Below are 70638 nucleotides of genomic sequence, written 5' to 3' on the forward strand. Positions count from 1 at the left end.
CACTGATATATACCAGAACCCCGAAAATGAAATTTCCCATGTTAAACAATGCATTGGAGATTAGAGCAGCAGAAAGTGCAATATATACTTGCGAATCTTAGAGTTCATACTACCAGAATTGCTAGTAAGAAAAGCTGAATATGGTTCAGTATATAAACAAATTGCCAACAACATGGACAAATTTCAATGACAGATCTGCAGTAGGATATATAACAACATTGCCCCAGGCATAAATTGCATGGAAACATTTAGTTCTCTCCTTGTAAATAGCCAAGACTTACGCGCAGTCAGGTTTTCAAGTTGAAAAGGATAGAAGAAAGCACTGCTTTTTCAGCAGGAACAAAGAGAAGCATCCTACAATTACCAATCTGACCCCGGCCAAACCTTTATCAGTCTTTCACAAACAGCATTCTTAACACATCAGAAACTAGTGCATTCTTGACACATCAGAAACTAGTTTGCATAAAATGATCCAGATTCCAGAAGCAGCATGAAAACCACGACTCTTCTTCTTTTGTTCAAGAATGACTACTCCCAATGATATTTAGTAGTCATTCAAGAGAACTAAGTTGATCCTCGTCAAGAAATGATAAGTAAAGATACATTAATGTTTCGACACAGCAATATTAATACACATATGGTAACTACTGTGAATTGATGTCTTTTATATGTGTAAGAAAACTGCTTTAACCCACCGAAAAATTATATAAATGACAGTGATTCCTGGCATTGAATACTGCCCTTGATTAAACTTAGCGACATTGAGACTCGGCATTACCTAAACTATGTGGTGAATTCTTCAAATTGTATGAATTTATTGAGAACTAAAAGGACAAATCTTCAAACAAGATGATTAGACACATCTTCATACCTTGTGGTGCGCAAAGTCAATGTGTGAAGGATCAGAAACATTCTCCATGAGGGTATCATAACCGTAGAACAAATCACGCTGAATTGTCACCGTTGAGAACTCAGGTTTATTGAAGTCATCAGGTAACCTAAACAATCACCGTAAAAATAAGTACAATCATTATTAACTGCATGCCATTGTCAAATTAGGTAGCTCGATCATTACATAAAATCTAAATCAAACATAGAAACAAGAAAGGATCGATCACATGGGAGGCTTGGTGGCTTGAGCTCTTTCCCAACCATTCTCATCTGGCCAAACAAAGAGCAGACCTTGGGACACCATTGTAGGAAATCTGGTAGCACAAGCTCTTGGAGACTTGACTGCACGAGCTTCAGGGCCTTCAGGTAAAGCCTGAGGGATTCGTGTGCAAGACCCACAACCATCAAATGACCATCCATGGTATGAACATTGCAGGTGCCCATTTTCATCGATCCTTCCTTCCTACCAGATCAAAGTGAACATACTTTTCAGTTTTAGTTCCGAAGACAACATAGAAAAACAAAAAAAGCAAACACAACTTTCAAATATTTATCTCTAAGATTCTAACTCAAGTAGAACCCAATCAAACAATCTTAGCACTCAAATTTAGCATTTTGCGCAAACAAGAAGGCACGGTTAGCTTTGAAACATGAATCAATCTCAAGGAAATGGAACCTGATCCAAGTATCTCTCTCAAGTAAGATACTTTTCCGATTCCAATAAACCACGGAAGGGACCTAATCATAGTTTAGCTTCCAAATTCTCCATATCGCGAACTACGCAAACGGAGAACAACTCTAATTGTACTAAGTGGGAAAAAAAGAGCATAGATTTGCAAACTTACAGATAAAGGGGCAAGTCTGTGAGGACATTTATCATCAAAAGCAACCCATTCCTGATTAGCCTTATCAAACCAGAGAACCAAGTCACGACCCAGAAGCTGAAATGGGGTTGGCAAGAGAGGGTCCAAATCCTCAAGTAAAGAAACAGGGTACCAATGGTCTCTCCAAGTGAATTTAGAATCAATAACCTCCTCTCCACTCTCATCATCAACCCCATACTCTTCTTCTTCTTCTTCTTCTTTTCGCACAGATGGTGCTGACTGTGAGGGAGGTGCTGCTACATGTAAAGGAGAGATCTTTCGAACTCTTGTAATTGGTTGTTTTGTGTTAAAGGCTTTGGTGAGTGAAAAAGGGGAGGCTTTGGGATTAGTTTGTGTTAAAGATTTGGAGATGCAAGCGGTAGATAGAAGTAGAGCCATTTTTAATGATATTTATCTCTTTAGTTTATTACATACAGTTCAGAGCCTTCTTTATTCAGCTTGAGCCTCTCTTGTGTTTCTAGACAAGATAAATTATGAGAATACAAGAAGTGTTTGCGTACAAGTTTGTTAATGTGGACTCAAAGGGGTCTTCTCTACCGGTTTCTGGACTTCAAATCTGAAAGTGATCGGTAGCTTTGCAGAGTTTTTCTCTCTCTTTTTTTTTTTTTTTTCAAAGTAGCACATTACACGAATTTAATGTGTAAAATAGCACAATTCACTTCGGCTATTGCAACGTGAGATGTACAATTTGGTTGTTTTTTTTTAATATTTTTTATTTAAATATATATTAAAATAATATTTTTTATTTTAAAAAAAAATCATTAAAACAATATAAAAATATAAAAAAAATTAAATAAAAAAAAATCAAGTCTTAACAAAATACAAGTTAAACAATGAGCCAAGCTCCCCTTTATTTAACCTTTTTTTTAATTAAGTTTTTAATTATGATATTTTTATTTTTATTATGCTATTCTTGTATTTACATTTAACATGTTAAATTATATTATTTTTCTAATTAAATTTTTAATTTTGGTATTTTTTAAAAAAAAATTATTAACATAAATATTCGAGTCAGCTTGTATACATCTCAACTAATCTTATAAACTTTAAAATTAATAATTATATAAATTTTTAATAAGCATCGAAACGAAATTCAAGCAGGTATCTTATTTCTAGAAAAATCTCAAACTTCGAATGATGAGAAGAAAGAGGCAAAGACCAAACCATTAATTAATTGTTTTTTTTGTTCTGTATTTCAACTCCATGCTAATTTCAGGAATCACGAGTTCAATTCCTTTCACCATGTTTTTCAAAGACACCCATGTGTGGTCAATAGTCTTAAAACCAGAGGGGCCTGTATAAAAGGAATCATAAACTTTGGGGACTATTAAAATCCTATATAAGAGATCTCTAAATGTTTTTTAAATTTTTAGCTCCCCGTGTCAACCTCAGGCCTTCCCTACCATTTAATTATTGTTCCGAGACATATAAAAAGATGGGAGACAATTTGAGTAGAAAAGACATGCACGTGTCTTTCCTGTTTTAAAAAGACAAAATTAATTTTAAAATAATTATAGAAAAAGATTTACTTTTATATTTTTATTTATTCTAATTAAATATATTTTTATTTATTTTATTCAGGGATAATAATTTGACACAACCTAAAAAATCATTGCAATCATAGATCTTCATCGTCTCATGTTTATTACAAATTTACAATGCACTACACTTGACAAGATTAATTGATTATAGTAATGAAAGTTTTTTTTTTTTCAAGCTTATTTTCATAACCTATTCTTATTTAATTTCATAACTATTAAAATAAATATTTAAAATAATTTCAGTAATTTAATTCTAGAGTAAGCAAACACACGGATTATATTTATTAAAAATTATATCCTCTTATTTATGCATTTCCTTTTTTATTTGACATATCAACAACACGGTTTTTTAATAAAAACTTAAAGCAATTAAAATACAAATTTATAAGAACTAAAAAAAATAGTTCTTCATACAAAACCTTATCATAAACTATGGGGTAATTTTCGACCAAAATAAAATAATGTCTCAATTATTTTTATATGACTGCATGGAAAATAAAAGAATAAATAATTCAAGTTTTATATATAATTATTCGTAGAGTAATTGTTAATATTATCATAAAAAAAATCTATGACATAATTGGGTATTTTTAAAATTTCATTCCAATAATTTTATTGAAATAGAATCTTATTAAAATAAATAAATAAATAAAAAGAAAAGGTGAAAGGCCATTGCAAAAAAAAAGGAGAAAGATGGGTGTGCGGACTGCGAGCATTGCCTAAAAAAGAAAAAAAAATGTGCTCCTAGGATTGTTTTTAATGGCCGGGCGATAATTTTTTATTAAATTGAATGGATAACATGTCGTCCCTTTGGATAAATAATGTGTTATCTACTGCAATAAATTTTGTTTATCTAAAGTGATTGAAAAAGTGAGTTTCAGGTTTTTGAACCCTAAAACTCAATTCTTTTACTTATTTTCATGTTAAAAATACTATAAAAACATCATAAAAACTTTAATAATCTCATTTTCAACTTGAAAATACCCTTTAATAACTCTAAAATCAAAAATAAAATTGAGTAAAAATTACAATTCTTGATCTATGTTTTTTTTTCCGGAATGGTTAAAAGGTAAAATCACTTTTATTGAACTCTTTTTTCTAAGATGAGTTTTAACACCAAGATTTGATTTATTTTTTTTTGTAATTAGAATGTGCTCGAACAAAATCTCTTTCCTCTCTCTTTCTACAAACTCTCTTTTATCTCTCAAAATATGAAAATTGAAACATGATCAAAATAAAATTTGATGATATAAGCATAAAAATTAAAAATAGTAGGGATTTAAGATGGAAGAGACACAAAAAACCTATAGTCCATTTCAACAAATTCTAGTCACCTTCGATGACTAAAACAACAAGTTTCGAGTTTTTAGATCCTTAATACTCAATTTTTAACTTTTTTCTCTTAAAAACTACAATATTCTCATTTCAAATCCCAAAACTCTTTAATAACTCTAAAAACCAAAATTAAAAATAACATGGACTAAAAATAAAGGAAGAGACATGACTGACGCGATGTCCACTATAACAAATTATGATCAATTATAATGACTGGAAAGCGCGTTCCAAGTTTTTAGACTCTCAAAACCTAATTTTTAACTTATTCTCACTTAAAAACACTCAAAATACATTATAAGAACCTCAATAACTTCATTATCAACCTTAAAAACCCTCTAGTAACTCTAAAATCAAAATGAATAAAAACAATACAACCTCAATCTATTTTTTTTTCTTTTGTATAATTAAAAAGTAAAACCACCTTAATTGAAATTCTTTCTAAAACGAATTCATTAATATTAATATTGATTTTTTTATGGCTAGATGAAATTTCTCTCTCTCTTTCCGGCAACTTTTTCTTTTATTTTTCATAACACAAAGACTAAAATATAATAAAATTAAATCCTTAAAATTAAAACATAAAAATAAAAATTAACAAGGGCCAAAGATGGAGAAAGAGAAGATTTTAGGGACCAAACTGTACTTATTCACAGAAAAAATACGGTAACAATCCGTAGTAAAATGGAGGAGACTTATAGTGGAAAATGCAAAGCGAAGTTCATCTCTCGTCAAATTCCTCTATTAGCTCGGCTATTTTACTTGTGATATTTTTAATATATAATGAAATTAAATTAAAATACTTATTTTTATTTATCACGTCATGTTATGAGGTTCAGATCATGATAGTCGAGGAAGATGTATACCTTGTGACCAATCCCTCAAATAATCGTCGGTTGATTTTCCCTGGTAAAATATATTTCGAATTGGAAATATTCTGAAAGGACGGAGGGAGTAATGCTGCAAAATGTTTGGATTAAATTTTATAGCTATGTTTTGCCATGATGTTCCCACAGCAATGACGTCTTTAGATTTGTTTTTTTTGTTCCTTTCTTTTCCATGGAATAAGCCATGACTGGGATTCAAAAATAGATATACTTGTGTTGTTTGGAAACTAAAATAATAAGTTTTCAATTTCAATCTCTTGAAAGCCCATTTTGCAGTGGATGATCATCACAGCACACTGCATTTTGCCTCGTATGATCACCACAAGACAGGTTATATTTTGGTGAAGTAGTAAACTGAAACAAGAATGGACTCAAACGATTGTATTGAGGAGAGATGCATGGATAAATTTGCAGGCAATAATTCTTGTAAACTGAAACAAGGTTACTAATCCCGTGCTAAATACAACAAGAAGAAAGCTAAAGCTCCCCTCTTCCAGTTAAAAACTACCCTCTACTTCTAGTTAAGAACTAGCCTTGCTATCTATTGAGCTTTACCCAGGTGAGCTACTAGACAAAAGTTGTACATCCTTAATGTTCAATAGTATATATTGCTCATTTAGAAACCAAAAGTTGCAATCCTCAAATTGCAAATTACTATTGGTTGCATGTATATATTGTTCATACACTATAGTGTCATTTATCAATCATATAGCCACACTCAACAATGTTTCAATGTACGAAATAGATGTATATGCAAATATCTAATCGTTTGTATCAGAAATAATCTATTATATAAAGTTCTTACACTGTAAATAAATAAAGAAAGAAAGAGACCATGTTTTTAAGCAATTCCATTTTCCAGAAATTTTCATTCTCGTTGTAATTCTCAACATGTTGCTTATCCATTTGTGATGATCAGTAGATTTCTAGGTTCAGAATCCACAAAGATGTCCGTTGGCACAAAAGAAGATAATGCGAGCAAATGTCTCAATTTGCAGGAAATGAGCATGATTGTGCATGCAATTTACTTACCCTCCCCAACACTTTTCTCGCAAAGCACATTACTTCTTTGGGTAAGGCCCAGGATCAGGTCCAATGTCACGTGAACCTGTGTTTATGTAAGGCCCTCGGAAAGTCGCCTGTGGTGGCAATGGCTTTGATGGGTCAATCACTGGCTTGCCCCTGGATGATCTGTATATGACAACTCACGTCCTTAGCTACAAAGAATCGAAGAAAGATAAGTTCCCAGCACTATTAATGAGAATTCAATTACTTACGCCATGTAGAAGGGAAATGCCAAGCCCGCAGCAGCAAAAGCCAGTAATCCAGTGGCAACAATGACATTACGTGTCCGGGTCATTGGGCTCAGCAACTCAGGTTAAAGTGATCTAAATGAAGACACAAAGATGAAACAAAAAAATGTCAGTCCCTCTTCATCAGTTCGAAAATACAGTAACATGTCTATATATGCAATATGGTTGCACATTCAAACCACTAGCAGCATCCATGCCAGGAACGTATGTAACTTTTTCAAGCTTACATCATATCCTAAAAAACTTACAGCAAAAGTCCAAGCTAAATGATTTTCTTTTTTGGTAAATAACCTAAAATGAATTTGCAATCTCCACGTTTCATATTTTTAGCAATACAATGCACTATTTTTTCTTTTTCTTTTTTGTCAAGTCCAATGTACACACACAAGCAAACACAGCCTAGCAGTTGTGTATTCTGAAGCAGGTTTGAATCCAGTTTATTTGGTTATTATGCGTTGTGTAGTCCAAGACCCAACAGCCTCCCAATGAACTCTCTGTCTCTCTCTATATATATATATGAAAGAAAAGAAAAATAAAAGGATTGGCCCTTGTACTTAAAATGCTAACCAACTCACATAAGCTCAATACAGAGCAGAAATGGAAAACCAGAGCACCTTGAATAATCAATCATGAAATAACTAGTAATAATTCAATTAACACAACCAACATCAGAAGATTACAAGGATTAATAGCAGGGAGACTGACTAGCTGATAATAACACAGGTAACAGTCATCCACCAATCCAAAATTGTCATTCCATCGTTTTAATTCACAAAAAAAATCAACCCCACAACATAATTTTGCAAATTCTTTTCTACTTCTTAGGGCTCATTACTTATGGGGGGGGGAAAAGAAGGAAAGAAAGCCAAATAACCCTAACTAACATGAGTAAAATACGCATTACGGGTCAAGTGAGCTGAGGTACCTGGTTGGATATCAACTCTAGGTTTCGAGTCACCGTAAGGAAAAGGAAGCCTCAGTGATTTGGAGCGGTTTATGTCAGAGGACTGGGAGCCGGTTAGGTAGCTTGGCATCACACAGACAAGAAAGGAGATGGAGGAATACGAGGGCTGAGTTTTTTCTTTTCTAAATCTAAGAGGGTCCAAGTTGAGTTGGGCTGGATTAGCAAATAGAATACTCTGTCCCCAATGCCTTTGATAAAAAACAAAGGGTAATGGATTGTTTAACAGAACTTAGGCTCAGTTGCCTTAAGTTTCCTTCTGCGCTTTGCTTCACTAGCACAAGTATAATTTGTTAAAAAAAATTATAATTTATAACTTTTCTTAAATATATTTTTTCAAATCGCTAAACACAAACTTCATAAAAAAATTTGAAGGCTTCTGTTTTTCTCCAAATGTTTATGATGTATCATTAAAAATTTCTATTATCCTCTTAATTATCTTATTTTTTATTTATTTTTTTTCTATAAGATTATCTCGGGTTGCAAGTTCATGAGATTAATCCGTGACTGATATTTTTTTTATTTGTTTTATTTATTTATTTAGTTTTGATTTTTTTTCTAGGTCATTTGTTTTAAATAATTTTCTTTTCTCAGTCTCTTATTTTGAGTGGTGGGTTAGTAGAGTGAAATTAAGTTAACTCGATCCTTTTTTTTCATGTTTTTTTTTTAAAATTTTATTCAATGAAATTAACTTTTCATTTTCCTTTTTCTAAGGTTATCCCACATCACAATGCAGTCAAATTAACCCGAGTTTACTTATATTATTATCATTTGAATATTTTCTTTTATATTAGAAAAAAATTAACCCCTGCAGATGACATAGCAAGCAAAGAAAATCTAGTTAATACTCAATACAGTATTTCTGAAATTTGTTCATATGTAGCGAAAGTCCATTGGATTATTGGAAATGTGGTGAATTTAAAACAACTCAAAAGCAACAAGGCCTATAGCAATAACTAAAAACCTGAGTCATCATAAAACCAGCTGTTTCAGCTTCACATAAATGTTGGCCCATGCAAAATGTACAAGCAATTTCCAGTCCTGATTATTTGATGAAACCAACGCACAAAATTAGCATGACAAATCTATACTTAATCCCACAGCCTACAGGAACTTGGTCACCATTAATTTATGCTTACATGTAGTTTATGCTCCAGAATATGACTTGCTAAAAATCACAACAGAAACATAGATCGCTAAATGCTGCTGGCTACCAGCACCCAAAGAAAAAACCAATTTCTCCTGGATAAAATTCCCAAGGCCTCTGGAAACTGGCAAGCTTCACGCAGTTGTTGTAGCGGCTTCAGTGTCATTTTTACTAGCATTTGATTGAGAAGAACTAGGTGACTTCTCTGGACTCAAAAAACGTCCTGTCATTGGATCGACTGGACGTGTGTCACGAGGACCACCCTTCCGTCCCATTACCATCATTGGTGGTGGAGGTAGTACCCCTGCTCTGAAAAGAATGCGTTGGACAGGTTCTGAGGGCTGAGCACCGACGGACAACCAATACCTGCAGAAAACAGTAGGAAAAAATAACTAAGGAGAAAAAAAACAATGGGAAGTTTAACCAATTTAGATAGCGTTTTGGAGTGTGGTAATGGTTGAATTTTAAAATGTTTTTTACTCGGAAATGCATGAAAATAATATTTTTTTTATTTTTAAAAATCATTTTTGATATCAAAACGATACCAAAAAAAATTAACTTCATGCGAAAAACAAATTTCAAAAAATCACGAAACACGCTTTCAACCGCAAAAACAAACACCCCACTATTTCTTCTGGCTTCATTTTTCTGCTCAGGCAACATTCAGTCATATAATTCTCAATGAGCTCTTTCCTCTTTACTAATCCACTAATCCACTTTGTTGATGCAACGAGCTCGTATACCATAATTAAACTAAACTCTGAAATTCTCAATATCACAAACCTGAGTGGTAAATTAAGGAATTATATCCATAATAAACTATTTTTTATTATTGTTTTTCCACGTGGATATTTCACAAGATTTAAATGAAAGTGTTTGGCGTTAACAGAAGCAACAAGAAAATGTACTCCACCAACAACTATTAAAGGAAATGACAAACCAACTGCACAAAGCATATCAGGCTATGACACACAGACATTAGAGTGAGTTAAAAGCACTCCAAGACCAACATTATGAGCAGATGTCGAACAAAGTTCCAAGCACTTAAATAGGGTATGTAACAAGAGATTTGGACATAAGGGAAAAACAGGGAGAGTAAAATATAGCTTACTTTACTCTCTCAAAATTAAGACCCATTCGTTTGCCTCCATCTTGACCTGCAAAAAACAGTATGTTTTTTTTAAACAAATAAAGTTAGCTACTCGCAGATCAATATGCCTTGACTGGCAGTTGATATACCAAAGAAAAATGTCAAGAACAAAAAAAAAAGTTAATCATCAGTCGAGTGACTGTTCAAACTTCGAAAGACTATGACAAAACGTAAATGAATTCGCTTAAAACTAGTGTTCGACATTTGACTTTCAAGAAGCAATTTTCAGCTCTGCCCTTTCTTTTCCCTACACCATCTCAGGCTCTAATTAATCCCAACAAATCAGTTCCCATCTCTTGGATCCAACAAAATAATATTAGGGAATGTAATAATATTCCTTTTCATACAATATCTTAGTAATCAAACAAACAAATAATTTTATTTGCTTACCAGTAAAACCGAATAAACAAAAGCTTGAAAACTCATTTCAAGATACCTAAATTAGGTATATCAAGAGTTGTACTCCTCCCCCGCATAATACCATAGGAACACCATGAGAATAAGTCATTGGTTACAACTATTATATGCGAGGGAGGAGTACAACTCCAATCATACTGAATAATTACTCCCAATTTCAAATATTAGACTAAACACTGCTATCTTCGATAAACATAGACATGAAAGAAACAAAAGACAACCTTTTATAAGACATTTTTTCTACTCGTGCTTAAGCTAACAGTAAAGGACAACAAAATGTAAGAAATATAGCAGAAAAGAATGAAAAAACAACATGGAAATTTGAGTTTAAGGAAGAAGGGGCAGACCAGGAAGCGGGTTGTAGTAACCAAGGACTTCAAGATGTTTGCCATCTCTCGGGGATCTGCTATCAGCAGCCATAACCCGATAAAATGGCTTGTTACTGCACCCGAATCTCGACAACCGGATCCTCACCACCATTTTGGGTTTAATATTCTATGGATGAATTCCAAGTCAGACTCAGCGAGTTATTGATTGAGGGAAGAAGAGAGGAGAATCTCTGTGCTAGGGTTTTTGTGTCTAGTGATCTTAGAGCTGGATTTTTAGATTATTGATTGATAAATCGGGCTGGGCTAACCTGTATGGCTTAAATAGGCCCAGTTTAACAGCCCAGTCACAATAATCTTATAATACTTTAATTTTATTAAAAATTAACTTCAAGAAAATGGGAATTTTCTTATTGAACTCAATATGTCTACATCCAAAAAATAGACCCAATTATATATTCGTGGATCAATGCAATAGTATACCAACCAGAAATCTAAAATTATATTAAAGATTACCACTTACCAATGCATGCACAACCATCAAACCATATCCAGGACTTTTAGGACGACGAAGATCTTGATGGAGTCCTGTTGATGTTCAATGAAGGTTATAATTAAAGCTTTAAATTTTAGTTTTTAAGGTTTGATTTAATTTTCATTTTATTTATGTTCAGCTAGTTCGCTCAGTTGATGTCGTAGCAAGATCTCAACTCTTGTCTGCATTATCGTTCTCAAGTGCTAGAATGTGAATGTCGATTGTCATCGTTTAAGTAAAATTAGTTGATGGTGGTTTTGGAGGGTAGAAGTAGAAATTTTATAACCTGATAAATGAAAATCAACCAAATAGTTTTTTTCTAAGTTAATTATTTTTTTCAATTTTTTTCTTTAATTAAATTTAAAATTTATTTTGTATTTTAATTTTAATCCTCATTCTTTTAATTGTTATTTTTTAAAATTCTTTTATATAATTAAAAAAAATCAATTTTTTATTGGGTATTAAATTTCATAGTTTTTTCAAATTAGGCTCTTTGAGTCTAATAACTTAGATCACAAGTTTAAAAAATTAATACAATTTTTTTAAAAAAAAAATATTTTATAATCCTCTTTATTTTTTTATTTTTTTTATAGAATATTCTATGTTAGCTCTGTTTTCATTACCAAATTTACTAGTCTGTCATAACTATTTTTTTATTTTTTTTATGTCATTATTTTTTATCTCATTTAAGCACTTAACATTATTCTTTGCAAAAAAAAAAAAATCAGCCCTACAACGAAACGCTAGCAGAAAAGCTAGTGTATTCTAAAATATAAATCAAACGCTACTTTGAAGTATTAGAGTTAAGTTCTACTCGGAATTTTTTCCCCTTCTAGATGTGTGCCAAACAAAAAGAAAAGAGATTCCTCCTTTTCCTTCATGGTAAACATAACATAAAAAAAACACATTCACTGCACAAGCTTCAGAGCTCCATTTTGGGAAAGTTCAAAATTTTTATCACTATTTATGAGTTAAAAAACCTCACTGTCATGGTACCGACTGTTGACAGCCACAAACACTTGATAATTGTGACGTTACTTATACTGTTCATGTGGGCGAATGGTGATGGCCATTTTGCCATTGGGTTTGAATCTGGTGGGTTAATTTATGTGATTTAAATTTTTAATTCAAATCAGTACCTCACTAGTATTCAGTATTCACTAATCAATAATTCACCTGTCTGTCATGTATCCTCGGAAATAACTCGAGCTCCACTCGGAAAAAGATTACTCACATCACCACACGAAAAAATAAACATTTGATGAACCCTCTCGAGCAGATTTAAAGAGGCACAGCAAGAATGCAAACTTGCTCGCCCATTAATGTTCTGTGCTTCACTCTAGCTGGATACAGGAAACACCTAAGTGGGGGGATAATGAGAGGGAGCAAAGCATCCTTATTAAACACAACCATGTAATTATCCATCATGAAATAGCCCAACTAATTCCATGGAAAAGCAATAACTAACTAGGTTACCCAAATATCTGCAAAAAAAACAAAAAACTCGAACAAAGAGAAGGGTGTGTCAGTGCTGAATTCATTCCTTTGATCTACTCTGTTCCGGTTGAAACAGAGTTATATTCAAGGCAATTCAGACTGAGGTAAAGATCAAGCATTACACTTAAGCATTGTCAAGGCTCATCAGTAAACCTAGACTAATGAAGAAGCTTATAGAAAGCTAATAACAGTAAACACAACTATCACAGAGATACAAGGCAAAGCAAAATTAGCTCCACGATATTCACATTTTGAACAAAAACTTGGTGGCTACCAATAAATGCTAAAGATCGATCGAATCCGTCACCCATAATCAATAGTGAAGGAGTGTCAAGATGAGTCCTACTGTATATATTCCTAATCCACAGCAGCTAGGATTGACAAAAACACCAGGATCGATCTGCAATAACAAGCTAACAATTTCACCTCCAACAAGGCAATAAAATGAAGTTCACCACCATAACACTAGACATCTTAATCTCAGTAAGAAATATAACATGAAAACATACTCACAGAGCAAGCCACACCCTAAATTTACCACTACTCATGCCAATCTTCAAATAGACTCCGCCCCACGATTTATCATACTAAAATTTCCTCCGACGATAAACATCGTTGTAAAAAAACAACAGTTTAAACACACATCACATTTCATAAGAAATATCCACACACAAACAAAAACAAATATCTAAACTAAGTGCATGTTTGTTTGTGCGTTGCACCGCACAAACAAACAAAGCCTAAGAACCTTGGTGTAGCGACCACAAAAACAACGAAGAATATCGGCAACAACTGAGCATTAGTTTTTCATCAACGTCTAATTAACCAACGCTGATAATGTCATCAAACAACACATGAAAGAAACAAACAGCCCTAACACGAAATTCTCCACAGTAGAGAATTACAACACAATACTAAAAATCCATAACCGTTTATGCAGGGCATAAACCAAAGCATTTCCTTCCTTTTCAGCATTTCAGTCATTATAATAAGATAATAAAAAACTTATCACTTGACAAGAGCTTGATCCTGCTGCTGCTGATAATTCAAAGGCCTCCTGAACAGCATGATGTGTGGCTCCGGGCGATGAATCGCATAATGGACCCACCCTCGGCTCTGCTGAACTCCAATCGCTCGCCACTCATTCTACTCAAAAAATAAAATTTATCATAATCGCGTCCGTAATTCTTTCAATTAACTTACAGTAGCCATTATCAAGCAACAAATAATTAAATAACAACATTTATTTTTATTTTCTTAATAGTGATTTCAATTACAAAAAAAAAACCCTAAAAATCCGGGGGGAAGAACTTACTTCAGAGAGAAGGCGATTCTTAATGAGAAGTTTGGCGACTTCAGGAGGAAGCACCACATGCCTGTACGATTTTAAAAAAAATCTGTCAATCCAAACAGAACTTGATGATAATAATTATCAATCAATCAATAAAAAGAAGAAGAAGAAGAAGTACCTGTACTCAAAAGTATCATCTAAATACTTCTCGGAGTACTGGATCTGACCCATTTTTTGTTTGCCTCAAGAAATTACTTCACCGTTTTCACGATCTATATATATATATATATAAAAAAATCAAAATAGCTTCAGCAGAAAAAAAAAATGAAAAAAATGCTGTGTTATGTGGTGTGGTGGTACCAGGGAACTAGGGAAGGATGGGAAACGATAAGAAGAGAGACAAAAATGATGATTTATTTATTTTAATTTATGTTTATTTATTTATTTATTTTATCTAGGGGTGTTACCGGAAATTTAATATATATATTTACTCAGTCGTGGAGGTGTTTTTGAATTTTGAATTTTTATTTCTCCCGCTTTTTTCTTATCCTATTTTTTTTTCTTCCTATAATTCCTATTCTAGTTATTAAATTAAGTTAAAGTAAAATAATTTAAAAACAAAATCAAAAGGAATCACTCGTACGAACGGAACGGGCCAACGGTTTCCTCCATCCACATACAGCTAGAAGTAGAACTCTCTTTTTTTTTTCTTGCTTTATTAATTTCTTTTTACCTTAATTAATTTATGCCGAACTTCCACTTTTATGTCTTTATACTTTACGATTGGGAGACTGTATTCCCATTGTTACATACAGATGCAAATTCTACTCGAAACAGGTGGCCAAAGATACTCCTCATCTGTGTTACGTAAGAGCTGGAGACTGGAGTTATTATTATTAAAAAGATATTTGAGATCGTAGTAGTAAGGATTGTTTTTTAAATTTTATTTTTTAAATTAAGTTAAAGTAAAATATTTAAAAAAAAAAATCAAAAGGAATCACTCGTACGAACGGAACGGCCCAACGCTTTCCTCCGTCCACATACAGCTAGAACTCTCCTTTTTTTTTTTTTTTCTTGCTTTATTAATTTCTTTTTACCTTAATTAATTCATGCCGAACTTCCACTTTTATGTCTTTATACTTTACGATTGGGAGACTGTATTCTCATTGTTACATACAAATGCAAATTCTACTCGAAACAGGTGGCCAAAGATACACCTCATCTGTGTTACGTAAGAGCTGGAGACTGGAGTTATTATTATTAAAAAGATATTATTGATTTTTAAATTTTATTTTTAAAATATATTAAAATAATATTTTTTAAAAATTATTTTTGATATTAATATATAAAAATAATCTAAAAATATTAATTTAAAATAAAAAAAAATTCAGTTTGTGTTGTACCGTGGATCTGCGCCGGCTTGGCTAAATGGGATATAGAGGAGCTGCTCCCTCCGTAGGCTCCCCCACTCGTTACTTGTTCTTGCAAGAGCTTTGTTGACTTCACTCCCTGTGAGCTATAGCAACAGCGATAGCAACAGCGATAGCAAAAGCAGCTTCCACACGCGCATATTGAAACCTGTGAAAATTTAATTTAATTTAATGGTTAGTATGCTTTAGACGTAGTGGAAATTCTTAAAGTATTTTTTTTGTATCAAAATATATTAAAATATTTTTTTAATTTTTGATATTAATATATCAAAATCCTAAAAAATACTAAAAAATAATTTAAATTTTTTTAAAAAGTAAAAATTTTAAAAATATATGGTTGAACCGCAATACTAAAAGGTATCAATAAATTTTTATGCTTGAAATTTTTTTTGAGGATATTAATCGAAATTCCAAATGCAATTCAATTTATAGAAAAAATGCAAAAATAAATTAAAGAGAACATTCTCTAATTTACTATAGTAATCTCTATTAGAAATAATGTTGAAAACAATATTCTAAAAATACTAACATGTTAATACAACTTTTTTAGTATTTTATTCTTATTTTATTTTATTTTTTGCGTTTCATCCAAAACTTTGGCACTACTTCAATTATTTTTCTTTTTTTATACAGTTATTGTAATTAAAACAACTTGTGTTGTTTGTTATTGATTTTCATTTACCTTATAACACTACTACAATTTTCTTGGTTATATTTAAGCTACTATGTATTTTAACGGAGTAAGTCGAGTAAACTCCATCTAATAGAAGATCCAATTAACTTATTCCTCTATCAAACATTTCATTTGTATTTGTTTATATTTTTCAAATACTTTTAGCTATATTTTGTAGACTTATGAGTCTATTTATAGTAACACTCTAATTTGTAGGATCTACAATAATATTTTGTTATTCCTTTGGTGTACATATAAGCTTGTTAATCAATGAGAAAGATTTATCATTTTATTAATCTATTGTGGTATCATAGCAAACTAAGAGATAAAAGAAATCCTTATATTTTTTTTTATAATAAAACATGGACTATCTTGTCCAACATTTATACTAAATCTTCTCATGGACTCATTAAACAGGTTAAGAGCCAACTAAAGAAAATTACCAAAGAATTTGACAATACGATAAAGTTTTTGCAAGCTATAAAAGCAAGAGCTGGTAAACTTATTCTATTTGGAGCATTATTTGATGCAAAAGACCTCACCAAGAAGATACTTGATGGACTTGGAGATAAATATAAAAAATTAATATGTGTTGTCTAAACTAGAGACGTGACTATTACCTTTGAATAACTATATGAAAAATTGCTTAATTTTAAAGCCTTGTTGCTCACAACAAAGCCAAAACCATCTCACTTTCTTGCCACCAGTAATCATATAAACTAGAATACACCAACCTAGCACCCACCTGCAAACCCAAGCCCTAACAATTCTTTATGGCGTCCCTCCAACAACAATACAAACCGATATCCCACAACATCAAATAGCAAACCAACCACCACTCAAGAAAATCATCCATCTTACTCATACCTAGGTTATTGTCAAATCTACAAAATACAAGGTCATATTATAAAAAGGTGTCCATTATTCTAGCTAGTACTAGTTCAAACATCCAACAATAACCTTAATGCTTCAAATAATCATCCTACCTCTTATGGCATCCAAGGGCTCATTATGTTGCAAATACTCCCACCAAAGGAAGGTGGGAAAGAATCCTAGGAAAGAATTTATTGTGGCTCTTTGATAGTGGTGCTTCTCACCATGTTATATCTTATCCATACAATCTTTAATTTTTTTCCCCACACAATGGCTTAAATGACATTATGATCGAAGATGGCTCGGGTCTCTCCATTACACATACCGATTCCACCTTTCTTAAAACCTTTTGAAGCACTTTTCAATTGAATATTTCCCTCTATGTTCCTGATACAAAAAAGAATCTAATTTCAATCTCATATTTTTGTATCTCAAATAATGTTTCCATCAAATTCTTAGCAACTATTTTTCTGGTTAAGGAATTTCTTATGAGAGCAACACTTTTAAAGGGCCAAACTAAAGATGGAGTTTATGAGTAGCCGATATTTCCATCATTGCTTGCTTTTTTTAGTATAAAGATATCCTTATCTGAGTGGCATCGAAGATTACGACACCTAGTTTTTTTAATTTTAAAACAAATTATTTCCATAAATCAACTAGGTTTATCTTCCTTGTTATCATCTGATTTGTAATGATTGTCTCTGTAATAAAAGTCATAAATTACCCTTCTCTCAACCAATAATTATCTTTTCTCAACCTCTTGAGATTATCTTTTCTGATATTTGGACTTTCTTAGTCCTATTATATGATGGATTTAAATTTTTTTCAATTGATCACTTTATAAAATATATTTGGCTCTATCCTTTAAAATAAAAAACCAAAAGTCAAAGCTATTTTTATTAGATTTAAATCCATTGTTAAAAAATATTTTGACAAGACCATTAAAACTTTTTACTATGATAATAGCGGTGAGTAGATAGCTCTTGCCCATTTCTCTTTCAATTAATAATATTTTTTTTTTATCTCATTACACCACCTCACACACATGAACACAATGATTTCTCTGAAAGAAAACATCTTCATACTATAAACTGGATTAACACTACTATCATTTGCCTTTCTTCATTTGAGTTAATAGACTTATACTTTTGTCACACTAATTTTCTTAATAAATCGCGTGTCGGTACCCATATTAAACCTCTCTTATCCCTATAAAAGCATTTTTAGAACAACTCTTAATTATTCAAAAATCAAAGTCTTTGGATGTTTATATTATCTTTGGCTTAGATCGTATGCATCTAACAAACTAAATAATCATTTCAAACCTTATGTATTCCTTAGATACTCCTCAACTTAGAGTGCCTAATATTGTCTTATTCCATCAATATTTAAAATATATGCCTCCTCACATGTTAGATTTATAGAGTATGTGTTTCATCTCTCTCGTATGTATGTTCAATCACCTCGTCCCTAATCCAACAACATTTCCACTCGGATTCCTCCATCATTTCAAATCCTCTCATTATCTTTAATACCACCGCTAAATCTTCCATTTGCAATGGGAGTTATTTAGCAATCCTTTAGAGAAGCTTATTCAACACTAGTCCTAGCTAACACCTTATCTTTACGAAAGTCACATGAACCGATGCATAACCTCACTTCCCAATGACCAACACCATATCTCAACACCTCAAGACTCGTCAATGACCTACCCATACTATAACCGCTAAAGCAAAAAATAATATTCGTAAACCTCTTACCAAAATGAATCTTCACACCCAATTATCTAGAGGTAGTAACCTTGAACCAACAATATTGACCCAAGCTCTCGAAAATCATAAATGACATCGAGCTATGTTTGAAGAGTATGATGCTTTAGTAAAGAATGAAACATGCTTTAGTAAACAGTAGAAAATATAGGGCTAACCACGTATCCATGAAAAATCTTGTTTTAGTACAAAAGTTTATTTTATTTATTTTTTTAATCCCCATGTCATAAAGAGGAGAGAGAACCTTGCTGTAAAACGATGATGATAGAGAAAGTTATCAATTGAGCTACTTTTTTATGACTAAAGTCACTATTCTTGGGTTCAATGAGTTCCATTCACCAATAAGTGTTTGATTATAGTGGTTTTGGTCATTAAACATCCATGAAAAGGGAGATTGGTCTCGGTATATCAATTTTTTTTTTTTAATTTTCATTTATCAGGGTGGTTTTTGAAGGTTATTAGGTGGTGTGGTGAGGTTTTTAAGGCGTTTGAAAAATACTTTTAGGTGAAAATGAGTTGAGAAATAAATTTTTAACCTTAAATCCCCTCCTATTTTTTTAACCACCACATTGATGACAGAATTTGAGTTCTTAGAACCGGGATATGTGTTGTCTGCCACAACAAGCAAATGTCGTTTATGTTTTTTATTTTAAAAAAAAAAGGGTATACGATATGGTGTCTACCCCTTACCAAAAAAAAAAATGGCTCAAACTCACGACCCTGACTAAGGCCCATATGCATGGGCCACTAAGGGCCACACTCATGGACTTCTTTAGTTTTTTTGTTTCTTTACTTCTTTTTTTAGTGTAATGTTTTGTTTTTTTTTTCTCTTCAATTTTGTCATTTAATTTCTAGATTGATTTAAAATTTTTAATTTAACATGCTACCAAGATCAACCTATGTTTATGTTGTTTTCTGTTCCTTGCCAAGTCGATGAGGCCGTCACATAAAAAAGACTCACAATGTGACACTTCCTATATACACTTTTGTTATGCTCAATTCTTTTTCTTTTTTTTTTGATAGGGCATTGTTTAACTCACAATGTAGGGCGGGAAGTTAACCTAATAATAATAGTTTAAAATATTTTTCATTTAAAAATGTTTCAAAATTAAAAAAAAAATAAAAAAACTATTTTCAAAATAATCTAAAATTATATAAAAACAATTTTCTTTTCAAGTAAAAAATAATTTTAAAACTTTAAAAATCACGATTTGCATCTCATTTACGAACACTCTTAAACAACTCACAAAACTCATGAAGAACCTCACTAAATTAAACCGAGACCCTCAACTGTTTTTTTAAGTTGTTAGTATAATTCTAATATAATAACACTTAATTGATTAATGCGTGAGCACCCCCGCTGCTCCCTACTTTTGTATATCTAATCAACCGTCTAAAATCCTCCTTTCTTTCCCTTCAATTCTACAAAAAGAATTATAACAGCCCGTGGGCTCCAACTATTAACATGGAAAGGACGTTTTACTGTACACAAATGCCTACTAAAGATCCTCCTGTACACAAAGGAAAAGGCTGCTGTCCAAAAAATTGCTTTCCCACTTCTTCAATTAAAAAGTATCTGGCTTTCAGCCGCCCTCTGATTTACCTACAATTCGGCACTTGGGGACTGGCTTTTGCAGCATTAATGCCCCTTGAAACACCATTATCTGATACCTTCTCCTGTATTCCATCAGCTGCAACACAACATCATAAGCGTTTGTCAGCAATATATTAAGAGCAGCATGAGCGCGACAGAACTGTGTATGCTCCGCACAAACACACATACCTCATCTTGAGTTATCGCACCAAACCCGAATTTGTTTTTCCAAATAGATCCGACTTCTTCAGCTGCAGGAAGTACAAGATTCTTCACATTGAGAAATCCAAGTAGCTTCTCAATGCAAGTAAACAAGGTCTGAAAATAACCCTGCAGATAGAAAGAGGATATAAATATTCATCTGCTCTTCACTAAGAGAAGTCCTCTTCTTGTATAAAAACTACTTGGCCACAATTGCAGAGGTACAAACAAAATATAAACACATCCAGGATTAATCACATTTTTGGTCCCTCTACTATACATTTTCTTGATGTGGCTCCTCTATTCTTTTCAAACTTACACGGTCCTTCTATTTCAGAAAATTTCTTAATGTGACCCCTTCATCAAGTGAACTGGCATGTCAGCTAAACATGCTGCATTTCAAAAAAAAAATCGAAAAATCCTCAAAACCAAAAAAAAAAAAATTAATTGAAAACAAAATCTAAAAAGAAAGAAAATGCTTTATAAATTCCCATTTTATCATTTCTTATTTACTCTAATAGTAATAACTAGAGGATGTCGGGGCAGTCTTCGGTATGGATGCCTGTTGGCCGGTAGGAATGGAGATATCGGTAGTGATATCAGAAGTGATTGAGCTGCTGTGACATCTGTTGCTTTAGTGGTGATAGCTAGGGATGCTGTTGGCAGCTGTGAAGCAAGGGATAGTGTGGTGGAGGGAGATGAGAGAGAGACTGGTGTTTATCGTGACTGTCATGGAGGAGATGTAATAATGATGTCTATTAGCTTTTTACAGTGTTAACGCCACTTCAGTTACTAGAATGCTCTTGGATGGAAATCCACCTGATGGTTTTAAAGTGAAATGGTTCGTTTTCATTGCTGAAATAAAGCACAATACATGGCCAAGGAAATTTGCTTACACCTAAGAACAAAAAAGGCCCAGTTGAACAACTTATTCATAGCTGGCTCTCACAAACATTTCAACAAACACCTAAAATGCAATCAATATGGGATATAGCAAGCCAATTGAATGTCTTTATTTGAAACCACCTAGAAAGGAAGCATAACCAGCCCACAAAACCTAGCAAATTAACCTAACCCATTCCATGACCCAAACAAGTAAATCACTCGTAGCTCCATATACAACAGCTAGCACCACACCGAATACATGCACCTTGATTAATTAACACCAACTGCTGCTGCAAATCTTCAAATTAAAAGGGGAAGGGAAAGGGGAGTTCAGCAACAGCTGTGGTAAAGAGGACTAGAAATACTAGGAGTGCAAAGAATGTGGATGGTGGCAGAGCATATGAAAGAAGATAAAATGGTTATTTAGGGTGGCATTTTCTGTTTTGCTTTTGGATTTTTTTTTTTTTTAAGAAAAAAGTTCAATCAATTATTTGCTATAGATTTTTGAGGAATTTTTTAATATTATATTTTTTTCTTGTGTCATGTTTTACCTGACACATCAGGCCACCAGTCAAAACTAACAGTAAAATTGACAGAAACTAGACACAGGAACATATTACATAAATTTTCTTGAGTAGAAGGACCGTATAAATTCAACAAAGAATAGAGGGGCCACACGAAGAAAATGTCAAGAGTAAAGATAAATTCGTGATTAATCCACACATCTATGGTAAAATAAAGTGTCAATAGCGCAGCATATTACCTGTCCTTGCCATCTGCTACTAGTTGCAACTATAGGCAGCTCAGCCAATTCCTGGCCAAAAATTCTAACAACTGCCACTGACACTACCACATGGCTGCATGAAAAGTAAAAATTATCAGTGTAAAATAGATGTTCTACAGAATAATAGGAGATGTTCATCAAAGATTCTTACTTAACCAGCAATACAGCACAATACATGCCACCTAGATCCTGCCCTTTCATGTTCCCGCTGCCAAGACAATTAACTCTAGTCAGTCACATGCGAATGATTTGGCACAAACAGCAATAAGCACACAAAAATACTGGAGTTCCAGCATTTAAAATAATAACCAAACAGCATATAATATATGTACCCAAAAGTATGCAGAACTGCTTACCCTTTAACCATGGATGGGATGAAGTCATGGTCATCACGTCTACGTTTGGATTTATCCACAGTTATTGGATCAAAGCACTCCTAAAGTCCAGAAAAAAAAAATCAGTTGGTGCTTAATAGCGATGATGCGTTCATGACAGAATGAACAGGAGTATTTCAAACTGTACAGAATCAAAACAGCAACTGGAGTTGTAGACCTCCTTAAGCAGTATTCGACAGAAATTAAAAGAACGTGCAATGTGAAAGTTAACAAAGTGAAGAGCAAAATGTTTCTTGCAAAATTATGAACAGCCAGCAATATTCTTAACACAGAACTCACATGGAAAATGGCGACAGCGTCGGACAGTAGGGCTTCAGTAACATCAGAAGAATCTGTTTTCTTACTAAGAAGCCTCCATCTTACATCATCACTGCAACCACTCTCCGAGGCACTTTCTTCATGCTTCTTTATAAAATTCAGGGAAGAATCTGGAAGCTTCTCTTCCCCACGAATAACCAATTTCTGCAAAGCAGAATGAATTCTTTCACACCCTGTGCAACAGAACCACTTTCCCTTTGGCAACTCCTGTTGTACAAATCAAGTCAGCATTTTTTTATTTAACACTTGATTTTTGGTGTGATAAGAACATGGCATTACCTTCAGATCTTGCATCTTATGTTCCTTTAAACAGCCAACATGGAACTCCTTCTCACACTGCAGAAATCAAGCACATATCAGCACAAACCTGAAATAAAAACGCTTATGACAAATACAGAAGTAGCAGAAAATTGTTTTCAAGCACATATACAATTTGATTTGCAGAATATACCTGATCACAAATAATCACAGTGCGAGGACCAAACGTTCTTTCAAAATCATGACCTCTGCATAGGTAAAGAATATGTTAAGAAATTGCAATAGGAAAAGGTGAGTGAGAGAGAGAACTGTACACACCAGAGCTAAACATATTATTCAAACACAAAAAACTCTTACAGAACAAGACAAATAAAAAGAAAGCCTATTCATATTCTAGAAAGTAGGACCAGTCAACTCAACCTGCAGAAAACACATCCACCAACTTCAGCCTCAAAAGTTTTAACAATACGAATGCATCGTCTGGTTATCTGTTCTATGGGATCAACTCCTGCAACCCTTCCTGCTGCTATAGCATTGGCATTACGCTCCACAAATTTTTCTTTCTCAAAAGTATTCAGGCAATATTTGCAGTACCATTTACCCCTAGGAATTGAAGGTAGAGAAAGACATTCTGCAAGACATAATTAAATATTATAAGCAAACAAAGGATGGTAATCAACCAAATTATCTGTAGATTGCAGATGCTGACCAAATGAAGATAGATGCAATCCATATCTACAATCAAGTACCATGATAATAATTTAAATAATGCATTGCAACCATCTGGGAGTATATAAAACAAACAAAAATTGAAGCTAAATCCATCTAACTTCTTCTCAATAAAGAGCTAAAAAAGTTAAGCATACATCTGACTATCAATGCACTGCCATAAGATTTTATCCAACCGAGTGTGTAAGGGTGAGCTAGACACCCTGCTTACCTGTGAAAAATTTTGACACTCTCCTCGACAATTATTACCAATTTTATACTATTTCAAGATAATTACATCAGCCATGTATCTGCTCCATGTTGTCTATTTTCTCAGGATGTAACTTCTCTTTTCTAAGAATCTAATCTCATCTCACCTGTCTCAGGGACCATTTTTTTTTAGGTTGCACCGCAACAAACAGGCTCTTATTCTAGATATATCACTAAGGAATTCCAGATCAAACCAGAGCAGTCCATCTTAATTATTTACATCAAGGTAATAATAGCAATATCCAAAGTAAAGTCAAAAGTCACCTTGGTGAAAAGCTCTTGGGCATACATCACAACACAAAAGTTTCCCACCATCTCTACAGATCTGGCATAGGTCATCATTCTCCTTGATAGAGTGCCTCCGACCTTTTGATAGAGATATTGCTAATTCATGAAGAGACACCCCATTGGATGTGTAAATGTTCAGGTAACTGTTCAAACAAAAGTTAAAGTCAAAAGTAAATATTGAAATACAAAAAGACAAGAGTACAAGAAAAGTCATTTACTAGTCTAATTTCTCAAAACCTCCAACAAGAGATCATATATTAAAATCATACCATGCAAAATAAAATAATCAAAGTTTGGACTTCTATAATCAATCACCATTGCAAAAGCAATAAAATCATGTCACGCGAAATTAAAAACTTAAATCTTGGACTTCTATATCAATCATCATTGCAAGAAATAACAGAGTCAAGAGGCTTGAGACCACCTAAGTCTGAACATATAAATACTCACGGCTTTCGACGCGATGCCCAACCAGCATGAGCTTCAAATTGAGATGGGCTAACCTGCTCATTAAATGTCAAAAAGATTAAATCTCTGACCAAATAAATACCCAGGGTAACAATACATCAGCAGGAGAAAATTAACCTCAGAATTGCAGCATGAGCAGAAAATGCCAAATCCCTTCTTGTAGCCTGCCAGCAATTTCTGCCCAACACATTTATACTTATAAATAACAAATATAGATCAAATCTATAAAATTTTGGCATGACATCATAGTAGCACAACCTTTCCCTGGCAGTAATATCCAACTTCGGTTCCATCTGGCAAGACCTCTTCTTCAAAAACCAGCTTATGTGTTCGAATATCTCTATTAAAATAATACATGATAAAAAACAATTTAAACCAATTAAACTATTGAACTTAGAAACCCCCCCCCCAAAAAAAAAAAAAAAAAACATATGAAACACAAGTAGAGTGCTAACTTTTTTGTAACTCTCCCTTGACTCTTGCTTCCTGACAGGCTAGACTTCAACAAATTGCAAGAGGACTCTGGAACTGAATGTGGTTTTGCTGTTCTGAAATAACACCAAGTAAAAACATATCAAAACTTGAAGAATTAATGATAAAAGAATAGGCACAAAAAGGAGGAATCTGCAATCTATATATCATTCACCGAAAATAATATTTTTTGTAGCATCAATAGTAGAATGTCCAAGCAATACAGTTATCTAACATGCACACATGTATTTATCCTTGCATGAGTATATTTGGATGATGTCAAATCACAGATTACAGGTTATGTCAATTTACAGATTACACATACATCTAAACTTTGGGTTAAAATCCAGCTAAAGACCTGTTTCCTGAAATGGAAAGGCAAAACAAAATTGATAATTTATGATCTCTGCCAACAAGAAGAATCCACAAAAGCATTTGTTAATAATTAATTTAATAAAATGTGGGTTCATCTTTATCTTTGATAGCAGAACAAGTTCCACCGCAAATCAAGGACCAAAAAATACATGAATAAATGTATTGCAACAATTCTCGATGGGTTCATATCTGGTAAAATGCTACCACCAAACACAAAAGTTTAGAGCACATGCAAAGATTGTTGGTAACCAGACAGATAATTTATCCAATAGAAGCAGGGAGGTTTGTGAGGCACATCATATTTCATTGATTGCCTCCTCCACTATCCATGCTGGAAAATAAGCAAACAGCAGGCATCAGACCTAGATAAATAGATGGTGACAGCAGAACAACCAGATAATTTATTAAAACTAAAGGTGTTCTAAATATCATATTGATATCATTTATAGAAAAGCATACCGTTCTTTTTTAGCTGTTTTTGGTGCAGAGCTAGCTTGAAAATCTTTCAATCCGAAGCATTGACTACACAATACCTTTGATTTCCTAGAGCCAGCCCCTGTAATTGACCCTGTAGTCCATAAAAATGTCCAAACCAACACGGTCAAGAATATTTATACAAAAGAAATTCAAGGATATCCAATATGATGAGAAAGAAACCTCTGCAGTTCAAACAGAAATTAGATTTCTTTGAAGGTGAAAACCCGGTAGAAAGCCGAATAGCTTCATCCAAAGTATCCAACGAAGAATTCTTGCATGCGTTCATTACATCACAGAGTGTATTTCCATTCTCCAGGCAAATATACTCTGGTGGACGCTTGTTTGAACTGCCCGCATGCAGCACAAAAATAGCAGGAGTGACAACCTATATTGAGAATTAAAAACAAAATGCAATCAATAATTCAAACAAATAACCAATTTTGGACTCAAAATTGAATAAAAAATAGTTGACATTTCAAAAATATCACAATACTCACTTCTTTTCCCTTGCAATCATCACAGAAACACAAAATTCCCGATTCCCTGACCATCCCATGCAACCCTTTCTCTCCAGGTCCTCTTACCTACGATTAAAATTTATCCTAACTGAAGACTACAGCAATAGCAACGCCACTACTATTCATGAAAATTATTGTGGCAAGTGAATTCATACCTTGGCACCGCGCAAATACTTCACCTTCTGTCCCTCAAGTATACCTGAATCAAGAAGATCCTTCAACTTTGTTGGAAACTTCTTTGACCCATCAATGCTGAACATCTTCGTAGGTGTGGTGGTGGTGGTGGTAGCAGCAGCAGCAGATGAACTGCCTCTGTCATCAACTTTAACCCCATCAGAGGAAGATATATCCACAGTCTCTATCTTCGGCTTCAATGCTGACCTGGTAAACCTCCTAAAAGGTTTTTCCGCTTCAACCTTACATTTAATATCACCATCAACTACAACTGGATGCAATGAGTTGTTAACATCTCCTCCCTCACCATTTTTAACCAAAACCGAGGATAGCCCACTTGTCCCTTCCTCGCGTGCATCATCCTTCTTCAATTCACAATCATTCTTTCTCTCAAAAGCCCTATTCACTATCGCATTTGAATCTTCATCCATCAAAACTAGCCCACTAATCCCTTCCTCACATGGATGATCCTTGTAACCCTCCTTTACTTCAACACCACTCTTGCTTCCTAAAACCTCATTTTCTTCCATCTCTACATCCATCAAAACTGTCACTAACCCGTTATTCCTTTCCTCACACAAATCACCCTCCTCTTTCAAATCCTTGTCCAGAATCAGCAGCGACCCTTTATTCCTTTCTTCACATTCAACCACTTTTTCCTTCGCTTCTTCAATTTCCTTCACTTCCACAATCCCCGCATCGCCATTCTTGCTCAACAAAGGAGTCACAGACTCAACCTTTGCCTCCTCCAAATCAACAACATCAACCTTTTCAGCTTTCTCTAACTGACAAACCTTTTTAATTCCATACCCCTTCAACTTCTTTCCATTATAACTGTTACTTCCATTGTTACCTGGAGACGAGAAGACCCGAGATGACCGTGTCCGGCCCAGATACCCACGGATCTCAGAGCGGGCTCTGAAAGCAAACTCAAACTCTCGTTTGTGACCTGGCCTGACCTTTGCCATAGCCGCATCCTTGGCGTCCGTACTGTTTGCCATATTGATTGAGAGATCAAAAACCAAAGCCACTCTCTTTTTGGGTTTCTTAAGATTTCAGTAACATCAAGAAGAATGCATCTTTTATTTCTATTTTTATCTGATTTCCTGAAAAATGAAAAGAAAGTTAGGGTTTTTTCTTGAAAAGAAGAAGCAGAGGATTAGAGAAAGAGAAGAGATGCATAGAAAGGATAGAAAGACAACAAGTGAGAGAGAGAGGCAGCTAAGACCATCTTAAATATTTTTTTAATGACAGAACTAGCCTTGCTGTTGGCTGGTTGGATTCCTCACCATTACAAAATGGAGAATTTTGCCTTTTGTTTTGGTTTTTTTTTTGTCAAGTGTGTTCTTGGAGTTTTGAATTTTTCAGCTTTTGGTTAGTCTCCATAAAAAATTGTCATTTATATCCATGAAATAACTCGAAAGAAAATGAATGGTGTGAAAGAGAAACATATAATTATTTTGATTTATGATTGGTATTTTAATAGCTTTTGGCGGTATAATTTAAAAAAATAAATTTAAAGAAAAATCATAAATACTAGTTTTTTTAGTTATAATTTTAATTACGAGATTTTAATGGTATTAGTATAAAATTATAATATATTTTGATTAATCAAACATTTTTAAATATATAATTGAGATAAAACATAAATTATATCATTGAAACATATTGAGTAATGGTTAGTTATTAGTGGAGGTAATAACATAATAGATATCCATGAAAAACTATATGTGTTGAAATAATCTAAAATCCTTCGTGTTTTATCGAATAGGACTGGAGTGTTAATTAATATAAATTATTGTTGTATTTTTTAATAAACTATGATAATTATGAGTCTTTTTTATATAAAAAAAAGTTTTAGATATATTATGTTACATGTATGTCATATAAGTACTTCAATCTTAATATATTTACGTGTTATATAATTAGGTTTGGAGGATATTTAAGAGTATAGTAATAATAATTACTTTTTATTTAAAAATATATTAAAATAATATTTCTATTATTATTTTTAAATTTTATTTTTGATACCAGCACATCAAAACAATTAAAAACACTAAAAAAATTAATTTAAAGCAGGAAAAATCAAATTTTAATGAAAAATATATTAAAATTCACTCTCAAACAATCTCTTAACGCGTTTTGTATTCTAGATAATTGGTATAAGGTGTTGTTTAATATTAGAGTTTGGGTGTTTTTAAAAGTTTTTTTTCCTGAAAAAACACAAATAAATTTTTTTTGAATAAAAAATACTTTTATCCCTACACTTTTAATCTAAAAAGGGCAACATTTTAGCATTAATCATGTTATATGAAAACCACAGGCGACTATAAAAGGTGAATTGCATGCAACATTTATGTCGCGTAATTACATAAAAATTCCTACACGTGCAAATAAAATCAGCTCAATAAGGTAAGCAATGGCAATGTTAACTACGTGTCATATAATAATTCAAATTTTATTGTTGTTGTTTTTCAATCCTGCATCAAACTGTGAAAAGGATAAGATCCTAAAAAAAAAAAAAATATATATATATATATATATATATATATATATAAGGTCTGATATTTGATTAGTGAATCTAGATTAGAGATAAAGTTTATAGAAAATAAATACTTTACAAGTAAAATTATAAAGTTGTTATAGCTACAAGATTCTTATTACATTAAAATATTGTTTCTAAAATACTCATGATCTATACTCTATTAAAATTGGATATTAATTAGAGTTATTGAGACTATTACATGTTATGATCTTTTTTTTATTTAATAAAACAATTGTTCTTTTAAGCTGAGATATGAATGATATTAGTTAGCCTAGTTGTCAAATGTTACAAACAATGATAAATGAGTTGCCTTTGATGAAACTTTATTACCGGTAACTATGTTAAAATCCATAATTTTATTTGTTATAGCTACGTACCATGATTATGAGATTTGGCAAATGGATAACAAAATTGTATTCTTGAATATGAATCTTCAAAAAGATGTGTATGTGACACAACTTGAAAGTTTTAAATATAAAGAACTTGTCAATAAAGTATGCAAGCTATAAAAAAATCCATTTATGAACTTAAACAAGCTTTAAGGAGTTAAAATATCTATTTTAGCGAGATAATCAAATAGTTTGATTTTATAAAAAATATGGATGAGAATTGTGTTTATAAAAAGGTTAGTGGGAGTGAAGTTGTTTTTTTAATATGATATATATTATTAATAGAAAATGACATTTATTTACTCTAGTTATTAAAGATCTAGTTGTCCAAGAAATTCTCCATAAAGAATATGAGAGAAGTAACCTATATACTGGGAATAAAGATCTATAAAGATAGATCTAAAAGGTTGCCTAGATTGCATCAATCCATGTATATAGATAAGATGCTAAAACAATTTAGCATGAAAGAATTCAAAAGATGATACTTATATATTTCGTATAAAATATGTTTTTCTAAAGATACGTGCCTTAAAATACTAATTAACAGAGATTGAAAGGAAATTATTCTATATACTATGAATATAAGATCCATAATATATGTGATGTTATGTGCAACACCAGATGTATCTTATGCTTTGAGCATAACAAGTAGATATCAATCTAATCCAAGTAAGAGTTACTGAAAGATAGTTTAAAATATTTTTAAGTACTCAAGAAGAATTAAAAATGTTTTTCTAGTTTATGAAGAAGATGAACTAGCAGTTCATGATTATTTGTATGCTGGTTTTCAATAAGATATAGAAAATAGAAAAATTCAGTCTGATTATATTTTATTGTAAGAGTGTGTTTGGTATGCGGTAACTACTGTGATTGTGGTTGGAAAAAATAAGTCTAGAAAAATCACTTTTAATTATGGTTAGTTTGATTTAAATATATATCTAGTAAAAATTATGGTTGAAGTTGATGTGCAATGAAAAACATGTGTAAGATGTTTGGATGAAATTGTGATCTAAATTGATATTGCTAATGATATTACCAAGAAAAGGACATGCAAATATTTTTTTAATTTTTAATTATATTAATTTGCCTTTCATTAACATTAAATTTTACAAACAACCACACAAACATATGGTTGGAGTTTGATTTCTTTATCTGCAGGCTTAGTTTGTTGCAGTGATGGAAGGGTATTAATGACATATGCTTTATAGATCCTCGTGCTTTTGTTTCTCTCCATTAAGGATAAAGAAGAAGGAGGTCATTTTTGTCAGCTTTTACAAACGATAATAAGGGCACATAGAATAAATAAAGGACATTTTGGTAAGTTTAGCAAGTGGTTAAAAAAAAAAGATAAGATAAATGATGAACCCCAGCTAAAAAAACTGGTAAAGGATGTTGCCCAATAATTGTGTTTGGAACATAGTTTATTAGTGGGTCCCGTATATGAAACTGTGTTCTTTTAGTAACCAAACACTTCATTATTGTGGTTCATTGCTAATGTGAAAGCAAACTCAAAAACAAATATGCTCTAAATAATGGTACTCGGTTTAAAGAGTTTCAAATAAGAAACCAAAATAGACTCAACAACTAAATTTGAGTACACATCTATGTTTGAGGGGGATAAAAGATATTGTTTAGGTTAAGAAGTTCATCATAAAACTAGGTGTGATTCCTAGCATTGTTGATCTAGTAGCCCTGTATTATGATAACAATTGAGTCATTGCATAAGTAAATGAACCAAGGTCTTATCAATGATCCAAAAAAAAAAAAACCAGGACAATTCCAATTGATTAGAGAATCATAGAAATGAAAGATATAAAGATAGAACAAGTACCTACTAACCATTATCCTAGTAAAAGTATTATCATTAAGTAGAGCGATATAATATTTGATATATGAGTAATTGACTTTAGTACAAGTGAGAGATTGGTAATGTATATGCCTTGTAGCCAATCAGTAGTTATATGTGACATTGATTTTATTCATGTAAATATATTTAATTTATTAATAAAGGTATCTTTAATATTCATTAAATATTTGATTAATAATATGAAACGTGAAATCATTAAACCAGGTAGCGTATTTTGGCAATATGTTTAGAGAAATGTGAAATCAATATGTATGCTTTTTTATATTTAACCATGTATTTTAGTTTTTTTTTAATTTTTTAATTAATTCTATTAAATTCAATGTAATTACATCAAATTTCTTCATGAGTTTTTCCAAATTTTTTGAAATTTTATCCATTCGAGTGTATTGTGTTTGATTTTTACTTTTATATACAATTATTTACTATCAAAACAGGTAAATGATGGCAAAATTATTTATATGTCATGTTAATTAAAGGGAAAACTAAAACACATAAGAGGATCACTATTCACCCCCTCCCATCTGTATTGTTAACTCAACTATTCATTTAGACAACTAAGCTAGCCTCTCCCAAGGCTGTTTATCTTCTTTTTCAGCTTATAATCTCTTTACCTTTTATGATTGACATGCCTTAAAGCAATGATAGTTGTCATCTTCCGTGACACATTGGATGAGTTGGTGTTATAAGCCGTTGTTATTGTAGTGCGGTTCAAAATATTTTTCGTTTAAAAATACATTAAAATAATTTTTTTATTATTATTTTTGACATAACACATCAAAAAGATTTGAAAATATAAAAAAATTAATTTTAAAAAATTTTAATTTTTTTAAAAATATAATTTTAACCGCGTTCTCAAACACTACTTTACAATTAAATGTTTGATTCTAATCTAATCACAATCGAGTGCTTTTGATGGGATCTATACCTTTGTTTTCTCAATCATTTTACCCCTCAAGTGGGCTTGACTATGCCACGTGTATTTTGGTTGTTTTTTTTTTAATTTTCCTTGGATATTTGTTGTTTTTTATTTATTGTTATTGCATGCTTAGTTTATCCATTGTTTTTTAGTTTATCCATTGTTTATTGTAGCTCTCTATGTCACGCTTTTATGCTGTTGTTTGTTGTTTTTATGTTAAGCTTTTATTGTTTTGACCATGTTGTTTTTTTAATCTCTAGGATCCAACACTTGTGTCCTAAATTAATTTTTTTTACGACTCTTAAATATCCTTAAAAAAGCAAAAAAAATATATTAAAATAAAAAATGGTTTTTTTGGGTAAATCTCCAATCATCCAAAACCACTGAAGCATCAACTAGTCACTTTCTCCAGCAAAAGTCTTCAACAATTAATACGTTACTCGCAGCAACAAAATCAAAAGAAGAATACGTTTAGATAATCTAGCAGAATCTGTCTCCAATTCTTCGCAAGAATCCAACGATCCATTTGCAAATCGTGACGCAGATGCAGAAGTTCTGGGTCCCATTAAATCTCCAATACACAAAAAGAGAAATAATTCTCTGACCATTGACACAAAAAGATTAGATTTTTAAGAGCTGCAGTCCTCAAAAGTACTCCTACAGTGCCACCCAGAATTTTCTATTTAAGGAAGCCCTCTCTTCTAGATCTCTAGAACACTTTAGAAATAAAATATTCATCCCTTTATAAACTCTCCAAATTTATAAACACATTTTCTTGTACTAAGATCTCCGCAAGTTTTATTATGTATAAGTCTATTTTGTTTTAATCTAATCTTATTTCAATTATATTCATATCTAGTGATTGATTACCAATAAAGTGTTGGTCTAACGATTAAGACACTGCTATATCCCTGCAAGTATGAGAACACAAGTTTGATTTCCAGAAAACGTATTTATTGGGAGGGGCAGCCACGAACCCTGAACAAGACTAGTTTTATCCTTTAAAAAAATACGAGGATACCCGGATAAGAACAAAAAAAAATCCAATGATTGACTAGAGATCGGATTTTCCTCTTTCATGTATTACATTTGGTGGATGGTTTCCCACCCATTTCTAATTTATTTATTTGCATAAATTCTCATCAATTTTATTTATCAAATGAAAAATAGAATGTAAAGAAATTGATATAAAAATTGTTCTTGCGTTGAAAAAACAAGAGGAATGTCAAGGAATGTTGCAAGTGAGAGGTGTAAATATTAAATTCATAAAATTAAACATAGGATTATTCACAAGTTTTAAATTTAATGACTGTGATTTAATGTGTTTTAGAGAATAATATAATAGTTGTTTGCATTTCTTTTTTATAAATATTATAAAATAAACTAAAAAGGATATAAGAATGTGACTTTTTTATATATTAATATATATAGTATTCAGGAGAGAATTAGAACATCCATTTACACCTTTTCTTCTCTTTTTTCCTTGCTTTCACTGTTGAATTTAACTTTCACAAAGCAAAATCCCCCCCTCTCATTATATCTTAAACTAGTCAAGCCGAGCCGAAGAAGAGCTTATTTCCCACTTTTATTTGTCAACGTCAATAGACGCGAACCATGTATAGTCAAAATCTAGTTTATTTATCTGGTTTGCTTGTGAGCTGAATATTTTTTTTAAATATAAAAAAATATTAGAAGCATGATGATTTTTTTTTACAATGCTATTATATTCAGATAAGAAGATAAATTGTTAAGGGATCTTTATCTAGCCTAAACTTCCAATTAAATTATATAAAAACTAATTTTATGTAAATTGATTTATTTAATAGGTTTAAAGAAAATTTAAATGACTTTTTTTTATTTAAAAAAACTAATATTGAACAATAAAATCGAGAAAAAATAATAAGATAAAAATTAAAAGAGAACGACAAGTCAAATAAACTTTTCAAACCTGTAATTCGGGTTATTAGATCGGAAATATCATACATAAAAAAAAAAGAAACTCAATTCCTAGCAAATTCAAATGAATCATCATTGTTATTATTATAATTATTACTATTATTATTCTCATTGTTATTATTGTTGGAAAAAAACATAAATTTGATTAGAATAATAAAAATAAAAACTATAAAAACTTTGATAAAAAAACCAAGAAAAAAAATAAGAAATCAAAAGTAAAAAGACCAAGTCAAAAAACATTATATACACAAATTAGAATTAAAGAACTAGATTGAAATTAAATAAAACTCTAACAGAAGATAAAAGGACCACAATAAGAGATCAAGACTAAAACGATGGATTTTTAAACACACACAAAAAAAAAAATCAAGGACAAATTTAGTTTCTTGGGGGCAAGAAAGATAAATGCGGGGAGGGGGGGGAAGGGACCGCCGGCGATAAACGATCATTTTTAGATAACACGCATCACCTATAAAGGAAGAGGACATGATGAAGAATAAAATGACACAACGAAAGTATAGGTTTTACTGCTAGGATATGCCGCATCCACTGTCCAAAATGCACAATACCTCCTACTTGTTGACGTGTGTATAAGAAGTGCCAACAACTTTTCCAACTAAAAAATAATAATTAAATGGTAAGCTATGTTATCATCCTCTACAAACTCAGCAATTGCAAAAAAAAAAATTTTAAATCAAAATCAAAATGAAAATACAAATATACTCCTATAACAAATACCATTAAAAAGGCAACATTCTTTGAGTTTTTCCAAGAAAAAATTTTCATTTTACTATTACAATACATGATAAACAAAGGCATATCATGAAAACACTACACGTATTAAAACAAAAATTGCAACTAAGATTTGGGCCACAAAATTACAACTACTGAAACCTGGGCCTATATCCTGAATATATAACAGGTCTAGGCCTGTATTTAAATGGGCCATGGCCAGCAATGGAGACTGGAGAGAGGCCTTTTATCTACGATTGAGCACAAGTGTATTTTGTCTTGAATTTGTTTCTTAGAAAAATGCTGCGGGCTGGTAAGAAAGGTACCCAGAAATGCAACAAAGAAAAAGAGTTGCTTATAACTAATTAGTGTTTATGGTTATAAAATTATATATTTAAATCTCTATTTTACGTTTGTTTTCAATTTATTTTTATTTTTATTTTAAAAGGTAGATAGGATGTAAAGATTGAAACGTAATTAACTCCAAGGGAAAAAAGGAAGAAGCATGGTGTAAAAAGAAAGGAAAGGGGATACTGACATTGACTTGCCATGCAGATGACTTTCACGCCAAGTGAAACAATTACTTGGAATATGAATAACTGCAAGTCAGTTAATGCGCACCTAATAATTAATAGTGTAGTCCTTAAGTATAGATGACCCCACTAATTTATACATTTACTTATTTATTTATTTTTTCCTTACCCGGATATTCTTACATCTTTTTAAAGGGTGAGACTAGTTTCGTTCGGGATTCGTGGATGCCCCTTCCAATAAGTACGCTTCATGAGAATCGAACTTGTGTTCTTATCCTTACAGGGATATAGCAGTGTTTTAACCGCTAAACCAATATTTCATTAATATATAATATATTGGCTAACCAACAAAACTCGTAAGTTAATCTAACATATATATTACAGTTGATGTGTTGTTGCACCTAATTCTTGAACATATTATATGCTCGAGCTGGAAATGAGTGTAAAGAACGTATATGGTAGGGTATTTCTTTCGAGCAAATTGCAAAGGAAAGGAGCTTTGGTGGTGATAATGTTACTTGTGGTGGAAATTTAAGTTATATAGTTCACAAGATTAAAAAAGGGCTGACGCTTTGTGACTCATTGATTATTAATTATTACTTGACATTTTACGGTAGCGAAGACAATTGAAATGTCAAGGACATTTTTTACTTTGGATGTTGGGAGCTTTTTATTTTTGTTTTATATTTGGTTTATTTTTTTTAATTTTATTTTTTCAACATTGAATTCATTGAATATTAAATTTTATAATTTATTTTGATTTTTTTTTCATGGAGTTATTCCAGTTTCATGATCCAAGTCATGTGTTTTACGGGTTAGCCATATTAACTTGGGTCATTTTTTTTTCTTTTTTAATTAGTTTTCTTTTCTCAATTTTTTTCTTTAATATTGAGTTGATTGAGAATCAAAATTTATAATTATGTTTTTATTTACTTTATATGGAGTTATCACAATCTCATGACATGGATCGCGAGTTTTGCGAGTTAGTCAGGTTGAATCAGTTTTTTTTTGTTATATTTTAATTGAATATTTTTTTTCAATTTCATCATTAAATATTGAGTTAATTGAGAATTATAACTTATTTATTTTTATTTTCTTTCTATGGAGTTATCTTGGTCTTCTGACCTAGGTTTGACAGGTTAATCCGAGTTGACTCAAGTTATTTTTTTGTCTTTTTTTTTTCAATTTAATCCTTTAACATTGGATTGATTGAAAATTGGACTTCATAATTTCTTTTTATTTTCTTTTTATAGGATTATCATGGTCTCATGATCTGGGTTGCGAGTTAGGTTGGCCGACTTAGGTTTTTTTGTCCTTTTTTTAGTTGGATTTTTTCCAACTTTATCTTTTAATATTATATTGATTGTGAATTAGGCTTCATAATTTGATTTAATTTGCGTTATATGAGGTTATCCCAATATTATGACACGGGTCAAGAGTTTGGTCAATTGACTCATGTGGTTTTTTGTGTCTTTTTTAATTGATTTTTCTAATTTTATCCTTCAATATTGGGTTGACTGACAATTAAGTTTCATAGTTTATTTTGATTTGTTTTTATGAGGTTATCTCACTTTCATGATCTAGTTTTGAAAGGTTAACTCAGCTTATTTTTTTAGTTGAATTTTTTTTGCTTTCAATTTTTTTCTTTAACATTGAGTTGATTGAAAATTTGATTTAATAATTTTTTTTAATTTCCTTTCTATAAGGTTATCAAAGCCTCATGACTTGGGTAATGAATTTGACAGGTTAACTATAGTTGATCCGGGATGATATAATATTTTATCTTTTCAATATTTTAAAAAAGATACCGACTTGATTTTTATTAGTTAAGCTATTTTTTTAACTGTCTTTTAGATTGTCTTTGAGCTTGTCAAATCGATCAGGTCACATTATATTAATCCCTGTACAATTTAAGTTTTTATTTTTCTGTTAAGAAATACATTAACAACATCATGTCAATACAAATGTCATTATGTAAATCTGGATCAATTATTTTTATTAAAATAATATTTTTAATTTCTTTTAAAAAATTCCTTGAAATTGTTTTAGTCGAGTTTGGACTAAATTTGGTTTGGTTCGCCGGATTGATCTTATCAACTTAGCTGAGTTAATATCTTTACTAGTTCAACTTGAAACCTGAACAAAATTAAACTCTGTATTATATAGATTTTTCAGATCAATTTGTCACGATTGAAATTGAGTTGAGCAAATGTGTCTAAAACTAGGTAAAGAGTTGGGGGTGGCCATGAAACCCCAAGTTTTGAAATATTTTATGTTTTAGTCATAAATTTTTGAGAAACCTTTTAAATCATACCCTTCAAGTGACGATTACCGGTTAAAAAACACATATGTATGAACCACAAAGCACGTGATACATCCACGAATTTCCTTTATTATCTTATTTCATGTCCATTCTAATTTTTCTATATTGACATCTGTTTGTTTAGGATTCTAGTTTTGCTCAACGAGCTACAAAATTATAGATTCAAGTTTTAATTTTGAATACATAACTCAAAAGTTTCCGGATCTTAATGACTAATAAACGTGGGGCTTCTTCCCTGAAAATCATCATGGGTTCTGATCCCAAGCATTCATATATATTAATGGCGACTTGACTCAACATTGCTAGTTCTCGCTTCCAAGCGGCATGGAGATGAGAGACATAACTCGCAAAAAAAAAAAAAAAAAAAAGAAAGGATCACGAGGTTGGTAAATGCCATCATATTATTTCGAGACTTAAAGAATTGGTTCATGATACATGGCATTCAAGTACAAAAATTTTAGTAATAAAATATGCTTTATGAGGCCATAATGGAATTCATAGTTCAATTAGGATCATGTTTCATAGCGCAAGTGAAAAACACTTGGAGATAAGACATTAGTAAAAAAAATATAATCTAGATTATATAAAGAATTTTAAATTATATCTTGATTCAATAAATTTTGCTATAATTTATATAAGAAATTAAATAATATGGACGCTTTTAAAAATAAAACTTACATAACTATACAAACAAAATTATAACCATTCTGAACAACTCGTGTATTTGGTATTGTGGTGTAAAGTGTTTTTTAATAGTATTTTTCTACTTGAAAATTGTAAAAAAAAGAAGAAGAAACATGAGATAGATTTGTAACTTGTATCTCAAGGTTCCAATTAATTAGACAAGGAAGAGAAAAATATCAGGTGAACAGGAAAAGGATGTAAGCAGATAAGAGATGCTCCCCCTTTAGACAAAAACCATCCTACAAGGAACAAGATGTGCTTAATCATGTGTTTAGCTTGCCTAAAAAGAGACATGCAAGACATCACTTTGCCATGAAGTTTTAATATATATGACCTTAGCCAAACCCACCCATGTTTTGTGGCCCTGGATGGCATGGGGTCCTAATTAACCCTAAAACATGATGAGCTCTCGCATGCCCTTAAAAGCCACCATTTCTGATTGGCCTTTTCATTACTAGGAAGGACCCCTCCATCTTCATCATGCATGTATGCTCTGAGTGTTGCAGAGAGATGAGGAAACAATGGACAATATGCTGCGGAGGAGGGAAGTGCAAATTCATGGACAGGAGTGAGCTGAAAGACGGGCAACCTAACTCAATCAACATTTTCTTTCTATCACCACAATATATATATATATTGTGGTGATAGAAAGAAAATGTTGATTGAGTTAGGTTGCCCGTCTTTCAGCTCACTCCTGTCCATGAATTTGCACTTCCCTCCTCCGCAGCATATTGTCCATTGTTTCCTCATCTCTCTGCAACACTCAGAGCATACATGCATGATGAAGATGGAGGGGTCCTTCCTAGTAATGAAAAGGCCAATCAGAAATATATATATATATATATATATATATATATATATATTGGCATCTTGACCTTTTTATATGATGAAGACCCATCATGACCCAATTATGACAAAACAATTTACCGCAATGGATGCATCCAGCTCTTTCTTTTTATTTCTTTCGTTTGTCCTTTTCCCTAGCGTATATGATATTGCTTGCGGTTTTTTTTTGTTTTTTTATATGAAAATAAAAATATATATGTATTTGTAGAAGATAATTTTTTTCCATCAAAACTGTATTATCTTATTCATGTATTTTATTTGTTTTGAAGATAAAATATCTTTTTTATATTAGCAACATAATTCATTGTTTAATAAAAAACTTAATTTCCTATTCATGTATTTCCTTTTTCTTCTTCTTTTCTACAAAAACATGCTTTTTTTTTTATGAGAAGCATTGTTTTTTAAGTAAAAATTTATTTACTCACTTATATGAAAAATATAAGAATAAAAAATCTAAGAAAATCACATAAAAAATTTATAATAAAAAATTTAAAAATAGATATTTTATTTTTATTCAATATTATTGAGTAAATTTTCTTAAAATGTTTTGCATATTATGTCAACACATATATCTTCATCAAGAAATTGCTAATATTATCATAAAAAGCTCTAAACTTCTCAAAAACAATGGCATAACTTCTAAATATTATATTAACAAATTGATTTAAAGATAATTGCATTACAACATTAAAAAAAAACTAAGGGATATTAAAAAAAAAAATTGGCGCATACATGCCTAGAAGGCAAGGCCTGCACTTCCTGCACTTCTACTTCTTCTTCTTCTTAATAAGTAAACAACCTAGTTAATATAATAGACAACACATTGTCTTCTAGGTTAAATTTTAGCCACTTCTAGCGGCTGAAAAGCGAGGGTGAGTTTTTAAATCTCAATAACCCATTATTTAAAACTTATTTTCCTATGAAAACACTAAAAAAAAATTAGAAACCTCAATAAACCCATTTTCAAACTAAAAAACCTTTTAATAACCTTAAAACCCAAGATCTAACTAAATAAAAAATAACTTTATGGTCCTGATCTATTTTTTTTTTGTCATGCTTCAAGGAAAATCATTTTCATTACACTTTCCTCTCCAAAAAGAACTCATTGACACTAAGATCTGTGTTTTTTATGGTCATGATGTAGTTAACCAAACACATTCTCTCTCATCCCTCAATATTTTGGGACTAAAATGTTTAAAAATAAAGTTTATGACTAAAACTTACAATATTAAAAAATAAAGATGGGCATATCTCTAGTGTTAACTTTGGTCCATATTGTTTCAGTTTTTTAAACTATAATTTGAAACTCTATTTTATAATATCAATCTTTAATTTAATGTCAGGATATTCCACGATATCTTAAATATGCTAGAACATACAAATCAAAACAAATCATAAAACTTAAAACCATGCCAACATAATATGAAATAATGAAATTAAAAAAAATTAAATTTTAATAACTGTTACTGTATATTTTTTCAAGGAATAAAAAAAGAGGGACCAAAACAATTATACTGTAGCAATCCACAATTTAATTAAAACAAATACTAAAATAACGGTTTTGTTTAATTTCTTTATAATACTTTATTTCTTGGCAATTTCTCCTTTTTTTTTCTTTGAAAAAAAGGTTTTTTCTCTCTCATCCCTGTTATGGATGAACTTGCAAACATTATATGTTATTCATGGAAGATGAACCTAAATAAGATGGTCCATATTAACAATCAACTAAAAGACATCAATGTTTAAATGTACATTGTGCACATATAATTAATTCATAGTAAAACAATTTATTTGCTTTTCAAAGTTACCAAAAGATAGAGCATACATGGGATGAAATAGTATTTTTACATTTTGTTGCACAATGTAATTAAGCCAATGACCTTAGGAAAAAAAATAAAAAAAGCTTATATTTAAGGGGCATTTTTGAATTTTCATATTTGTTTTCACAATGTAATTACCAAATAGCCCTTGAGTCAATTTGTTTTCTAAGGGTATGGGGTTTTTTGGTTTTTCAAACCTTGATTTTTTTGAAATTATTACATGGGGTCAGGGGTCTTCTAGTCTTTGTAACATGTTTATATAGTGTAATTATCGGATAACCTTTGGAATCAACTTTCTCTTGCCTAAGGTTAAGGGATATTTTTAGTTTTTTAACCTCGGTTTTTTTGGAATCATCACTTGGGGTCAGAGGTGTTTTGGTCTTTCTTTATTTTTTTTTTAAAAAGTGTTTGGTTGGTGCAGGGCACGCGCCAGCAAGTGGGAGGTGCTCGCGCCTTTTGAGCGGCGGGTGAGGAGTCTCCCAGTGGCCGTTGGTGGTTTTCAACGACAACGTTCGAATCGTCAAGCCGCCCTCAACACGATGGGCTGGCGTGTGTTAGCATTCCCAGCACGGTGGAGCTTTGATGAAAAGTTTTCTCCTCCCTCCTATTTTCTCCCTCCTCCACCTCAAAAGATATGGTGGCCTTACAAAGTTGCAAAGAGATCCTCAATCTTTTAATTGTATCAAATTTGATTTATTTGTTTTTCAATTTCATCAATTGACATTTGCTTTAATCAAATTTGATACTCATTCTTTTAATTCCTATTTATTTTGCTTTTAATATTTTTCTAATTGGAATTTATTTTTCAATTTAATCCCCAATCATTTGGTTTTAATTTTTTTTTTAATTTGATCCTCATTCTCATGATTGCAATTCCTTTTATTTTCAGTTCTCTTCTTGATTAATTGTTTTTTTGACAATTTAATAAGTTATTGTTTAATTTCATTGGATTTTCATTTCATATTTGATGCTTATGTTTTTTATCATGCTTTTAAAACCTGGCCCGAAAGTCAACCCTGTAATGTCCCGAGTCACAAGTTGGGTTGAGTGATCGGGGTTACCAGGATCAATCAGGTTTTTTTCATTGTGCAGGAAGTAAAAATGATATTTTTTTACTTTCATTTTGGATCAATCAGGTTTTTTTATTGTGTAGGAAGTAAAAATGTTTTTTATCATGCTTTTTTTATTGTAACTTCTCTCACAGTTTATTTTGGATTAATTGGAGCAATAACTTTTTTTTAATTTCATCTTGGTTATCAAAGTTCTTTTCTCTTCAATTGCATCTTTTTGTGACCAAATTGACTCTCATTTTCTTATGATTTGTTATATAGGGAAATAATTCAAAAATATAGAAACATAGTGTAAAACATGGCAAAAAAACAAGGTCTTTTTAAAATTTTAGCAAAAACATTTGTTTTAGTCTTTATAATTTTTTTTGTTCACGATCTTGTTAGTCTTTCCCCACATCTGTTCTAGTTCAAAAGTTTATTTTTCTCCATGTTTAGTCCTTGGATTTAAGAGAACAGAAAAAAAAAATTGTCAAAAAACAACAAGGAGAGAGAAAGTCATCGAGCATGAAAAATGTTGTTATTCATGTCAACAATTTTTTTTACTTTATTATGTACATGTATTGACTTTTCGATTCATAATTATATATTTTTATTGATATAAAAAAACAAATTAACAATACTATTACATTTATTTTATCTGGTCCATTATGTTTCACAGATCAACTTACTAATCTATCCAAAAAAGTTGGATATATAATCGGCTACATGTTAAGTTTTATATAGCCAAGGAGCTGTTGTCTTTTTACAAGCATAACGTGGGGTTCAGACAAGAGTGATAGTCTAGGGCCGATGCCCTTTTCTTTTCCGTTTCCTTTTCAGTTTTATCTTTTTTCAGGGCCATGTCCTTGTATGATCGGCCGACTTGTTATTAAACCTCCTTTAATGAGTTTCCCGGCAACGTGGAACAGTAACAAATGTGTCTGTTGCTAGCGGCTGTTCAAGAGACTATTACGTACTAGCGTTCTCCTAAATATTCATATGTACTGAAATGTTTGATGCATGTTATTTTATTTTATTTTATTTTATTTGTATCATTTCTCTTCTTTTTTTTCGTGTAAAATAAAAAAAATTATTGGTCAATCACATTATAATTGTTTCTTTTAAAACTATAATAAAAATAAAACACATTTTCAATCTCTTCTCACCACATTACCCAACAAACCCTTAAAAATTATAACTGTTTCTTTTGAATAATGATAATTGCTACAAAAATTTATGTAAATATTATATTAAAAAATTCGTCAGTCAATTTTTTTTTAATTTATGGTTGCTCATATAGATAATATGATTAGATAAAAAAATAATAATTCTGCATTAAATCTCCAATTTATCCAAGAAAAAATATTTAAATTTATAACCTTCATTTTTTTTAAAAAAAAGGCAGTGTAAATCCTGAGGTAAAGTTTAAATGGTTAGATTTTGGGTTTGCTACTCAATGGTCATGAGTTTGAGTTCTCTCAGGATTACTAGAGGTTTATATGGTCGTTAATTTTAAGGTCTATAAAATTGGTTGAGCTACACACAATCTAACTCAAATATCTATATTAATAATAAAAAAAACAACGCTTTATGTACCGTTGTAGCATATTTTCTTAATATTGTGTGTGTATAATGTATATATTTGAATCGTGATTTGATAAAATTTGAGTTTAATAGAGCGTTAACAAGAAAGTACAAATTTGATGGACATAATGATGTGGTTAATTATCTTCTTGCTTTTCTTTTTTGACAAAAAAACACGTGCAATCAAATCTCCCACAGAAATTATCTAAAATTCTCCTAATGGAGACAGAATATATACACCACTCAGGTTCCATCCTCACTTTTCTTTGAAAAATAAAAAAAAGCCAATATGACGTCACTCTTTTGAATTGCCGTTCAAACGGTTATTTGGCGGCACGTGTAACTCGACAAGACCAGAAAAATCCCTCCCATTTCTTCAAATTCCACTCTTACCCTTCCACAACTACCAAACGGGAAAACATGGAACGGCGCCGTTAATGGGGTAGGTAAAAAGCGAACCCTGAATCCGGTGTCGTTTATTTCCCGTGTCCCTGTTTTCTCCTCACTTCCCGTTACATTTAAGATTTGGAATTTTCCGCCAACACCCTCGCGAGAAAGTTGTATTTGCAACGTGTCGCGTCGTGATTGCTCAGATATTTAAAGACGTTAATGTTACGGCAAGAATTATGGGCATTGGGCACAATATGTGAAACCCATGACGTGTCCACCTTCCCATTATTAGGGTAAACTATATTTTTGTGCTTGTAGTTTTATTATCGGCTCCATTTAGCCTCCCATAAATTAATATCCACCATGTACCCCTTATTGCTTTTATAAATTTCAATTTTTTTCTTCACTAATAAACAACTAACAAAAAATAATTTTAAAAAAACTAAAATTCCATCTTTTTTATTTATTTTTCTCATCTTCCTTTATTTTTTTTTTATCCCAGTCATAAAATACCTTAAAAATTCTCACAAAAGCACTTGAAACAAGAAACATAACTCTATAATCAAAGTTAAAAAAGAAAAATTATTTATCAAAAAAATGTTAATAATAAAATTTCATAAAACAATAATAGAAAAATAGTGGGAAAAATCATAAGCAACAAGGTATGTGTTGCATGCATAGTTTTTAGACCCGGTCAGGTTCAAGGTCAGAGTTCCGAGTTTTGACAGGGTCACCAGGTCGTCCAGGTCAATTCTTTTTTTTTAAAAAAAATTAAAACGACATCGTTTTATAAAAAAAACAAAAATCAACGGGTTGCAACCGAGTTTTTCACCGGGTCTTGCCAGGTCACCGGGTTACACAGAGTTTTTTCTTCCCCTGTTTTTTCTTTAACCCGGCTCTGTTCCAGACCCTGGTGACCCGTCAGGCTGGTTTTTAAAACTATGATTGTATGAATAGTAAATAACAATCTCCAATTTTTTTTATAAAATAAATATTATATATGTTGTATGGAAATCTTGTATTGATGGTCATTTATGGATTATTTACTTAAAAAGTAAGCTATTTAATTTTATTTTATTTTCACGAGAAAGGATATGTTTGAGTTAGATTATTCTAGATGCTAGCTTTAATATTTAAACTTAAAAAATCAACGAAAAGAGCATATTTTTATAATCACTAAACTAACATCTAGAGTTGAGCGGACCCCGAAATTAATAATAAAGCGTGCCACCTTTCAAGAAACTATAAAGAAAGGTGGTGATATTTAGAAACTTTGAATGTAGGAGTAGAAGTGAAACTGTGATGTATTTATAAGGATGAAAATGCAATTTACCCATTTATAATTACGACTTGTTGTCTAATGTCTACAATTAAAATGAACCTTCCTTCCTTCCTTCCTCCCCCCTGTCTAAGAAACAAAACAAATACTGTCGTTTCTCTCTCTCCACAACTCTCTCGCAGTCCGAGTCAGTCTTTCTCTAGAGTTTTGTTTCCTCTACCTCGAAATTAACAGAGCTTCCTTATGACGCTTGCTGGAATCGGCCTTGTCTATAAACGGTGCGTCGTTTCGGCCATCTCCGGCGTTTTTTTTCTAGATTTATCGGTTTCTGATTAGTTTGATTTTGAAATGGTAACGGTGTTTTATCAAAAGAATGAAAAAGAAGAGTATTTTTTTTTAATTTGTTGTGTTTTGTATTTTATTTTTCAAAGAATGAAAAATGTGAAGATGTGGATTTTCAATTCCTTGTATTTTCCTGCGTTTTCTCGGCGACTAAACGAATTAGAAAGCGAATAGATTTATAGGAATCTGTTCTTGTTGGATTCAGCTAACTGAGGATTACTATAATCATTTTCTTATGGATTTTGATTTTTTTTGAGGTATTAAATTTGATTTACGTATTTATGAGAATATTGTGACTGACATATTTTACTCTCTTTTTTTAATTCAATTTTGATGCAGAGGAAGGGTTGCGTGCGCCTGTGATGAGTTGAGGGGAGAAAATTGGGTGGTTTAATGTGGAGGTCACTTGATGTTTACATTAATTACATTGTTTTCATTTGGTTTCATAGTGAAGATTGATGATGGTGACGAGGGAGAGGATGAATTTGAGGGTTGTTGATAAAATTTTAATTTGTGTGGTGATCTGATTTTATTGTAAATAGATGGAATTTTGTTTCCCAGCATTTTAAGCGGATGGCTTGAGCGGTTTTGTTTTTTTAGTTTCGAGTTTGAATTAATGGCCATTGCTAGTCTACACAATGTTTCTGTGCTTGATTCTTCCTTCCTCAGGGAATCTCAATCAGAAGTAGTGAGAAGACGGGGTGATGATGGGAGAAGCACCCGGACATCGTCCCACCTGCAAATACAGCAGGAGCTTGAGGATGAGCATGTGGTGAGTCATGTCCAAGGGAGGGTTAGTGATAGATTGGTCCAACATCAGAGTGATGGATCGAGTACTGATCTATTGAGGGTGGATGCTTCTGACAGTCACAGTAATGGTCAAAGTGGTTCTTCGGAGGGTGGGAGTGCTGGGGAGAGTGAGTATGGACAATGGTCCCCTGGTCCAATTGGATCAGAGAATGGACAAGAGGATTCTTCTGATCTAGGAGAGGTTGGAAGGGAGAGGGTAAGGCAGATTTTTCGGGAATGGATGAACAGTGGTGCAAGGGAATGCGCATCCAGTATTTCCCGAAGGAACAATGGTTCTAGAGCTGAATGGCTTGGTGAAACTGAGCAGGAAAGAGTAAGGATTATAAGGGAGTGGGTGCAAATGAACACCCAGCAAAGAGGTGCTTGTGTTGATCGTAGAGAAGAACAAGGTTCCGAAGTTGCTGGTCAAATTGAACAAGTTCTTGATGGATTGGCTGTTAACCACAATGATGGCCAAGCTGAGAATACTCGGAGGGGTATTCGTCGATTGTGTGGCAGACAAGCTTTGCTTGATATGCTTAAAAAGCATGAGAGAGAAAGGCAAAGTGAGCTGCGAGGTCTGTCGGAGCATCAGGTTGTAACACAATTCGCTCATCGAAACCGCATTCAGGTTAGCTGCTATTAAATGTTGATATTTTCAATATGCATGAATCTTGTTTGTTCATTATTTGATTGCATACTATCCATTAATGTAAACAATAATTGATCTCTAATCCGTAATGGTGCTGAATGCACTGGGATGATAGAGATTTGAGGTTTAAGTATTTAATGGTTCCACATAAGGATTGATCGTAGGAGATTCTGGGTTTTGAAGAGTTTTTTAACAGAGGCTGATTGAATGCTTGCATTTATGATTTATTTTTTCTCCACTTTTGATAAGTTTTTCTTGGTAAAGTCAATTACTTATGGTAAATATATGGACATGTAATCATTGATATGTCTGCTTATGAGTTATTTGAGACATTTTCTTGTGTTTCTAATATGGTTGCTGTGAACTTTTTGTCTTGCAGTCATTGCTTCGAGGTAGGTTCTTGCGAAATGACAGGATCATTGAAGATGAGAGGCCCGCATCCCCAGCAGCAAGTGAATTGGGTTTATTGAGGCAAAGACATACCGTTTCTGATCTGAGGTATTGGATCTGTATGCCATAGCTTATCCCCCCCCCCCCCCAAGAATAAAAAGGAAAACAGGCATTTATATGTTTCTGGATTTTTCTTCAATAATGTGGCTGTGAACTCACTGTTGATGGCTACTGGGGCTCTTTCATGTTTTTCATTAAATTGGGTTTTCTCCAGATTATTTTGGGTTTGACCATTCTAAGTGCTGATTGTGAATGTCATCATGTTATTGCATTTGTTATCTCTACTGTATAATTCTGGACAGATTATAATCTAGTAAATTTGTACATTTGTTAACAATGCCGTGTAAACTCTTGTTTCCATGCAGGGAAGGATTTTTCTCAAGATTGGACCATTCTGTTTATGGACAAGCAAGCAGCAATGTCTCTGATACCTCATCTAACACTGACATGAATGGTAATAGAAGTGAACAAATTGAAGCAAATAACTCACAACAGGTCATAGATGAATTTTATGTACAAACCGAGTCAAATACTGAGGAAATTGGTAGCCTTGGGTTGTTGGATGGTAGAGCTGATATAGAAGATAACATAATTGATGAAACAAGTGGGCAAAACTTTACTGCTCATTCAGTAGAGGGGCCAAGGCAAGTTTCAGACTCTGATGTGGGAGGCAGGCAACAGTTAGCCAACGTTGCATTTGTTGAAAGGAGGGATGGTACCAGAGAAGAGGCTAGTGACCACAGGTGGGGAGGTACTAATAACGAATCATCCCAAGAAACTGTGGGAAGTGAAGCTGAGGAAGACATGCAGCTTCTATCAACGACGGAAGTATTTTCTCAACAATCTGAGGCAGATAGGGGGGATAGTGTCATCCCCTTGTTATCCAATCATTTGATTGATTTGGAAGCCACTGCAAATGAAAGTGTAAATTGGCAAGAATCTGCTGCACCACTGGAACAGTGGCAGAACCAACTCCTGGAAAATGAAGGGCAGCACTCATTTGAAGCTAGTCTAACATCTGGAGAATGGGGAGATGGGATTCAAGATAACATTGATGGTCATCAACATGAAACTGCTGCTAATGAATGGTCGGAAAATGAAGATAGAGAAGGGGCCTCTGAAGTGTGGCATGAGGATGATGGTTTTCAAGAGGCTGTGCATAGTTGGCTAACAGAGCCTTCTGATCTGGAAGCTGCACCAGTTGGTAGGATGGATCCATTTTATTTTCCTGATGATGATAATGTATACAGCATGGAGCTCAGGGAACTCTTGAGCAGGTATGAAGCTCGACACTGAATTGCCTATTGTTTTTGCCATTTTGAGTCATCAAATTATTTATAGAAGTTTTTTTTATTCATGTGGTAGGAGAAGCGTCTCTACACTTCTTCGCAGTGGTTTCCGTGAGAGTCTTGACCAATTGATACGTTCATATGTTGAAAGGCAAAGCCATGCTCCCCTTGAATGGGAACTGCAAACAGCACCTACTCCTGCATCAACAGAACAAGATCTGGAGCAGCAGACTGTGGATCAGAATGAGAGTGAGGGGAATATTGTTCAAAGTCCTTCGCTTGATCTACCTTCCCGGCCTATACGCCCTGCTGAGCAGCTCTGGGATCAAGAGTCACGCCATTATACTTGGCCACAGCATGACATGCATCCACGCTTTGGAATCGTGAGTTCACTTATACCAAGTGATTCTTGGAACTGGACTTCTGTTTACAAAATGCACTAAACACTACTTTTGAATATTTGTTTCTGGGTGAAATTTTTTATACAGCTTATTTGAGGAAGGCAAATGTCTAGTGCTAGCTTCTAGTAATTAATGCGGTTCAAATTGACATGTTTTATTGAAAAAAAAAATCTTAGAACGATATCCTTTTCAACTGAAACATTGATTTGATATCATACAGGAATGGGACATTGTTAGTGATCTAAGGATTGACATGGCTAGACTACAACAAAGAATGAATAACATGCAGAGGATGCTGGAAGCCTGCATGGACATGCAACTTGAGCTGCAACGGTCAATACAACAAGAAGTTTCAGCTGCTTTGAATCGCTCTGCCGGTTCACCAGGTGTGCTCCCTTTATTTGAATTCTTCTATTTCTGCCCCTTTTTTCTTTTTGTCAATCATTGTATTCGTTGGAGGCAAATTCTTTAGGAAATAGCTTCAGTTTGCGGTCCAGTCTGTATAGATATTTTTCCTTCTAGTGTGGTCCACACAAATCATTCCTGTTAAGTTAGCTTCAGGAAGAAAATAGTTTCTGCATTCCATTACTTTCTCAATGAAAATGTCCTATTTGGACTTGTTTAACTACCAATGCTGAGGGAAAAATATTATTTTTAGTATATGCATGTAATTTTTTATTGGATATGTTCCTTGGCAATTGTACGTATGGGACTATAACATTAAAATTGTACGCATCATTTTATTTGTTTTTTTCAGAGTTGACCATAAAAAAAACACCATTACTTTATTGTAGGGATTTGTGAGGACAGTGCTCCTGAGGATAGAACTAAATGGGATCATGTGAGGAAAGGGATTTGCTGTATATGTTGTGATGGAAGTATTGATTCCCTACTGTACAGGTAAATTACTGCAGAACCATACAAATCTCTGACATTGATTTGAGGTATGGATGGGCCAGATAAGAATGGAACTTATTGCATATTTTATCTAATGCTGCATCATTTTCCCTTTCTTTTGGCTATCTTCGTGTTACAGGTGTGGGCACATGTGCACATGCTCTAAATGTGCTAATGAGTTGGTCCAAAGTGGGGAGAAGTGTCCAATGTGTAGAGCACCTGTAATTGAGGTTATCCGTGCCTACGCTGTCTTATAATTTGATGGTTGAGAGAACTAGAGGACAAATTAGAAAGAAAGAAATGATATGTTTGGTTTAACAATGCACGATTCTTGTCAGGCTTGCCTCTTGATCCCACCAGGTATTTTATTATTTCCTGGTTTTTTCCCTATTGATTTTGATTATATTGATTGTATGATTGAGAGAACAATTTGGCTTCTTCTTTGATTCATTATTTAAACGTGAATAAAAAAAAAATATTGAGTGGAAGAATATCTTAGTGTCAATGTTACTACCTGGTGGAAGCTCAGTGGGTTTATTGCTCTTGGTCCAAAAACAAAAAACTCTAAAATTGATGTTACTGCCTGCATAACATTCCTTTTGCCCACTTTCCTGCAAGGCTATCTGGTAACCACCGTGCATGATTTCTTTTTCTTTTTCTTTTGGAGAATGCATGATTGATTTAGTATCTTGCATCTTTTATAAATTGTACTTTCCTCACCATATGGCTCAATGACCAGAAGAAAGTGAACCGGAAAGAGTTTTCCCTATTATTCTAACAAGAGTACGATGGAAATGCAATGTTTAATCTTTGATTGGGATTTCCAACTGGAATTGACTTTGGGCATTCCATGAAATTCGGAAATTATCTTTCAGCTGAATAAGCTAACATCCTCACCGAGACATAGATATAAAACCTGGCTCAATCCAAGATTCAGGGTTACAGGTTGGGTGAATCAATCGAAAACGAGTCATTTAAAGATTTTTTTAAAAAAACTTAAAAACAACATTGTTTTGATTTTTAAAAGTCAAATTGAGTCTCATCTTGGTTTTAACTGTGTCATAGTTTCATAGGTTGACCTAGCGATTAAGTTTGATTGAATTTGACTACTGGATTGATTTTCATCCTAGTTCAACATAAAACTTGACTTGGGTTTTGTCTTGGATCGGAAGGTCACCAAGAAGACCTATCACCACGTCAGTCACAGTATTATTAAAAATTGGAATTGAAGCTTGACGTTCACTTAAAAGAACTTCATATTCAAGCTTTGCATCACAATCACAATCATTATTGATTTTAGAAAAAGTTGGTTGGGAAGGTACTTGTAGTTTTAAAACTAATAAAATTACAATTGATGAGTTTTCGTTTACAAAGCATAATTTGTTTATCTTAACAAATAAGATATGATTATATATATATATATATATATATATATAATCTTTGTTTATTATGGATTATAATGCTGAGTGGATGGTTTTTCTCTTGAAGTGTTTTTTTAAGGCTGGAATTGTCTTTTCCTTTGATTTATTTGTCATTAGTAATTTGTTAAGGGTGTCTTGATCTTTTAATTAATCTTTTGCACATTTAAATGATTTTGTTGCTCTTAAAAGCAAATAATAGTTGATTATGGTTTAGAGTCTTTTATGGTATTTTATTTTTTAGCTATATTATAATTATTATATTATCCTTAGATTCAAAATTTTTAAAGCTTGACTTGAGGGGCTAATTCGTAATTGCAAAATGGTTTTTTTTTTTAATAATACTTAAATTCCGAGGGTAGGATGGTGTTTTTTTAAAAAATAAAGAACATAAAAAGTTGTTGACGCTTGTCAAATAATTGATTTTGCCGCATCATTATATTTGTTTCATCCTCCTCTTTCTTCCAATGCAGTATTTGTATTCGTCGGACCTCTGATGAGTCACCGACATCCTTTCCTTTTTTTTTCTTTTTTCTCTTTATCCTTCTAGAAAATCGTGTCTTACCCTCCACATTTTTATATTAACCCTTTAAGTTTCTTTTCTTTCGATTTTGTCCCTGATTTTTTTATATCTATTTGTTTTTTTTATTTTGTTGGTCTATTTGTTGTTGGTGTTTGAAAATCCATCATTTTAGTTTTGATTTTTGATTTTAGTCTTTTTTCTCTTTTGTTAAGGTTTTATTTTTTTACAATTTAATTATTCAATTCTAATTTGTATATATACTATTTTTTTTATTTGGTCCTTTCATTTTTTATTCTTATTTATTTTCTTTGCCCTAAAGTTTTTATGGTTTTTGTTATTTCAACAACAACAACAACAGTGATGATAATAATAATAATTATTATTATTATTATAGTTCATGTGATAATAATAGTAGTAATAGTAATAATTATACTAACAATATTACTAATAATACTACTACTAGTAATAATAATGTTAGTAATAGTGGTAATAATAATAGTTTATTTATGATAATAATAGTGGTGATGATGATGATAATTGCAATAATAATAATAATAATAATTAAAAATAATAATGGTATTAATAGTAATAGTAATAGTAATAATGAAACCAATGATAATATTAATAATATTGCTAATAGTGATTATAATTGTAGTAATAATATTAGTTTTTTATGATAATAATAGTGGTAATGATAGTAATAATTATAATAATAATAGTGATAATTGTAATAATTGTGATAGTAATATTAATAATACTACTAATAGTAATGGCAACGGTAGTGGTAATAATAGTAACAAATTATAATATTAGTAGTAGTAGTAGTAGTAGTAGTAATAATAATAATAATAGATTCCCCCCTCCCTCTCTACATTCATTTGCACCCTCTTAATGTTTTGATATACACCGACAGAATCACCGACAAAACATGTTGGTTATCCATCAAAAAGATGTGATATATTATCGATGATTCTGTTGGTAATATTTACCGACTGATAGGCTGACAAAAATCAATAATCGCATATTTTTTCAGATTGATAGACTGACAAAAATCAATCATCACATATTTTTTCACCGATAATAATATTTTGTCGGCCTATTCGTAGGTGTTTAAATCAACAATGAAATTACCGACATGTATAAAATCACTGACGCAACATTGGCTAATGACACAGTTCCTCTAGTAAATTCATCAATGATATTTTTACCAATAAAAACATAGCTTTTACATCGATAAAAATATCTCGTAAGTGTATTTCAATTTTCTGGTGGTGCAAGTAATTATTTCTAGAAATTGTTTGTTGTAGAACTTAATTCAAATGTATTGAGAGAACCTCTTTTTCCAGATAATCGTAATAGAAATTGATAACAATGTTGTATAATATGGTTATGTAAAGTTTTCAATTAAAATTTAAAATAAAGCTAACAAAGACATTAAACATACTTTTGTGTGGATACATTGCTCAAATTGTTTTCTGAACACATTATTTCTTGTTTTTTTTTTAAAAAAAAAAAAAAAAAAAAGTGGAGAGAGGTACACTGAGTGCAAAAGTTGGGCCTTTTCAGAGTCAGAGACATATGACTTCAAGAGTACCTTAACGAAATTGGGCCTCTTTTGTAAGCAGAAACTCAAAGCAAAAACCCTCCATCCATCATCTTCTACAGTCAAAAGTAGCACCTTCACCCAGATATTCTCCAATGGTGGAATTTTGACTTTTTTGGCCCAGATACTTTTTTTTGTTGACTTTTTTCAATATGATCTCATGTGCCGATCAGAAACAAATACAGGATTTCGAACGAGGCTTTTTCACGGATATAAAAGGGATTTTTTTTTAATATTTCTAAACACCTTTCGTGCACACTTAACATCTTTTTTTATATTTTTTTTCACATAAAATATTTTAAAAACCTTTCAAATCTAAAACAACCTTTGATTTTTTTAAAATAAAAATCAAACGAATAGAAGAGTTCTTAAAAAGTCAATCTATATTTTTTTATATGATTAAAAAATAATATTATCTCTGTTAAACTCTTATAAAAAAATAATCAAACCAATTAATATTAAAATTAATTTTTATTTGTTTTTAAGGATATATCATCCAAACATTTTCTCGCTATTTAATATTTTTAAATGAGTTCACTTTTTTCAAATCATGGAGCCCACTGGGCCCCACCACGGCCACCGTTTTTATGGGACCCGCCCGGCTAGGGCAAAATTATCCTACACGACTCACCATGGAGATCAAGCTGAGGTAGCCACCTTTTCAATCACACGCGGCAAGAGATCTCTGGCTTTAGTTCGGTGCTGATTGACACGTGAGTGTTTCTGAGAGAGCGTGGAGGATGCTGCTCCTGAATTTGCTGGTGTCTGTGAGAGACGTGGCCAGGTCCGGTTGAAGGACGAGTACACGTCACGCCAAGCGTCACATCTTCTGGTTGGCAAGCCTCCCAAAGTCGTAGAAAATAATAGTATTTTTTTTAAAATAATATTATAGTGTAAATTGACAATACTGTCCCTACTTTTCCATTCCACTCTGTCAGCTAATGATAAAAGAAAGGGACGTAATAATTAATGTTAATTAAAACACATGAATGTCGTGGGACATGACATCAAGATGAAACACATGGCAATGTCATCGTCGAAAATTGAGTGTCAAAAACATCTTTCAACCAAGGGCCTAGTACTCTTTGAAATTACAGTACAGCCATATTTGTTTTTAAAAAAAAATTAATTTTTTTTATATTTTTGAATCATTTTAATATATTAAAATTAAAATTTAAAAAATAAAATTATTTTAATACATTCTCAAGCATAATACACTTTAAAAAAAATATTTATCACACTTCTAAATAAATTTTTAATATATTAAGTAAAATTAAAAGATATTAGAATTACAATTATATACGTTTTTAAGCTTTAAACTTATATAAATTTATATTTTCTTGTATTATTAATAAATTTTAATTTGAATAAAAAATAATAAGATTTAAAATTATAATTATTTGATCATTAAAAATTTAATATTATGTCAAAAAATATTAACTATTTACCTAATCAACTAAAAAAAAAAAAATCAACGAATCGTAATTATATTTTTAACCGGATCTTATAAAGTCAACTCGATCTAATTTCAATTTCAAGTTAGTTGAATTTTGAATTAACCCGTCAAGCAAAATTTCAAAACTATTCCTAGAGCCTCTAGCTTTACAATAAGATTAGAAATTATTTCTGTAAACTTAAATGCTAACAGTCAAGGAGAGAGCCTGCCTGCTTAAAAATCAAGTAAATTCTCGAAAGATTATTCAGAACAATTTAGCCCTAGTAGTGTTCTTGAATAACGTGCCCATCGAGGACAAAATATTAGCTGGCGTTGTTTCACCTTCTTAATGAACAATGCCAAACCTACTCCCAGAAACCTAACACCTAGGAGTTGAAAAATGCAGGCAAGAGTGCATTCAACTCTCGACTTCATTCCTGTATTACATCCATCTACCTAACGAGACCTACTCGAAATAGTTTTCAGCTACATGAATGGATCATATTATGAGACTGTTCGATATTATGATATAAAATGATTTAATAATATTAAAAATAATAATTTAAAACTAAAAATTTAAGAACACAGTTAGATTCCAATACCAAATAAGACCTATGTAAAAAAAATACAAGATTTAAAATATTGATTTGACTAGGTTTATTAGGCTACATTAATATAATTAAAAAAACAAATAAAACAAACAATAAATATTAATAATTAACTATAAGAACTGAGATCTCAATATCATATATGGGAGGAGAAAAGGAAGGCTTGCTGGAGACTCACAATCACGCCATCATGGACACTGCCCTACCATAAAAAAGCTTACTAAGACGATTCAAACGTCACTATAAAACGTTGCACAACAATATTGAAAAAGGTCACACTTGTCGTTAGAACAATGACCCAAAAGGCAAACCAAACAAAATATCATGAAGTAAGCATCTCATGCTTATATTTAATCAATTAGTTTAATTTAATTCAAAAATAAAATTTCTTTTAAAAAAGATTAATTTAACAAAGGACGACAAATAAAAATATTCGAGATAACCCGAGTCATTTTCAAAATCATTGAGAAATCCTATAAAAAGAAAATTTAAAAAACAATAACGAAGCCCGAACTAGGCAAAAACTCACCTTTCATTTTCTTTTGGCCAAACAACCTTATTTTCAACTTATTTTTTACCTGAAAAACAACATACACAACTTAATAAACCCACATGTGCTCTTAAAGTTGCCAAAAATCAATCAAAGATGAAAAATCAACCTGAAACCCAAATCATTTTTAACCCCAATCTATTTTCATTTTCCAGCAATTTGAATGTCAATAACCATCATTATTCAACTCTCCTCATCGAAAGAAACATTTAAGCACCAAACTTGATTACTTTATGGTCTGAAATTGTGACAACCATCCACTTTCACTCTCCACCACTGTTTTTCAATGTTTTTCTCTCTCATCTAGGGGCCTAAAATGAATAAAAAGAACTTCAAGACTAAAATAATCATTGCCAAAATTTTTGGATTAGATTTATTTTTCTTTGTTGTTTACAATTTAGTCCCCTTTTTTTAATTTAGTATTTCTACTATAGTTACAATACTAATTCCATCTAATTAGGCTATTGAATGATGTAATTAAAAGAATTTTTTTTTTTAAAAAAAAAATACTTCACTATTCATACAACTGTTTTACTATTCATATGAATAGTGAAACACCTTCATCTTCCCAGGTATTTTAGATGTTTTAGGTAATGGTTAGTTTTGATTAGAGTGATGACATACTGCTGAATTGCAATGCTGCCACATCATTTTAGTAAAGTTTTTTTTTTCTTTTTATTTGTTTTAGATCAAAATAAAAAAGGCTCACTTAGAGAGATTGATAATCGGTTATGGTTGGCTTTTTCTTCCATGACTTAAAAGTTACTGACTTTTTTTTATGAAATATATAATTCCAAAAAGTTATGTGTGCCTTGTGTATTTTGATTTAAAACTTAAAAGAAAAAAAACATACAATAAAGCTTTTCCTCGAAGAAATATAATATGATGCACTCTACAATTTAGAGATTCTCTATATTGTTGGAATTTTTTATAAAAAGCCCGAACTTCAAGTTAGAATTTTTGGTCAACCCGGTTAGTTTGACTTTTGGTCAATTAAATTAGATCTTGTTTCTTTTCAAAATATGTTTTTTTCAAACAAGCCCAAACAAAATTCCAAAAATTATAAAAACATTCAAGGATCATTTTGAAATTATTTGTGGGTCCCTTGCACATTTTTCCAATCATTTCACCTAATATCAAAGCTATAGACTTATACTGTAAGATACTGACATGATATTAAAAATACATATTTTTCGCCAAAATTTCAAAAAATTCAAAAAAAAATAAAAACTTTTTTCATTTCAAATATTTTTTATTTTGTGTGCCTATAGCCAAATTCTAAAATTTTCATGCATATTCATAAAAAAACAAAATTGCATTTTCACCATACTTTAAAAAAATACAAAACAAATTAGTTAATGGGTATCACAACAAATTTACGACTATCCATTAGGATTTGACTAAAATTTCAAATAAAATAAAAACCTTTTTTTTCTTGGGTTTTATGTTGTTTAGTTTTTAACTTTGTGAGATAAAAATCTCTTTAAAGATGAGGATTTTCCTTAAATTTTAGACAGATTTTTCTAGGATATTTTTAGAATGGCTAGGTTTTAACCTGATAAGATAAAGAACTCCTTACCAAGAAGGATTTTTTTCGAACCTTAGATAGACTAACAAATAGAAATATGGCTTAGAATAAACAATAAAGCAACTTATCATAGGTAGGTGCACTAGAAGTGATACGTTTTCTCCTTACACAATCAATCCCTTTACCCAGATTCTTGCAGACCATTAGGGTTTCTAGTGACCAAAATACTAGGTGGCGACTCACGTTCCCCTCTTTTATCGATAAAAGATAAGAATTCCTTATCAATTTAAGTCTTTATTGCTTTCAATTTTATCCTTTAAATCAAGTTATGAATTTTTTTTTCAATGAGAATAATAAAGATTTCAATTTAATCTCTCTTCTTTTGATTTCTTATTATTTTCCTTGACCTTTTTGTCAAAATTTTTATAGTTTTCAATTATATTATTCAAATCAAGTTCAATGTTTTTATTTTTTCAATAATAATAATAATAATAGCAATAGTAGTGATAGCGATAAAAATAATAGTAATAATAATGATGATAATTTTAATAACGATACTGATAATAATTATAATAATAATAACATTGATGATATTACTTATTAATAATAGTAGTAATCGTGATATTGATCATCATTCCTTGAATTGCTATTTTTTAAATTCATTTGTATGATTGAATTTTTTTTTTCAATTTTACTCTTTAATATTTAATTTATTGGGAATCAGACTTCAGAGTTTTTCTAGATTGGACGCTTCAAGTCTAACTATTCGGGTCACGGGTTTAAAAAGTTAACACATTTTCTTTGAAAAAAGACTTTATGATTCTCTTTATTTTTTTATCGGGTTGTTCCAGTCATATAATCTTGGCTACGGGTTTGGTGGGATATCCCGTGTTGGCTTAGCCCTAATTAATGTTATTATATATTTGTCGTGAATAGTTTTTTATGTTCTTTTTTAACCCCATTTCAATACCCAAATATTATTTTTTTATACAAAAAATAGTTCAGAGTGCGAACACCAAGGCTAGTAATAACTAAATAAAGTGAAGTGTAGAGCTTTGTTTATTTATGTGGTGCGATGAGGTACGATTTACGTTTTGTCCTAACCCCAACTTTAAAAATGTTTGATTAATTAACACACATCATAGTTTTGTCTCAAACTCTCTCTTTAAATCTTGATTAAAAAAACAACAATTTATAATTTCTTTTAAAAATTTTATATTTTTAAACCGCAACTATAAAAACTACTATAATATATAATTTTATATTAAAAAAAACTATTGAATGCATAACTGTCAAGTTATGTTTGCTTCTCAAGCAACTCAATTTTCTTAACATGGTATAGAATTATAAGCCTATTTGTTTTTGTGTTTCAAAAATATTTTTGAAAAAAATTAATTTTTTTATTTTTTTTGTTTTAAATTAAATTTTTTTATATTTTCAGATCATTTTAATGAACTTATATTAAAAATATTATTTTATTATATTTCTAAATAAAAAAAACATTTTAAAAATCTGAACAACTAGGCTGCTATTTCATGTTTTTTTTTTTTTCCAGCAGCTATTGCAGGATCTTGGTCGGCACCACAAATTCCAACCACCAACGAGGCCACCAAGGAAAGAGTGGCTCACATGCTTCTGTTTGAGTTCTTCTACAATTTGTTCCTTCTATGCGTGCCTGTTACCATCAGCAACAAAGATTGATCGCGGCCATGTACATTCCACAGCCGGCAGGATTTTAATTTACTTTTTTTACTGTGTGGGCGGGTCTTATAAAACTCTGTAAAATGAAGAAAAATATACCATAAGCTAATATATCTGGAAGTAAATACATGGAGGTCATGCTTATGCTAATTCCTCCCAAATCAGAAGAACCTAAAAGAGCAAGCAAGAATCAAGTTGGTTACTTGTTAGCAAAGCCATTGGCAGGGAAGATAATTTTAGAAAGCACGGAAAGTATAGCTGAGAAAAAGGATATAAATTTGACTTCTTAATCAATTGGAAGTGCTAAGGAAGTGGGTTGATCCATCCATTTTCAACCATCTCATTAATCAATTAATCCACCACAAAAGCTTGTAGGGTGTTTAGTGAATCTGAAAATTAGTCGTGGTGTGCGTAAACTGACTCGAACACTCCATGTTATTAAAAAAAAATAAAAAAATTATAATCGACCACAAAAGCTTCTAGTCAAACTCAAAAAAATTAATAGTTTTTGAATATTAATTTTAAATTTCAAACTCAAAAATCAAGTTTTTTTTTTTTTACAATAAAATATATTTTTGAACTAGTTTGTATATTAACCCATACCAAATCCCTTCCTATATAATCTTAAACTCGCACCTGTTCATTAAAAAGAATTTAATTTTAAGATTTAAACTCAAAATGTTTTTTTTTTTGCTTTTTGAAAAGAAATAATATTGATTGATTTTGAGTGAAAGTATTATGATAGCGTCCCACAAAGCACAAATGGTCTTTATTGGCAACCTATGACTAATCATTAGCTTAATTACGTCTGAAATCAAAAGAATTATTGCCTTTTCTTATGGGTTTGAACGTCTTAAAAGCATTACTAATCGATAATCAAGTTGTTATTTAATGTATTCTTATCAATTAAGGATTCAATTACAACAATGGGATCATTATTAATGACATAATAGTGGGCAGATTATATGAATCCATGGCTGGACTCTCTCTGAGAGAGAGAGAGAGAGAGAGAGAGAGAGAATCAAATAAAGCACTTCCTAAACACGATATTAACTTTCAAAATCATTATCATGCGTTTAAATTAATGTTCGTAAACATGTCAATTAGGTAGCTGGCTCGGGTTAGATTAAGAGAGAGAGAAAAAAAAGAAGAAGGTGAAGAACAAGTCAAAATTTAATTTGACTTTTTTTATTTATTTAAAAAAGACTTTATTTTAATTTTTTTTTAAGAGAAGTCTTAAAATTTGATTGATTCATGTTAACTAACTAAAGCTATGACTTGAAGTCTAGATAGAGTTATAAACTGGAGTCAGGTTTAAAAACTTTTCTTAACAGAAAAGGAATCGAATCAAGTGAAATATGATTCATATTTTTACTAATTTAATTAACAGAATATATAAAATGTGTGGTTTTTTACTGTAGCTTTCTTTTATTTCATCCTTTCATAATTTACACAATTCACTATGAATTGTAATGGTAAAAAAAATTTAAAAAATTTTAAATTTTTTTTTATAATTAGACCCTTTTGAATCCATATTGGAGCCCAATTATATATTTTTTTTTGTGAGGGTTGAATTGATAAAAAGATGGCTTATGTATAAAAAAAGCTAACATAGATGGTGGCTCTACAATTTATTTTTAAAGTTCATTTTAGTCCCCCATCTTTTTCAGCTATTAGGTAACCAATCCCTATAATTTTTAAACATTACATTTTGGTACCATCATTTTTATTTTTTAGTCCTTTTTCGATGGAGAATAGAGAGGATGTCATTGAATTCTTGTTAAGAAAAAGAAAGTTATTGTTGAAGATGATTCCGAACACTAAAACGATTGATTTTTGATAAAATGGTTTCATATAAAGAGAGGAGTTAAAATTAAGTATTTTTTTTTATCTTGAAAACACCTAAAAAAACATATATAAACTCTAAAAGATTTTTAGTTTTGGGTTAATTATGAGTTTTGAGACTGTTTTATGAGATCATGATTGGTTAAATAAAGTTTCAAGGGTGTTTTCTTTTGGTTAAGAAGCCATTTAATTTTCTTATATATTTTTTATATAGATGAAACTTAGTTTTAAAATAAAAAACATTTATTCTTTTACAATATTTTTAAAATGTGTAGCATTGCATAAATGTTTTTTCCTTTCGTTTTATTCAAATAAATTTTATGTGTGTGTCGATTTTTATTATAATTTGATTTTCATAAATATATTTATCAAACACAACTGGATAAATGACCCATATTGAAATATTAAATATCATTGATGACTTTTTTTTAATTTACTTAAGAAATAGTTTGTAATTTATGTAATTATATGTGTTCATAAGTTTTTTGATTTACTTTTAAGATTTTTTGTATGTAAAAAAAACACATTAAAAAAAGTCTAGATGTTCAATTTTTTTTATCATGTATTGGTGTTTTCAATTTGATCTATATTTTTTTGATTTTTTTTGTTGACCCTTTTATAAAAGTTTTATTATTCTTAATTTCACCTTTCAAACCAAGTTGATTATGTATTGTTTTTTTTTTTGTTTTTATTCTTTTCAATATAACTTTGAATTTAAAAATTCATTCTGCCCTTTATTTTATTTTTTCTTACGACTTTAATCCTTATTATTTTAATTGCTATTTTTTGGATTTTTTATCTAATGTTTTTCGAGTCATCCTTCAACGTCGCATTTCCTAGATTTGGAGCTTTATAATTTTTTCATGTATAATGCTTTTGGTATGATGATCCAGGTCACGAGTTTAAAAAATTAATAAGGGTTGGAATTTTTTTATTTTCTTTTTCGATAGCATCATACGATGTTATATTCTTTTAAATGGCTCTGTAGTTATCTTTAATTTATTTTTCTATCAAATTATCTCGGTCTTATGACTTAAAAAACGAGCTTGTCAAGTTAATCTAGACTAGCTCACCCCTTAATGGTGTACTGTGCTGACTTGGATTGGCTCACACAAGCTTTTTATTATTTTTTATCCTGTTTTTTTCCTTGTTTTGTCCTTCCGTGTTTAAAGGGTGTTTGAGAGTGCAATATCGGTTGTTTTTCAAAGTATTTTTCACTCGGAAATTCATCAAAATAATATAATTTTTTAAAAAATTATTTTTAACATCAAGACATTAAAAAAAATCAAAAAATAAAAAAAATTAATTTTAAGCAAGAACAAAATTTTAATTTTTGGAAAACATAGTTTTAATCGTGTTTCCAAACACTATATTAACCTGTTAAAAATTAAACAATATCATTTTTTTTTGCTTTTGCATACAATTTTTTCTCCATGTTATTATGCTTACTTTATATATATATATATATATATATATATAGGAATATAACCCGGGTAATTAGATTTTTTTAAAAAAATACATGTTTGCAATGGCTATAACATGTATATTCAGTATCGAAGCGCGAGAACCAATCTAGTATTATTTTATTTGGTGTAGAAATGGGAGGCAGGTAAACTGCATTTCAGTATCTCAGAAGGCTACCCTATCACACCTTATATCTCAGAGCATAAACACAATACCTTTTGCAAATTAGATCATAAAAAATAAAGTTACTGCCAATCAAATGCCACAAAGTTATGATTTGAATCCATTTTGTCATTTTTGTAAAATGAAGGAAGTGGTTTATCCCTAACCACCTATGTGGTGTGAGTAATCTAATTTATATTAAAAAACAGAACATAACACCCTTTTTTTTAGACTAGATAATTATAATCATTAAAAAATTCTTTCAATTAATTCATAATTGTATTTCAGTTTCTCAAATAAAAATGAGAATCAATATTTTCTTTTTGTCATATTTATCTAATGGAGAGCATGAGTAATTCTTTTTTATTGTGTATTTATTATTATGCAAAGTGTTTTTTTTTTAATATATCAAAATATTTTTTTAATATTTAATATTAATACATCAAAATTATTAAAAAAATATTAAAATAATATCAATTTAATATATTTTCAAGTAAATAAATTTTTAAAACACACTCAAATATAGTCACCAACTCAAAACAAACATTGCATTAGCAAACTTGCCTGCTAAAATCATCAATTTATAGGTAAACTTGAATTAATATCAGAAATATTGTTTTAGTTTTTTAAAATAGAACGACATCGTGCTATATAAAAATTTAAAAAATCCTTGAAATTTATCCAGGTAGATATCATGTGGGTTTAGCTTAGTTAATTAAATTAATTAAATTTAACTGAGTTAATCTCTAAATTAATTTAAAATAAAATTAAAAAAAACAAGATTTCATATAGATTAATTACCCGGTCATATAGATTAATTACCCGGTCGGCCTACGGAACCGAATTGATTTTCATGACAACTAGTACAGCTATGTAAAAAAACAAAAGGCAAGGGTCAATACATGGAAAAAAGAAAAAAACGACAAAAGAGAGCCGTTGAGGTAGATGACGTGGCAGGAAATAGCCGAGGAGGTGATGAAGATAAGTAGAAGTAGAGGATGAGTAAAGAGAAACTCACGTAAACATAAACACACAGGCAGACACGCTTTCCATTTCATCTTTCTCTCCAAAAAAAAAAAAAAAAAAAAAAAAAAAAAATTCAAGCAAGAATCGACGCAGCTTTTCCCCTTTGATTTTACTTGTAAATATAAATAAATACATAAATAAAACCAGAAATCCATCAAGAAATAAAGAAAGAAAAAGAGTTAGAATTTTCATCACTTGCTGCTTCTGTTGCTGTTTCTTTGATTTTAAATTATGGATACCGGAGTAGAATCGTCGCCGGAGACGGGGGTGGTGGTTGGTGGAATTGCGCTTGATTTTCCTGTCAATGATACGGTATCGTTTTCGTCTCCGAGGAGAATACCGAGAAAGCTTCAAAAAAGACTCTTAGAAGCCAAGACTCCAACAACCGGTAGTGTTGAAGAAATCGAAGCTAAACTTCGACACGCTCATCTCCGTAGACAGGTTCCTTTTTATTTTTTATTTTTTTGTACTTATTTTTTTATTCAATTTTAGCCTTTTATTTTCATGATCAAAGAGAGCAACGTTTTAACTTTCGTCTAAATTCATACTCATAATTATTCTTTTTTTTTTCTTTCTCTTTTGATTGATTGTCATAATTATTACCTGTTCTTTTTTTTTATTTCCGATTTTTTTTTTCTTGAAGAAGCGATTTTCTGTTGATTTTATTATTTTTTCTCAATGAAGTTTTATTTTGTGAGTGTGATGATTTTATAAGTCATCTGTGTTACTTTAGTGTGAAAAAAGTTTTTCCTTTTCTTGTTTTGGTTACCCAATTCCATGTTAGAACCATTTTTAATTGATATACTACTATTATTTTGGCCATTTGTTTGAGAGCAGGAATTCTATGAGAGGTTGTCAAGCAAGGCTAGACCAAAGCCAAGAAGCCCCTCACAGTGTTCATCTCATGAAGAAGACCTTGCGCAACGCCTTGAAGCAAAGCTTCACGCCGCGGAGCAAAAAAGGTCGTGTCCTTGTTAGTTTTGAGTTATGCCATAGTTTTTAATGGATTATTTACTTGTTATCTTTGACATTAAAGCTTTGGGGTTATCTTTGACATTAAAGGTTGGTGGTGTGGATTGTTATCCATGTGATCATTAAGCATCTACATGAATTATCGTTGTTGTTCCAGGCTCACTCATATTGTGTTGATTCATCACTTACTTCAATGATGGGTCATGATGCTGCTTCCTGAGTAATGATTCATAATTTTTTTTTTATTTTTCCTACCTTTTATTGACATTATTGTGAATTTCTTCCTTGTCTCTCTTCTCTATCTACGTTGTCCCTTAAGCTTTTAACCTGAGTTCTCATTCCTAGGACTTCTATGTGTCTTTACGCTCATAATCCATGGATACTAGTTGACAACACTTGTTCATGCACCGCATATTTTTTTTACAGTTTTTTCACTTGTCCTTATTGCATGCCACCTATCATCAAATGGTATTTCATTTAGTAAACAAATACTGACCCGTGCTATCCTTTTTCTTGACGGCATCTAAAATAATTTTGGCTGAAAATGTCAACTCTAAAAACAGATTTTGCATTTTTTATTCTCTTCCATCTGCACCGCAGCCTTATTCTTTTTGGCTTATTGCTCTGCATATTTTCCTTTTCGTTTTTGCATTCTAATTTGGTTTCCCTATAGTCAATACAATATGTTAGATTTGCCCATTAGAAACAAATTGGAAGAACATTCCCTTCAAACCACTTTATTTTATAAATTTGTAATTATTAGTCAAGCTGCATGTTTGGGCTCTGTCAAAGAACCCTCTCACCCAAAAATTTAAGCTGTTTGGTGAGGTCTCAAGAATAATTTTATATTACTCTCTAACACACCCCCTCAAGTGAAAGCTCTTTGGGCTTGAAACTTGCACAAGCCCACATGCCCACATGACCTTGTGCTTAAATTTTTTAAATATAAAATGAGGGTAGTGAAATTTGAATTCGTGACTACTTGGTCATCAAAACTCTAATACCATGTCAAAGAACCTTCTTAATCCAAAAACTTAAACTGTTAGGTGAGGTCTCAAGAACAGTTTTATATTACTCTTTCACAGGCTCACATTTTAATATTACAGGCTGAGCATTCTGGCAAATGCTCAGATGCGCCTGGCTAGGTTGCATGAGTTGCGGCAGGCAGCTAAAACTGGGGTGGAGAAGCGTTTTGAGAGAGAAAGGGAGAGGCTTGGAACAAAAGTGGAGTTACGGGTTCAGCAGGCTGAAGCAAATAGAATGCTTATGCTAAAGGCTTACAGGCAAAGAAGGGCCACACTGAAGGAGAGAACATCCCAATCATTATTGCGAAGAAGGGCTCGGGAAAGTAAGTACAAGGAGCGTGTACGTGCAGCAATTAACCAAAAGCGTGCAGCTGCTGAAATGAAGCGAATGGGATTGCTGGAAGCAGAAAAGAAGAGGGCATGTGCTAGGTTGTTGCAAGTTCAGCGAGTAGCCAGGTCTGTCTCTCACCAACGTGAGATTGAGAGGAGGAGAATGAGGGAAAAGCTGGAAGATCGATTGCAAAGGGTAAAGATATTGTCTGAACTCTGAAATTAATAATTAATATCTTCTTATATTCAATTGTAAGCTGGTTGCCTTTGTGTCGCTGCTTGTTTCCTTGTTTTTTCGTTGATTTTTATGATAATCAGGCAAAGAGACAAAGAGCAGAATTTTTGAGGCAAAGAGGACTTCAGCATAGTTCAGTTCGGGTAAACTGGAATAAGATGCACCAGCAGGCTGATCTCCTTTCTAGAAAATTAGCAAGGTATATAATCTGCACTTGCTATTTTATGAAGTTTTGGTGAATCTGTCAAACATTAGCCCTGTACAAAAACATCTGGCTTGCTCTTTAGTATAAATTTCACCTGAATAATGTATACTTGCTCACATTCTTTTAGGTGCTGGAGGCAGTTCCTTAGGTCAAGGAGAACTACCATAGACCTGGCAAAAGACTATGATGCCTTGAAAATCAATGAGAACTGTGTGAAGTCAATGCCATTTGAGCAGCTTGCTCGTCTGATTCAATTGACTGGTACTCTTCAGACTGTAGAAGGTCTACTTGATCGTCTTGAGAGCCGCCTTAGAGTCTCAATGGCTGTTGCTGCCATGGATCATCCTTCCAGCTTGGACAACATTGATCACCTTCTCAAAAGAGTTGCCACCCCTAAGAAAAGGACCACTCCCAGGTCTTGTACAAGGAGTAGAGAGGCCAAAAAAGTAGGTGCCTCTGGGGAGTCTGCCAGACGTGCCGCTAAAATGTCTAGGTATCCAGTGAGAATAGTTCTTTGTGCCTACATGATTTTAGGTCATCCAGATGCTGTTTTCAGTGGTCAAGGGGAGCGTGAGATTGCTCTGGCCAAGTCTGCTGAATCTTTCATCCGAGAGTTTGAGTTGTTGATAAGGATTATACTGGATGGGCCCATGCACAGTTCTGATGAGGAGTCTGAATCCATTTCACGGAAACGTTGCACGTTCAGGTCTCAGCTTGCAGCTTTTGATAAAGAATGGTGCTCCTACTTGAATTGCTTTGTGGTGTGGAAGGTTAAGGATGCACAGTCATTGGAGGAGGACTTGGTGAGAGCGGCTAGCCAGCTTGAGCTCTCTATGATCCAGAAATGCAAGCTCACCCCAGGAGGGAGTAATGATAATCTTACTCATGATATGAAAGCCATTCAGAATCAGGTCTTATCTTTATCCCACTTCAATAGTAACTGATGTACATGACATGAACAAATGTTGTCACATTAAAATTGTTTTGAAGTAAAAACAAAAAAGAAAACCTTTTTTTATTTTTTATAGTGATGTGATAGTATTGAATAATTGCTGCCCTTTCAACTCTTGGCATGTACACCATTAATTGCCTTCACCTTTGTTATTGAAAGGGGATGTTCGAGTAATTGAACAATTGATCATCTGAATTTAGATTGATTTTTGTTAAGCCTTTTGATAAGGTATTTATGCCCAATGTTCCTTCCCATATTGGTATTTTCATTATGATGATTGTCTTTTAATTATTTCAATACAGGTTGCAGAAGATCAAAAACTTTTAAGGGAAAAGGTACAACACCTGAGTGGAGATGCTGGTATTGAGCGAATGGAAATTGCACTATCTGAAACACGATCAAAGTATTTTCAAGCCAAGGAAAATGGAAGTCCAGTAGGGTCACCAATAATGCATCTTCCATCTCCTAGCATGCCCATATATGCTCCTTCCGTTGCTAACACTGCTAATAGAAATAATGTGAGTGATGGTATTGAGAGGCCAAGCCATGTAGATCGCTCCTTGTTCAGAGAAGATACCTCCTCAGCTAAAGAATTTGGTTCCTCTGATGGCCCATCAGGTTCTGCTGTTGGAAAATTGTTAACAGAGAATGAAATGATCGTAAATGAATTTCTCCATGCGAATCGCCATGGTTTTGTTGATCGATTCAATATTTCTGACAAAGATGAAAGTAGTATCAAGGTTTGTGCATTAACACAACTATGATCATTAACCAATAATCAATCCGTTGGAAGATATTGAAATTGGCATAAACATATCTCCATTAGTTTCATCACTTCTTTTTTATTTTATTATTTTCTTTGCAGTTGCATGCTTTGCCAAGGGAATAATGGTTGCTCGTCCTATAAAGCTCCTGTGATATTAATATACTGCTTTGTGGAAGCTTGTTAAAAAAAGATTTTGCCATCATTTATTTAGTCTAAGCCTCTAAAGTTCATTCAGACTTTGACATTTATCATAACTCTGTCCAGATTTCACTGGAGAAACTCTTATCAATAATCAAAACTTGTTTATAGTATCCACCAAGTTGATGATTAGTTGAGATTTAGAATTTAGATGCTAATTTTCCCTGCTCACCTTATTGCTTTCAGGCAAAGGTGAGAGAGACAATGGAGGCGGCTTTCTGGGATAGTGTCATGGAATCAATGAAACAGGATGAGCCCAAATATGATCGGGTCGTTCAACTGGTGGGGGAGGTGAGGGATGGAATTCAGGAGCTGGCTCCAGAGAACTGGAAACAAGAGATTGTTGAAGCTATTGATCTAGATCTTCTCTCTCAGGTGGGCATCTTTTCCTACTACAATGGTGTTATATATCTGTTGTCATACTAATTTCCCTTCTCTTATTATTAGGTTCTAAAGTCAGGTAACCTGGACATTGGTTACTGTGGAAAGATTCTAGAGTTTGCAATAGTTACGTTGCAGAAACTCTCCTCTCCAGCCCAGGAGGATTTAATGAAGGCCCTGCATCAGAAATTGTTGAAAGAGTTGACTGAGACTTGTCAGACCCAAGATGAATCGAAGCATCCACATATTGCTGCAATGATCAAGGGTCTACGCTTTGTGCTGGAGCAGATTCAGGTGTGCATATTCATTCATACCTTTTCATTTGTTCTTGCTCTAGGCTCATGTATTGCTCTTCTGAGTCAACTGTGCAGGAACTTATTTCTGGTCATTTCAGACAATGAAAAATGTCTTATTTTTGCTTCAATATACATAATCTTTCATATTTTCTGGGAAAAAACTGCTAGAAATTTCTCAGATCTAGCATGTATTTTTGTGGATCAAATCTGCTGTAATGTTCATATAACAGAATACGAGCACCTCTCCACAGCCAATCTCTGGATTATATGTGATATCTTTCTTTTCCTGTTCGCTGCTTTCTATTTGTGTTGGCCACATTATATTTTCTTGCTTTACCTAATACGCTTTTGAGAGTTACAGTTATCTGAATGATCTACATATTTGACAGGCTCTCAAGCAAGAGATTAGTAAAGTACGAATAAGGATGATGGAGCCTTTGTTAACAGGTCCTGCTGGTTTGGATTACCTTAGAAAAGCCTTTGCCAACCATTATGGGTCTGATTCGGATGCCTGTATCTCTCTACCGCTGACAATGCAGTGGCTTTCATCTGTTAAGAATAGTGAAGATCAAGAGTGGGAA

At 31.9% G+C, this 70638-nt stretch overlaps 7 protein-coding genes across 14 annotated transcripts in view; 2 read left to right on the forward strand and 5 right to left on the reverse strand.

Annotated features, from left to right (window-relative positions):
• The window catches only part of LOC18098257 (pheophorbide a oxygenase, chloroplastic), a 5682-nt gene extending 3310 nt beyond the window's left edge, over positions 1–2372 (reverse strand). Inside the window, exons 1-3 of the mRNA XM_006384907.3 lie at positions 1737–2372; positions 1119–1354; positions 872–998 (exon numbers count right to left, since the gene is read on the reverse strand). Coding sequence (XP_006384969.3) covers positions 872–998; positions 1119–1354; positions 1737–2153 — 780 coding nt within the window. The 5' untranslated portion in view covers positions 2154–2372. The remainder of the gene's footprint in view (positions 1–871; positions 999–1118; positions 1355–1736) is intronic.
• Positions 2373–6260: 3888 nt separating this feature from the next.
• Positions 6261–7957, reverse strand: LOC18098258 (uncharacterized). The gene is made up of 3 exons (XM_006384908.3): positions 7774–7957; positions 6813–6923; positions 6261–6726 (listed from the first exon to the last, which is right to left on the reverse strand). The coding sequence occupies exons 2-3, from the start codon at positions 6893–6895 to the stop codon at positions 6597–6599; spliced, it is 213 nt and encodes a 70-aa protein (XP_006384970.1). The 5' UTR covers positions 6896–6923; positions 7774–7957; the 3' UTR covers positions 6261–6596.
• Positions 7958–8778: 821 nt separating this feature from the next.
• On the reverse strand, positions 8779–11116 carry LOC18098259 (30S ribosomal protein S16-2, chloroplastic/mitochondrial). The gene is made up of 3 exons (XM_006384909.3): positions 10871–11116; positions 10068–10113; positions 8779–9322 (listed from the first exon to the last, which is right to left on the reverse strand). Exons 1-3 carry the CDS (start codon positions 11001–11003, stop codon positions 9091–9093), a joined length of 411 nt encoding a protein of 136 aa, XP_006384971.2. The 5' UTR covers positions 11004–11116; the 3' UTR covers positions 8779–9090.
• Positions 11117–13496: 2380 nt separating this feature from the next.
• On the reverse strand, positions 13497–14606 carry LOC18098260 (cyclin-dependent kinases regulatory subunit 1). Of its 2 annotated transcripts, XM_024598958.2 has the most exons (4): positions 14533–14606; positions 14351–14444; positions 14197–14257; positions 13497–14027 (listed from the first exon to the last, which is right to left on the reverse strand). In XM_024598958.2, exons 2-4 carry the CDS (start codon positions 14401–14403, stop codon positions 13890–13892), a joined length of 252 nt encoding a protein of 83 aa, XP_024454726.1. In that variant the 5' UTR covers positions 14404–14444; positions 14533–14606; the 3' UTR covers positions 13497–13889. The 2 variants fall into 2 exon arrangements, with proteins under 2 accessions (XP_024454726.1, XP_006384972.2); XM_006384910.3 differs by having other exon boundaries at positions 14351–14574.
• Positions 14607–20253: 5647 nt separating this feature from the next.
• LOC18098261 (uncharacterized) lies at positions 20254–28405 on the reverse strand. Of its 5 annotated transcripts, XM_006384911.3 has the most exons (18): positions 27083–28387; positions 26907–26993; positions 26590–26794; positions 26392–26500; positions 25542–25634; positions 25345–25426; positions 25204–25263; positions 25069–25121; positions 24595–24761; positions 23773–23983; positions 23546–23600; positions 23374–23430; positions 23056–23301; positions 22738–22817; positions 22533–22589; positions 22361–22454; positions 20701–20841; positions 20254–20608 (listed from the first exon to the last, which is right to left on the reverse strand). In XM_006384911.3, exons 1-18 carry the CDS (start codon positions 28100–28102, stop codon positions 20501–20503), a joined length of 2925 nt encoding a protein of 974 aa, XP_006384973.2. In that variant the 5' UTR covers positions 28103–28387; the 3' UTR covers positions 20254–20500. The 5 variants fall into 5 exon arrangements, 3 of the variants coding, with proteins under 3 accessions (XP_006384973.2, XP_052308398.1, XP_024455619.2); XM_052452438.1 differs by lacking the exon at positions 26907–26993 and having other exon boundaries at positions 27083–28389; XM_024599851.2 differs by lacking the exons at positions 20254–20608; positions 20701–20841 and adding an exon at positions 20889–21104 and having other exon boundaries at positions 27083–28398.
• A 17712-nt stretch (positions 28406–46117) lies between these two features.
• LOC18098262 (uncharacterized) lies at positions 46118–51325 on the forward strand. Of its 2 annotated transcripts, XM_024599581.2 has the most exons (9): positions 46118–46292; positions 46696–46883; positions 46922–47776; positions 48177–48295; positions 48613–49524; positions 49613–49919; positions 50158–50323; positions 50732–50837; positions 50974–51325. In XM_024599581.2, the coding sequence occupies exons 3-9, from the start codon at positions 46973–46975 to the stop codon at positions 51089–51091; spliced, it is 2532 nt and encodes an 843-aa protein (XP_024455349.1). In that variant the 5' UTR covers positions 46118–46292; positions 46696–46883; positions 46922–46972; the 3' UTR covers positions 51092–51325. The 2 variants fall into 2 exon arrangements, with proteins under 2 accessions (XP_024455349.1, XP_024455348.1); XM_024599580.2 differs by having other exon boundaries at positions 46696–47776.
• A 13367-nt stretch (positions 51326–64692) lies between these two features.
• Positions 64693–70638, forward strand: part of LOC18098263 (uncharacterized) — a 7367-nt gene continuing 1421 nt past the window's right edge. The window contains exons 1-9 of one of the 2 annotated variants that reach the window (XM_006384913.3): positions 64693–65138; positions 65535–65659; positions 66776–67220; positions 67343–67458; positions 67592–68375; positions 68719–69156; positions 69567–69755; positions 69828–70055; positions 70447–70638. The exon at positions 70447–70638 is cut by the window's right edge and continues 148 nt beyond it. In XM_006384913.3, the coding sequence (XP_006384975.3) occupies positions 64929–65138; positions 65535–65659; positions 66776–67220; positions 67343–67458; positions 67592–68375; positions 68719–69156; positions 69567–69755; positions 69828–70055; positions 70447–70638 (2727 nt within the window). In that variant the 5' untranslated portion in view covers positions 64693–64928. The remainder of the gene's footprint in view (positions 65139–65534; positions 65660–66775; positions 67221–67342; positions 67459–67591; positions 68376–68718; positions 69157–69566; positions 69756–69827; positions 70056–70446) is intronic. The other variant, XM_052452439.1, reaches the window with a different exon arrangement.

This window comes from Populus trichocarpa, chromosome 4 (assembly GCF_000002775.5).
Source record: "Populus trichocarpa isolate Nisqually-1 chromosome 4, P.trichocarpa_v4.1, whole genome shotgun sequence".
In the NCBI taxonomy this organism is placed as follows: Eukaryota; Viridiplantae; Streptophyta; class Magnoliopsida; order Malpighiales; family Salicaceae; genus Populus; species Populus trichocarpa.

Coding starts and splice junctions, on each gene's coding strand:
- LOC18098262 (XM_024599580.2), top strand. CDS start 46,973: ATGGCCATTGCTAGTCTACACAATGTTTCTGTGCTTGATTCTTCCTTC. Junction 47,777..48,176: donor CTCATCGAAACCGCATTCAG/GTTAGCTGCTAT, acceptor TTTGTCTTGCAG/TCATTGCTTCGAGGTAGGTT. Junction 48,296..48,612: donor CATACCGTTTCTGATCTGAG/GTATTGGATCTG, acceptor GTTTCCATGCAG/GGAAGGATTTTTCTCAAGAT.
- LOC18098259 (XM_006384909.3), bottom strand. CDS start 11,003: ATGGTGGTGAGGATCCGGTTGTCGAGATTCGGGTGCAGTAACAAGCCA. Junction 10,114..10,870: donor TTACTACAACCCGCTTCCTG/GTCTGCCCCTTC, acceptor TGTTTTTTGCAG/GTCAAGATGGAGGCAAACGA. Junction 9,323..10,067: donor CTTAATTTTGAGAGAGTAAA/GTAAGCTATATT, acceptor TGTTTTCTGCAG/GTATTGGTTGTCCGTCGGTG.
- LOC18098261 (XM_006384911.3), bottom strand. CDS start 28,102: ATGGCAAACAGTACGGACGCCAAGGATGCGGCTATGGCAAAGGTCAGG. Junction 23,601..23,772: donor GGTGGATGTGTTTTCTGCAG/GTTGAGTTGACT, acceptor TTACCTATGCAG/AGGTCATGATTTTGAAAGAA. Junction 23,431..23,545: donor CTGTGATTATTTGTGATCAG/GTATATTCTGCA, acceptor TGATTTCTGCAG/TGTGAGAAGGAGTTCCATGT.
- LOC18098258 (XM_006384908.3), bottom strand. CDS start 6,895: ATGACCCGGACACGTAATGTCATTGTTGCCACTGGATTACTGGCTTTT. Junction 6,727..6,812: donor GCATTTCCCTTCTACATGGC/GTAAGTAATTGA, acceptor TGTCATATACAG/ATCATCCAGGGGCAAGCCAG.
- LOC18098260 (XM_024598958.2), bottom strand. CDS start 14,403: ATGGGTCAGATCCAGTACTCCGAGAAGTATTTAGATGATACTTTTGAG. Junction 14,258..14,350: donor GATGATACTTTTGAGTACAG/GTACTTCTTCTT, acceptor AAAATCGTACAG/GCATGTGGTGCTTCCTCCTG. Junction 14,028..14,196: donor AGAATCGCCTTCTCTCTGAA/GTAAGTTCTTCC, acceptor TTTTTTGAGTAG/AATGAGTGGCGAGCGATTGG.